This window comes from Pararge aegeria, chromosome Z, assembly GCF_905163445.1.
Source record: "Pararge aegeria chromosome Z, ilParAegt1.1, whole genome shotgun sequence".
NCBI lineage: Eukaryota > Metazoa > Arthropoda > Insecta > Lepidoptera > Nymphalidae > Pararge > Pararge aegeria.
In genome coordinates, this window is record NC_053208.1 from 15,266,244 (window position 1) to 15,337,889 (window position 71,646).

At 34.2% G+C, this 71,646-nt stretch overlaps 8 protein-coding genes across 10 annotated transcripts in view; 2 read left to right on the forward strand and 6 right to left on the reverse strand.

The window, feature by feature from the left end:
• Positions 1–279: 279 nt before the first annotated feature.
• On the reverse strand, positions 280–8,917 carry LOC120636585 (clumping factor B-like). Its single transcript, XM_039908129.1, has 4 exons — positions 8,039–8,917; positions 3,171–3,255; positions 2,425–2,478; positions 280–449 (listed from the first exon to the last, which is right to left on the reverse strand). The coding sequence occupies exons 1-4, from the start codon at positions 8,915–8,917 to the stop codon at positions 364–366; spliced, it is 1,104 nt and encodes a 367-aa protein (XP_039764063.1). The 3' UTR covers positions 280–363.
• LOC120636181 lies at positions 3,436–6,869 on the forward strand. 2 transcript variants are annotated; one of them, XM_039907528.1, is made up of 3 exons: positions 3,436–3,997; positions 4,086–4,154; positions 4,393–6,869. In XM_039907528.1, exons 1-3 carry the CDS (start codon positions 3,946–3,948, stop codon positions 6,369–6,371), a joined length of 2,100 nt encoding a protein of 699 aa, XP_039763462.1. In that variant the 5' UTR covers positions 3,436–3,945; the 3' UTR covers positions 6,372–6,869. The 2 variants fall into 2 exon arrangements, with proteins under 2 accessions (XP_039763462.1, XP_039763463.1); XM_039907529.1 differs by lacking the exon at positions 4,086–4,154.
• A 1,878-nt stretch (positions 8,918–10,795) lies between the features above and the next one.
• On the forward strand, positions 10,796–12,886 carry LOC120636626 (eukaryotic translation initiation factor 3 subunit B-like). The gene has a single exon (XM_039908185.1). It carries the CDS (start codon positions 10,796–10,798, stop codon positions 12,884–12,886), a length of 2,091 nt encoding a protein of 696 aa, XP_039764119.1.
• A 3,680-nt stretch (positions 12,887–16,566) lies between these two features.
• Positions 16,567–20,037, reverse strand: LOC120636201. Its single transcript, XM_039907557.1, has 4 exons — positions 19,806–20,037; positions 17,296–17,562; positions 17,024–17,108; positions 16,567–16,943 (listed from the first exon to the last, which is right to left on the reverse strand). The coding sequence occupies exons 1-4, from the start codon at positions 19,872–19,874 to the stop codon at positions 16,861–16,863; spliced, it is 504 nt and encodes a 167-aa protein (XP_039763491.1). The 5' UTR covers positions 19,875–20,037; the 3' UTR covers positions 16,567–16,860.
• A 3,568-nt stretch (positions 20,038–23,605) lies between these two features.
• LOC120636223 (ring-infected erythrocyte surface antigen-like) lies at positions 23,606–25,996 on the reverse strand. Its single transcript, XM_039907596.1, has 4 exons — positions 25,907–25,996; positions 25,405–25,689; positions 24,490–24,562; positions 23,606–24,344 (listed from the first exon to the last, which is right to left on the reverse strand). Exons 2-4 carry the CDS (start codon positions 25,669–25,671, stop codon positions 24,292–24,294), a joined length of 393 nt encoding a protein of 130 aa, XP_039763530.1. The 5' UTR covers positions 25,672–25,689; positions 25,907–25,996; the 3' UTR covers positions 23,606–24,291.
• Positions 25,997–33,639: 7,643 nt separating this feature from the next.
• LOC120636297 (pre-mRNA-processing ATP-dependent RNA helicase PRP5-like) lies at positions 33,640–39,531 on the reverse strand. Its single transcript, XM_039907717.1, has 5 exons — positions 39,381–39,531; positions 35,695–36,267; positions 34,761–34,851; positions 33,839–33,907; positions 33,640–33,769 (listed from the first exon to the last, which is right to left on the reverse strand). Exons 2-5 carry the CDS (start codon positions 36,241–36,243, stop codon positions 33,726–33,728), a joined length of 753 nt encoding a protein of 250 aa, XP_039763651.1. The 5' UTR covers positions 36,244–36,267; positions 39,381–39,531; the 3' UTR covers positions 33,640–33,725.
• Positions 39,532–48,984: 9,453 nt separating this feature from the next.
• On the reverse strand, positions 48,985–50,839 carry LOC120636586. Its single transcript, XM_039908130.1, has 5 exons — positions 50,666–50,839; positions 49,937–50,042; positions 49,675–49,802; positions 49,387–49,578; positions 48,985–49,089 (listed from the first exon to the last, which is right to left on the reverse strand). Exons 1-5 carry the CDS (start codon positions 50,825–50,827, stop codon positions 48,985–48,987), a joined length of 693 nt encoding a protein of 230 aa, XP_039764064.1. The 5' UTR covers positions 50,828–50,839.
• A 15,158-nt stretch (positions 50,840–65,997) lies between these two features.
• Positions 65,998–71,646, reverse strand: part of LOC120636664 — a 19,812-nt gene continuing 14,163 nt past the window's right edge. For both annotated transcript variants that reach the window (XM_039908229.1, XM_039908228.1), the window contains 2 exons: positions 71,269–71,349; positions 65,998–67,581 (listed from right to left, as the gene is read on the reverse strand). In XM_039908229.1, coding sequence (XP_039764163.1) covers positions 67,438–67,581; positions 71,269–71,349 — 225 coding nt within the window. In that variant the 3' untranslated portion in view covers positions 65,998–67,437. The remainder of the gene's footprint in view (positions 67,582–71,268; positions 71,350–71,646) is intronic.

The following is a 71,646-nucleotide window of genomic DNA, read 5'->3' on the forward strand; positions in this document are numbered from 1 at the left end:
AACCCACGTAGGTATTTTTAATTTTATGCGAAAATCCACAGAATTGGTTCATATAACATTTATTAGCATCAATTATAAATAAAAAAAGTGTTATGTAAAATAGAATGAAATGGACACTAATGGATAAATATTATATGTGGATTGTACTGTCTATGGTTTCAAAAGAATACGTCCGTAACATTGTAAATTGGTGTCGCAAACTAAGATTATTAATAATAATAATATAAATAATATAATATAGTGATAAACCATATTGTAAGATAGACCCAGACAAAAACGCGGAAAACAGCTGGTTAAGTATAAATATTTTGACTTAATCTAAATAAAATGCATCATGTCATACCAATTTCTCAATCTAGCCACTTATTCTTGAGGTTCAAAATCTTGAAAATATTTTTCATACTCTTTTAATTGTTCGTCTTCCTCTGAATCTGAGCTCGTATCAGTTTCTAAAATAAAAAAGAACAATGAATGAAAAATATGAAATAATCAGAAACCTTTAATAAAACAATACAATAGTTTTACATTAGAATATTCCGAAGTAACTGATGTTATGAATGCTTTGGCCTTTAGAGAATGCGGGGGAGGGAATATGGGTCCCAAATTTTCTGGGGTTTATTTTTCAATACATCAATAAGTTGCACTGATCAATAATTATTGATGATGAAGCAGTGATTATAATCACTGCTTTGAGCAATACTGTTGCAATTCAATTGGGTTCTTGGATGGTGATTATAGGATATGGAAGTAGTCTGGCATTATAATATCTCATAACTTCATAATTTTTCTCTGTAAAAGTATGTTCAAAACGGGAATTACAAATGGACAACCTCGTCAAAATACGTGTACCTACAAAAAAATATATGTATTCACTATGGCTTTTTTGATAATATTATAAGGATTATACGGATAACGATTTCTTTTAATATTTAAGTTTAGAGCATACCTTTATATTTTTAACTTTCCGTCTATAAAAAGTTTTTTTTAAAAGGGCCCAAATGAATTTCCCAGTTTAATAATAATAAAAAAAAGTCGGTTGGAAAATACGGCTGACGGACAAGTACCTAATAGATGAGCCTATATATAGACTGACTATAGTGTCGACAATGAACAATACTAGAGTTACGGGTCAGTCGAAAAAATTTCAGGTTTCCTAATTTTTTCGTCAATTTAGACATTCCCACCTACAAGTTAGCAATGTCTAGATTGCGGCTAAACTCAGCCCAGCCAGCAAAGGCAAAGCGGAGTTGGTAGCCCAAAATGACACCCACAGACAAAACGATCTGTGGCGTTGCCACTCGCCAACAGCCAGTCACAAAGCTGCTGCTCTACAGTTATTATTTTTTAAATTATTTTTATAAAGCCCAATTTTTACAAACAAGATACCGCATCTTCATCATTTTCTAAAAAGCTCTTTTTAGACAGATTAAGTGTTACTAGGATATTCATCAAATTTTGTCTTCGATGCGTAATAATTTTAATATCACGATAATAACTAAGTTGCAGTATAACTAATCGTGAGGGTCGTTTTTCAAACCTAGTTAGGTTTTCATGCCTAATAAAACCGCATCACTTATTCACTCAGATAGATTTATTTATTTAAATTAAATATCTAAATAAATGAAACACATTTTATTTTAGATTATTTATCTTTTTGACTGAACAGGGTAAATCCTTATTTTTCAGTAATTATAATAATGACACATAACTTTCAAACTTTTTTAGATTTATTATTTCAGATAAGTACCCATGGTGATAAGTTTCCAAACGCACATAACTTCATACGGTCCAATGTCCCTTTTTCCAAGTAATATTAAGCCATTATCATTGAGATTGCCGTTTGGTAAACAGAAATAACTGTGGTTAAATTGACATTTTAAACTGAATCAATCAAGTCAATTTTTCTATTAAAGCATGTTCATAAAGGTGTGTATTTACGGTATAACATACGGATGTTGAATAGCTAATTGAGAGAATTCTGATATTATAAATGCGATAGCGCGTTTTATTTTTGCTTTTCAGGTAGATTTACTATATTCCCCTAACATTTTCAAATCACAATAACTTAACAAATAAGCGGTTTTTGGAATGAAAGTCTCACATGATTGATTATAGAGCAAAATAGATTATCGTACTGGTGTACTATTGTATACAACGAAAACTAAATGCCTTTTAAACTTTACGGATTTAGTCAGCATGTTTAGATGATACGTGCACATATAACAAACATACGCGGATAATATTGGTTATTCTTAAAACACCTTATATTTTTACAAAGACATTGCAAATGTATACTCGCCAAGTCTTCAGATTTACTTTAACAACTGTACGTAAGTAGATATAGTAGATAGATACTGGTGATTTACATGAATTTTTATTAAATATAAAACAATAAGCAAAATCTACGCCATATAATATTCCTACCTTCCAAGTCAAATCGTCGCATTTGCTTCTTCTTCTTGTTGAACATCTTTTCAACTGGAAAAGAGAAAAGAAGTTAATTAATATTATACCATCGCTAAACATTCACGTGTAGTTACGGAAAGTGTTCGAACGTCAAAATCGTATCAGAATCAAATTAAAAGACTCGTTTCATGAAGGAGAATATTTTCTTATGGAAACAATAACTCTCTTAAAAACCATACTCGCAAGACAGCTTCCGGACAGACATGGATGGCCGTATTATTTTTTACCGTAAACTGAAATTATGTTACAAAAAAGGTAGCTTTTGCAGCTTATTACGTGATTTCAGAGCTCACTTAGGCGCTCGCCGCTGCAACAGGGAGGGCGAAAAAAATGTTTATACTTAATTAAGAATATATTTGTTATTTTTGCCCTTTAAATATGATCGAATAACTACCAAGGTAGCTCATTAGTTAAAATATGTATAAAGTTTCATCTAGTTTGCTCAATAAAATTATATATTTTGCGTCAGGAAAGGCTTTGAAAAACGGCATTGAAGAGCCGAGAACAGCAATACAGCAAACTTGTCAAAAATAGGTTATACTGTTTATTTCTTGGACCTGGATAAGCTATTGTAATACATTGCAAGAATTCTAACGTTACATGTTTTACATTTATCTTTATTTTTCTTTTCCGCACTTTTTATTTCTTCTAATAATTATTATTTTTATTACAAAATTATAGCAACTCTCCATTGTTTTACTTACCTAGAAGACTATGTTTAAGCATTTTATATTCTTCCAGCCTGATTGCATGCAAAAAAAGTTCTTCTAATTCCTTTGCGAAAATACTCTAGAAACAAAAAAAATATAACATATTATTATAGATACATTTCTTGAGTTCCAATCTCTTTCTTGAATTAACCACTGATGTAATAAGAAATACGTCTTTGGGAATAACCTTAAAAAAAATTTATTGTTATTAGAATGGTAACCAAATTAAAAAAGTTAAAGCTTACAATATTCGAGGCCACCAGAACCAGAGCGGCCCAAACCACAATTTGTGATATATTAGTTGACCACGGCAATGCTCCTTTTCAAACCCTTAAGTTCATAGCCAGAGTGGCTCAAAGGTAATTTCAGTAAACAATCATAGATGGCGTTAAAAAAATTGTTCTGGCATTTTGATTCTTAAATGAATATTAATAGAGCATAGTGGCCCAGATCACTTGAGTCACTATAGTATCTGCCGCCATTACGGCTCATGTGACATGGGCCACTCTGGTCTTTGGTACTTACGTGTAAACATTTTTGGTGTTGTGGGTACAAAACTGGTGTTTTTACGCAATAAGTGTGTATAGATTAGTTATTAATCTACGTGAACGTGCGGAAAGGTGTTGGCGGTACAGCAATAAGCTTAAGAGGTAAGAATACCTGTTATTAGTCAGATATTTTCTTGTTTTTTCGATGTCAATAAATTGTAACCTACAAATTAACTTAATTTTTACTATTTTTGTTTCGAACAGATCTAGCAGGAGCTACAATGATTGAAACTGAGAATGAAGCTGCTGAAAACATTGAGGATGACATACTAGGTAATTCTTAGTTTTAAATGTTGAGTTTTCGTTAGGTTATTATTTAATTTGTTACTGTATTTTCATTGACTATTTTTGTTTGGGCCAGACCCAGCAGAAGCTACAATGAGTGCAACTGAGAATGAAGCTACTGACAACATTGAAGGTGACTTACGTGGTAAGCTTACGTTTTTAGAGTTCCGTAATAAAACAATGTGGGATTTTTTTTTCGCGTATTAGACTATTGAAGGAGGCGTTCTTGGATAGATCTTTTGAAAAAAATTGAGGGTGCTTATGAGAAGTTTTAATGTTAAGTTTTCGTCATGTATGTAGGTTGTTACTTACTTTTCTGATTTTTATATATTTTAGCTATTAATTTACGCTATAATAATTAGTTAATAATTTTATTTTTGCAGATATATTTGGATTGAGTCCGGTGGAGCCCTATGAGGATTCGGGTTCTGAGTATGTCCCAGAACAACGTAGCAGGAGCTCATCGAGGAGTTTACAAGACATTCTTGGGGACTCGTCTACTGAAAACAATGAAGAGGGTCAGCCATCTTTTTCAACAAACAAAGATACAAGGAAGCGTATGCGCAAAGAAAGTTTATGGAAAAAGAATGTGAGAAAAAATAAACGAGCTAGAGGTGAGGCATACGTAAATACAAAAGGCGTTCTCATTCCTGCTAAACAAATAGATACAGGTCTTCAATGCACCTGTAATCAAAAATGCCATGACAAAATTGTACATGACAGACAAAAACAACTTTTTTCAAAGTTTTATGCCCTAGCAAATTTTGATTTGCAAAGTGCATACCTATATTCACTCATACATGTCGTGATAAAAGCAAGGTCTTATGTGAGAGTTAGAGATACCACATCGGATCGGGTAGCTGGAAACGTCACATCGAAGCCCAAGGAATTTTCTCGATTGTATCACTTACCAGAGGCGAATGGAAAACATATTCGTGTGTGTAAGTCATTTTTTAAGCAAGTTTTTAAAGTATCGGACGGACGCCTTACAAGGGTTCTGAAAAATAAGCCTCTTGGCGATCCCGCTCCCATTGATAAAAGAGGCCGGCACATTCCGTCGAATAAAACTCCAGAAACAAAAGTAAACGAAGTAAAGGATTTCATCAATACTTTTCCGAAATATGATTCTCACTACACAAGACACAAAAGTGAATCGAGACAGTACTTGCCTCCTCACTTAAATTTGTCAATAATGTACTCTGAATACAAAAGTAAGGTTGCAGGACCAGTTTCAAAATACATATTCGAAAAAATATTTAATGAAAATTTCAACCTCACATTTCATGCTCCAGTAACTGACTCATGTAAGCGATGTGACAATTTCAAAGTAAAAATTGACGCTTGCGATAACAACGAGCTTTCTAAAAAAAATGAGCTTACTATCGCCAAAGAACTTCATTTGCGAAAAGCAGAATCTGCGATGAAAAATTTAAAACTTGACATGCAAAATGCGAAGCAGGATAACGATACTACCGTTATAATCTTTGACTTAATGAAGACTCTCCCAACACCAGTAATTTCAACTGGTATTTGCTACTACAAGCGTCAGTTGTGGACCTACTGTTTAGGCATTCATAATGCTGGTACAGACGAAATGTTTATGTATGTCTGGGATGAATCGACAGCATCCAGGGGACCACAAGAAATAGGTTCATGCCTCCTAAAATTTATCAGAGAACATGTACACACAAAGAGGCTAATCATGTACTCTGACCAGTGTGGCGGGCAAAACCGCAACATAAAAGTTGCAGCGTTATGTATGCATATTGTTTCTAGTCCTCAATTTACAGTGGAAAATATAGACCACAAATTTACGGTCAGCGGACATTCTTTTTCATCTTGCGACCGGGCTTTTGGCTTGGTGGAAAAACAAAAGAAGTATTTCCCAGACATATACGTTCCCGAACATTGGAACAATGTGATATTAGCAGCAAGAAAAAAGAAACCTTTCAAAATTGTGGAAATGAAAGGAGATGACTTTATATCCACCAAAGCCTTGGAAACTAATATCACAAACAGGAAGATCGGCGTTGATCGAAGTAAAGTTGAATGGCTTAAAATACAGTGGCTTTTGTACAATAAAAGCCATCCATTCTCGATGTTCTTCAAATATTCCAACGAGCCAGAAGTTCTTTTCGCAGAGGTTAATTTCAGCAAGAGGTCATCCAAAGATACGTCAAACTTTGAACTCGAGATTTTATTTCCAGAGGGAAGAAAAATCAGCCATGAGAAAAAAAAAGACCTTCTATGCCTTTTGGAATATGTTCCACCTATCTATCACCCTTTCTATGAACAACTCAAAGTCTCCTCCAATGCGGGGAATGAACTAGATGGTGCAATTAGTGATTCTTCGACTGATTAACTGACTGGCTAATTTAATACTTTGTCATGTTATGCCTAAGATAGTCTTAAGTTGAAATAAAAACTATAATAAATTAATAATATATGAGTTTAAGATAAATCTAAAGTTTAATAAAAATTACACAGTAATAAAGGAGCTAGTTCTGAGTTTAATTTGTAGTATTTAAGTTGAAAAATGACAATTTGCATTTAAATTAATAAAAAAGGTGATAAGGTTCATACATATTGGCCTATTATTTATACACTGTTTATAAATATATTGTCAATGCTAAGTGCCATAGTGGCCTATCTGCAAAAAAAATTACAAATAACAAAAATACTGATTATTTTTACAGTTCATCTAAATTTTATCAATAACTAATATCATATTTTACAAATTTTGAATACAGTGTCTATGATTTTTTTTTTAATTACATCTACTTAAAATTTCACCTTAACTATTTTGGCACATATCCACATAATAGTAGCTTGTGTTTGGGTCACTCTGGTTCTGGTGGCCTCAATTTCCTAATTGACATGAATATTTAACATGTGCGGTGACTGTATACATATTTGCTTATATTTATTAGATACTATTTCGACGACCAATTTGCGCGGTGGGTTCGATTCTCACAACTGGAAAATGTTTGTGTCTGGGTATTTATCTGTATATTATAGGTATTTAAGTATATTGTTCCAAAAATTATTCATTAGTCATCTTAGTATCTGGGGCTGGATGGCGATGTGTATATGTTCGTAATATATTTATTTATTTATTATTATTTTCAGTATTAGCGAAAAAATATAGCAACAATTTTCGAAAAAAACTTGAAAATGGATTACTATATTTAGTGGGTCATATCTGAAATCATATCACTATTCCTTGTTTTATAATGAACTCGTCAAAAACTTAAAGATGGCGGCCAGTTTTTCTTATTCTGATAACGAAATCTTTTTCGGAGCACACACGGACCCTTATATATCTATTTGAAAACAATCTGCTCAGTAACCAAAATCATCATGATGGTGTGGGTGGCCTGTTTTTCTTTTCTATTCGAGAAGCCAAATATTGAATGTAAAATTGTTGCCTGGGTAAACAATTTCACAATAAAAAAGGAAGAAATGCATTACTCACGCTATATATTTTTTTAGACACGATGTAATTTATTGTAGACAGGTACACCAGAGCAATTACAGTACAAATCAATAAAGAGCATGTCGTAAGGACGCAAAAAATGTTAAGAAATCAAATATTTATTAAATTAAAAAGTTGGACCAGTTTTTCCCAGATGTCCAGCAAGCGAACATCGAGGAATAAATCTTTGCTTTGGGAGGAAGACAAATTCATCAGTTATGGATTATAAAATTATAAAAGATTATATAATGTAAATTGTAATCGGATGTAGGACCTTTTCTGATACTGACAAACTTTTCAGCTTCAATGAGGAAGCTGAAAAGTATGTATTTTTTTGTCTGAAACACTGATTACTTATCACTGAAACTACTGGTTTTGAAAAATCTTTTGGCATTTGATAGCCCAATTCTTGAAGAAAGTTAGTATTGGCTATTAAAAATCACGCTACGACCTACATAGATGGAAATAATGTGCAAAATGACCGAATTAATTTCTTTACCTCTAGCCATAAATCTAAGTTACGAATGTTTTTGATATTTTTCAACAATACATACCATATTTTCTTCGTAATCGTCACTGTCATCGTCAGAACGTTGCGGTTGCTGGTTTTGTTCATCAGTGGTATTTTTGGGTTGATTCAACGCTGATTGTTCGTTTGTTTTCGTAGCTTGATCGTGTTCCTTGTTAAAATCGCTCGTGGATTGATTTTGAGCATCAAGAGCTGGCTGGGCTTGGTTCCTCTCCTTAACATCTTTATTTTTTTGGCTCGTGCTTTGCTGTGGTTCATTTTCCCCAGTGGAGTTGTAGTCGGTGGCGTTGTCGTTGATTGCGTTGTCGTTGTTGGCCTTGTAATCGATGGCGTTGTAATCGATGGCATTGTAGTCGGTGGCGTTGTCGTCGTTGGTGTTGTCGTCGGAGGCCTTGTCGCCGGTGGCGTCCTCGTTGGTGGCGTTATCGTCGATGGCGTTCTCGTCGATGGCGTTCTCGTCGATAGCGTTCTCGTCGATGGCGTTCTCGTCAGTGTCGTTCTCGTAGGCGTCACTCTCGTCGGTGACATTGTCGCCATTATTTGCGTCATTTAGATTTTGAAAAATTGCGGCTTGCTCTTCTCCTACGTCATCATCGGTTTGATATTCTTCACTTTCATCTGATTCATTTATTCTGATGTTATCGCGACCAAATGAAAAAGAGCTTACAACATGAATTTTACCGTTGATTGGATGAGAACATCTAACGGGAGTAAGATAGTACAACAATCTGCTTTGATAACTCCTATCAGAGTCACTAGAAGTGTCGTCATCTGATTCGCTGTAGCTGTTATACTGACTATTTTCCTCTTGTTCGTCTATTTCCCTCATGATTCGGAAAATATTATGGTTTTTACCATCATCTTCATCTTCATCTTTCAAGTAATTATGAAAATTACCCGCCATCTGTTCCGACAATAATTGTAAATTTTTAGTGCACAATAATTAGATGTTTAATCACATTAAACAAAAACTCAAAATAATAAAAAAATTACAACAAAAGTAATCTTCGTTATTCAACTTAAAAGCAAGAAATGAATCTTCTCTACGCAGAGTTCCGGGGTAACAAACATAAATAAATCCCGGATTGATAACCTCCTCCTTTTTTGTGAGTCGGTCAAAATGTAGATTGCGTTCTATATATATTGTATTTGTTACATATGGGTAGTGAATCGACTTCCTACTGTACGGTATTTATATATTGCAAGTACTAGCGCGCAAACAAAGGCGAGCTGGCCGGACCTACCACCGCGCCACGGGAACGCTTTCGCACACATCCGTGACCTAGCAAGCCGGCCGGGCCCAGCGCATGCGCCATGGGCTCTAGCGTCCCGAATCCCCCAATCAATATTTGCTGCCCTGCCCGGCAACTAAGTTGGCAAACTATAATATACGCGTTTTATATGCATAGGTTGCATAGATTTAGCTATATGATGTGAAAACGGATCATTTTAATTACAACGAACATGTTATATACTACTCTTGCCACCCCCACAGATCCTAATATTGGCTTTTATTCCGCCATTTGCAAACCGGCTTATGGTTACACAATGAAGAGAAAAAAAAAATGTATAGCCAAAAATCATTTCCTTTTTCAATTAGAATTTCCAATAATTGTAATAAAAAACTATGTATAAGCGAAACACTAAGAAAAACCCAAAGCACCTATCCAACCTACAAGGGATCACGACCGAGTACGAGTAACACTCTTCACAGTAATTAATCAATATTTATGACTTACAATTCAAAAAGTTGATAACGATGGTCAAAACACACTAAAAAAAGTAAATCAATTTTACATGCACTTTACACATAAACTTTAAGAACACTGCACTCCGTCGGATGCTCTCAGAGAACTAATGGCTAGATTTAAACAGGGTGGAGTAAATTCTAGAACATCGCTATTGCGCATGCTCGAATCCCAGGACTTGCGAGCCGTATACAGTGTTGCGATTAGGTTTTGCTAGTCGCTTCATAATTTATCGTCCTTGTAAAGTATGATTTAAATCTAACATCACTGTGGTTTTTCACATATTTTATTAAATAATAAATATTGTTAAGTAAATCTGTAAAACCATTTAAGTATCTACTCACCGTAATAACACGTATATTCAATTATTTGCCGGCTTTCAGGCGATTTTATTTCTAAAAACTGTTTAAATTCATTTATTACAAATAAAATACTTACATTAACAAACTTTAAAATAAGAGTTAAACAGAAATTGTATTTAGATAGTGATTTTATCAAAATAATATCATAGTTTTATGTTAGTAGTCACATAACATTTTTGCCTATTACTTACTTCCGAAATTCACTCCAACACTGAGATTCTGAGTGTTAAGATTGTTCAGATTATTTATAGCATTATTTACTCATAGATAAGTTTATAGTTTGGTTAGTATAATTATTATTTTCTGTAGAAAGGTGAAACAATTGGGACTATGTTATAGCTAAGCAGATAGAGGGTTAGCGCAAGCGTGAGAGCTTTACCAATCAATACGTACCGTTCGTATTGATTTTAATTATAGGGCTATGAGAATAACAGTATGTTAGAACTGCGTGTAAACTAAATACTTCGTTATATAATCTTAAAGCTATGAAGTGAGTGTATATTTTAGCTAAATGTTTGCTTAAGTGATGAAGGATTGAAAGTGATTAAATTATTTGCAAGTTTATACAAATAAATTATTCCTGTTTTTAAACTGTTCAATCGTAAACCAATAATATAAATACGTATTATTACTAATGGTGTGTTTTCTCGTGCCACATGATAAAACTTCAAGATGGCACAGAAAAAAGGCAATGAGAAAGTGCCAAACCCTCCCCATTGTGATAAATATGAGCCGATTTTGTTCGAGGTACCTAATTTCGAGGACCCGGAAGGATTTGTCGACGATATCCCTGACGAGGTACTGCTTGCAGACCTTTTTGAATCGAAACCAAAAGAATCTGATGGATACAATAATGTAATCGTGGTAGACGGATGCCCACAGGTTGGGCCAGAGCGGCTATCGAAGCTCCAAAATGTCATAAACAAGATCTTCGGCAAATATGGGAAGATTGTTAATGAATATTATCCCACGACTGAAAACGGCTTAACAACGGGATACATGTTCTTAGAGTATAATAATGTACAGAGTGTCACGGAAGCTATCGCCGCAATCAATAATTTTAAATTGGATAAGCAGCACACGTTTTTGGTTAATTGTTTTACCGATTTTCATGAATATTCAAATATTCCTAAAGAATGGGAGGCACCATCACCCGAGCCGTACAAGGTGCACTTAGATTTGCAATGGTACCTGATGGATCCTGATGCGTTCGATCAGTTCCTGGTTGGTATAGGAACCGGAGATGCGCTGCAAGTCTGGCAGAATGCCCGTCCTAAACCAGTTATATTAGAAGAGAGGTCTAATTGGACTGAGACTTACGCTATTTGGTCACCACTTGGCACTTATTTTGCTACGTTTCATTGGCAAGGTATAGCATTGTGGGCCGGCCCCAAGTTCAGTCAATTCCAAAAGTTCTTACATCCTGAAGCCAGATGCCTATCATTCTCACCGTGTGAAAACTACATTGTGACCTTTTCTCCTACTGGTGTTAGAGGGGATGATAAGAGACTCATTATTTGGGATATTAGGACCGGTCAGGAAAAACGAGGTTTTCCATCCCCAGATGAACATGCATCTTGGCCGATTTTCCGCTGGAGCAAAGATGATAGATTCTTTGCAAAGCTAGGCCAAGATGTCCTGTCCGTATATGAAACACCCAGCTTTGGCTTGTTAGAAAAGAAGTCTATTAAAATACCTGGAATTAGAGATTTCTGCTGGTCACCGTCTGACAACATCCTAGCAAATTGGGTAGCAGAAAACAAAGACGTTCCAGCTAGAGTATCCTTACTGGAACTACCCAACCGCACCGAAATACGTTCTAAAAATCTTTTTTCCGTAGCCGACTGTAAAATTCATTGGCAAAAAAGTGGTGACTATCTGTGTGTGAAAGTAGATCGGTACTCCAAGGTGAAAAAAGACAAAAATGATATTAAATACTCTGGGCTGTATTTCAACTTTGAAATATTCCATATGAGAGAGAAAGAAATTCCAGTAGATTCCCTAGAAATGAAAGAGCCAATACATGCATTCGCATGGGAACCAATAGGCTCTAAATTCGCTATAATACATGGTGACACGGCAAATGTTTCTACAAGTTTCTACCAAGTTAATAATGGGCAGGCTCCGACTTTGTTGAAGAAATTTGAAAGAACGCCATTCAATCATCTTTTTTGGTCACCAATGGGACAAAATATAGTGCTAGCAAATATTGGATTAACTGGTGGAGCTCTAGAGTTCCTGGACACTAATGATTTCACTATTATGAACGTGTCTGATCATTACCAGGTGTCAAGCATTGAGTGGGATCCCACTGGTCGCTATGTTGTAACAGGCGTGTCATCACTAAAGTGCAAGATGGACTGCGGATACTATCTTTGGTCGTTCCAGGGTAAGATCCTAAGGAGAGTAATGAAAGAGGGTTTTTCTCAGTTTCTTTGGAGACCTCGGCCCCCTACCCTTTTGTCTGAAAAACAACAAAAAGAGATCAAGAAGAACCTTAAGAAATACTACTCGCAGTTCGAATCTATGGACCGCCAGCGCAGCAATAAGGCTGACAATGATCTGGTAGCGAAGCGCACGGAGCAGTTAAGAAAGTATGTAGATTATCGCGAGCTGAAGGCTCTGGAGTGGGCAAAACAAAAGCCTCAACGTCTTAAACTAAGAAACTATGTAGATACTGACGTTATTGATAAGGAACGGTTGAGTTCAGTAGAAGAAGTAGTAGAAATCTTTGTCAAAAAAGAAAAGTTTATCATCGAGTAGTTCTTTACCACGTTCGGAGCATATAAAATATACCTTTTAAATATCAGTGTATCATGTACGCTGTTATTTAAAAGGTATATACTTTCATTAGTAGATAACTAAACTAACAGTCAGAAGCTACTCTTCGTATTACAGTTTTAATCACAAACACTACTAAAATATCCAATAAGTGAAGTTGTGTAAGATTTTGTTTCATAAATTATTGTATAGTTAATGTTTATGGATATAATATTTGATTGATATGCTTCAATAATTAAAATATTATTATATATTATATCAATCTTACCATATGTTTTATTTTTTTTAATTCATCAATCATATCGTCCTGTAAATGAAACCCTAACTAACTATGAACCCTAACTATATTATACATGAGTTACGTGATTTGTGATTCTTAGGACTTTCAAAGATTCTTAACTGTAAATTCCCTTAAAAATTAAATGCTTTTAATTAATTTATTAATTGGCATAAAAATTAAATGATATAATACCAATTTTCATTTTAACGTGAGACATCAACTTAGAAGTATTAGAATTTAAAGTGAGACTTTTTAAATTAACATCAAACAAACCTCTGTATCTAAAGAAATCTGAAAATAGGAATACGTACAGAAATTGTACTCCTTTGATAATGATTAAAGCTGCCTTTTAAACTAAAATCTAATGATACTAAAATTTTGCTACTAGTGTCCTCTATATTGTTGTCATCTCTTAATTACCTAGGTACTTATCGTTGAAGTTTAGTGAGGCAAAAATTTAACATTTTAACATGTAAAGTCATTGTTTTAGCTTAAATAGTTGGAATATTGGCTTTTAAGTTATCTACTTGTATAAATCTTCGTTTAATAAAGTGCAGTAGAATTAGTGCAATAACATGTATTTAGTTTCATTAAGTTAAGTAAACATGGCACAAAAAAACAAACAAATACGCGTGCGAATTTTGTTTCAAGATAATCTAGTATTGGCCTGGCCTATGCTTTATTGCCTGCAAACTAAATTAAAACGTCTATTTGTTTGTTTTCTTAAGAAAAACCTTGGATAAACCTCGGGTACCGGCGCGCTGTAGGTGCTCAATTTTGTATTTAGCAAATTTACACTGATCCAGTCCACAGCTAAATCAGCGCCATCTTTTAGAATTCTCACAAATTACCAAGGATCTCAATAAAACTGCCTCGTATTTGTAAAATAAGTAATTTAACTTACTCGACGTAACGATTATTTACGAATATACCTACTTAACGGGTGAAGGATTGGTTCTTGTGTACAGTTTAAAGCTGAAAGAAGTAGTCGAAGACTTAAAGTACAAAACTTGCATTTTACTTACAGAACTTTACAATTAGAAAAACTAAACTAAATAAATAACTATTGCACTCAAGACTACATAGTACCTACTGCTATATTAACTCCAGATTCTGAATGCACCATTTATACAGATACCTGTAATTAATTACCTGCCACACGTAACGTCCATCTGTACATTTTTGTAGATAATGCTGTAAATCTCCCACTCCGGTCGATACAGTATCCAACAGAAGTAATGTTTTGCTTGTGAAGCTTTTTACCATTAAGTAACGTAACATATATCTTAGCATTATTATGTAAATAACTGCTGCTTTTCGACATCATTATTGACAGAATTTTTACTCTTTTTTAAGGTCTCTGGCGGTTAAGGCTTAAAAACGGAAAAATATTTATTTAAAAAAAAAACAGGACTGGATACGAAAGAAGAGACAAAAATAATAACGCTGTACTAGAATACCGCATTCAAAATGATAAAGATACTGTAAAATAAAAAGGTAGAAGCAGGAGAATTAAATTAATCAAAGCTTTCACACCAAGATTCAAAAGGTAAAAAATAAGCGACGCGTGCACTTACTCATTGTAATTAATTAAAATTGTTAGTTATTGAGATTTAACGCAAGTCCAATTTCACAGGTATCTACAGTATCTTTGCATAGGTAGAACACGTAAAGACAAAAATAAATAGGCAGACTTAAATTAGAAAGATTACATTTTAGCTAGAGAACTTTACAATTACAAGATTTTTATTGAATACTATAATAATGAAACTATAACCCTCAAGACGACATGGCACTACTATAATTACTCGAATCAGAATGCAGCATTTAGCGATGAAATTTACAGAAACCTTACCTGCCTCTTGTCACGTCCCTCTGTAGATTTTTGTAGAACATGCTCCTGGATCTCATAATAATACTGACGATACGGGATGGTAAGTTCCTACTTTGCGGGGTTTTTCTCTACAGGAATCTTATGATTACACGTTATTTATGAAGCATATTATGGTTGATTTTTGTTATAGGCCTATTCGCGATTGATATATAGTTGATAGTTGGCATCAAATGCAATGAAAACTGATATTTTGTATAAAAGCAAACCTAGTTAAATAAGTTAGTAGTTAAAATATAAATCATCAATGGCAGCAGCAGCAGTAGGACAAAGTTGTTATGGAATGAACCTAAATGGTTCATTCATCAGCAATAATGAATCCTTTACAAACATAATTTATAACGTCATGGCAATGGCACTCAAACAAAAGGCATATCATTTTTTTTCGTTTGTTTATTTAATTTTTACCAACCGTTTAAACCTTTAGATTTATAGGGGTTAACCTGGACTCATTTATTTATTTATTGGAATGAAATAAAACAAACTACCAAATTAAACATTATTTTTTATTATAGACAGACAAATAATATGATTATTATTTTTTGCTAGTTAGTCTATCTGAATAATTATTATTCCAACAAATTGTTAAGAATACTATTCCACTTAAGACGATGAAAGCGATTACAATGGAAGAGAAGATGGCGTTAGCCTTGATAGTTAGTAGTCGGACTCTTGCAAACGACGCGAGAGATAAGATGTAGAATAGGTAATTAGAAAAAGGTATACAATTTTACTGTAGTGAGTAGGAAGTTACGACTAGATTATAACATTGATACATTTAAGTCATAAAAATAAACCCTACAGCAACAATATTAAAAAAAAAAACTCCACTGTACTAAGAATACTTCATTTAATTGGGTGATTTTACAAGTTTCCTTTCATCCGACTGTAGGTTTATCCATCTGACAGTCTACACCGTTTATAGCAATTAATATTAGAAAAGGAAGCTTTTATGTCTTTTGGCCTCAACTAAGCAATAAACTTTAAAAAGAGTACGGAAAAGATACGTTATTTTTTGCCAGAATAAAATATTGTACCCGAGGGATAGAATTTTTTTTTTAAGAAAAGGACAACCCGAATTTGTTCCCAAAGGCTATTAACGCGAGTGAAAGTACTTGTTTATTGTGTTGTCGATGAAAATAGTGCACAACTATTTGTTTATTGAACAAGTTCATTAAGTTTTACAGGATTCATTTTGGGTAAATTTACAGCCTTGCTTACTCCACGTTCACACGGTTTCGTTTACTTCAATTATATTGGAAGTTACTGTATGTTACTGGAAGTATAAATCTAAGAAAATGAGACATAAATTTTTATATTTTTGTATGTTTGATGTCTTATCTGAATTATTTGACTTTATAATAACCTTCACTGAAGTTAAATATTTCATAAATATAATATGGTAACATTTTAATGGACTACCCCAATTTGTAAATATTTTAAATTAACAAAAATGCATATTATTTAATTTTCAGCTACACATAACTATTATATAGAGAGGTTATATTTTTTTTGTTGTGATCAAAGGATTTACATTTTATTTTCCATATTGAAGTTACTATTTTACATAATTAAGAAGTGTCAGGTGGATAGACAAAACCGACGGAAAAAAAAGAAAATGTATAACATCATCCAAGTAAACTGTGCAATAACGGACAACATCTTTATATTATATATGAAATATAAATAAAATACTAGTATATGCCGGATTCTTAGTGCGCAGTTTCCATTCATAAATTTTGAATAAGATATAACAATGTGGGATGTGGTTACGCTATTAACCCATTACCCACCTTTTGGGAATGAGTTACGAAATGTTATTATTTCTACTGCCGGCATGTCGAAACTGTCCTTATCTGACCATGTGCCTGTGAAAAGTTAAAACGAAAGTTACCAAAATATATCATATTGAAAAATAAATAGCACTGCAGTATACTACGCTACTTACGAAAAATGATTTTGGTAAGAGGCTGCAGTTCGTATGGTTGGGCTAAGCGGAAATATACTTCATTTCTGTCCAAGGGGATACAGATCTGTAAACAAATTAATGACATATAAACTTTCCTAAATTCTTATAAGTGTTAGAAACAATGCGTGTGCTTCAAAACTATTCTACAAAGTAAATGGGAATAATGAATTACAAAGTAATTGGGAAGCTGCGTAGATACTACATCTACGCAGCTTCCCAATTAGCTTAAAATCTATAACAAAACTACATACCTCATTTATTTCACCATGCACACCACGCTCGTGCATTGGCCAGTTCTGTTCTGGTCTGTTACATTCGACTTGGCTGCGGCCCGGTACTGGCATTGCCGATTGATCAGGAGGGACAGGTTTGCTAAAACTTTTATTTTGTTCTTGAGTTAACCCTCCCGCAATATTTTGCTCTTCCAGCACATTCTGCTCTTCTGGAATATTGGAATCCTCTTCCGGGATCGTTTGCAATTCCATAATATTTTTCCCTTCCGCCATATTTTCTTGACTCTGAAATTAGAATCAAAGTTTTTAGATAAATTATATCTTATTTATGTACCTTATTATTGTATACCCCGCTAAGTTTGTTGTGAGCTCCTCCTTAAACCAGGACGCATTTAGAATCCTCTAGATTTAGTTTAAAGTTTAATATTGGATAGAAGCAGGCGTTACTTTGCGGAAATACAGGACATATTATCAAAATTAAGCTTAATTTGCTATACTCCGCGAAAAGCAGGAGAATCTGCGTGGTGTAATTTATAATTTCTTCAATCCTTATACTTCTCACCAAACAGATCTTCGGCAATATACCCTCTACGCACGTTTCGCTCCGAAACCGGAGCATCCTCAGGAGATGTTGACTTTACAATGAATAATTGTTAAGTCAAAAAGTCTCCAAATGTGTCGCCTCAAATCATGTCAAGCTACGTTATCGCCAGTAATCATTCATACGAAATATTCACATTAGTGAAAAACAATATCACCGTATTCCAGCTTTCCTCCAACACGTAAAAAAGTACACCAAAACGTTTAAGAACGTTTGCTTTCATGCTAAGTCGCTATACTTTAAGGGTCAAATAATGAAATCGGATAACAAAGTACAAACAACCTGGAAAATTGTTAATAATGAAACTGGGAAGCTAAATGTCGCGACGTAAACTTTTAATAAATTATTAATGATAAAGTTACCGCCGACAGTGAGGTTGCAAGTACCTTTGAAAACTTTTTTCAGAGTGTTATACTAATTTTCGGCAACGACGGTAGGAGAGCTTCATTGGTGAAAGCGCTCAGGCCGCGATTGCCCGAGAGTCGCAGGTTCAAATCCTGTCGGTTCCGATAATATTTATATGCATTTTAAATTTATAAAATTTAAAGAAATAGGTATCCTTACGATATATTTATAACAATATAGTATTTGTAAGACAACATATTAGGCTTTATAAACAAATAGTGCATATAAACAGTCGACTTACAAGAAATGGTCATAAATTAGTGACATCTGCATATCGTCTGCGAAAGGTGCAGAAGTCATTTGTGGGATTGAGTATACGCTTTTATAATATGATTTCTAAGGTAATTTAGGACCTACCAATGCATAAATTTAAAGAATGTGTTTAAACAAATTTATTACAGCGAGGTTATTATACAATTGATGAATTTCTTAATGACAAGGTTGCTTGGAAGCATCCGGCTCCGTTTTCATCTCTCACAAGATAGAAAAATGAATTTTAAAATGTAAAATGTAAATTGTTGATATTGGAAAAGAGCAACTGCTGAGTTTCTTTCCGGTTTAGTCTCGGTAGAATCTGCCTTCCGAACCGGTGGTAGAGTCACTACTCACAGACAGACTTGACGTTTCAAAAGTGCTTATTTTTAATTGTACTTTATTTATGGGGAATTATATGGTCCAAAAGCCCGAACGTGGCCCTTATAAAACAGCATAAACGTAAAATTAATATGAGTCTAGTAAGTATACCAATAAGCTAAATATGTTTGGTGATAATTAATTTCAGCAATAATTACAATAATAATACCTACAGTAGTAATAACTACAGTAGTACCTACTAGTATCAGTAGTATAGGGTAAGTACCTACCTGTATCTATAGATGACAACACAACGCTAGAAACTTTGTATTGTGTAGGAGGAGTCTGAATACTGTACTTATTATAATAGCGGCAACGAAGTAAAACAAGTGTAAAATTAGAGTGAACCCTCTTATTTTTTAAAAAAAAATAATATTCAGCAAATATAGATAAAGCCGCATCCCGAGCCGAAGGTTCCCGCGGGATTAGGAAAATCCAAATCAACGAAGACAAAGTCGCGGGCGACAGCTATTACTTTATATCTACTTTTCTACATTTTCGCGAAAACAGTAACAGTTTAAACAAAATCGCAATAATGATATCCCGCTATTATAAAATTCATGAAATCAAAGCTTTTTGATTTCATGTCATTGTCATTTCGCAACGACTTTCTTTTTACTATAAATTCACAGTATTTTCGGAATAAGGTTATAAAAGCATACGCATTATATTCTATGGGCTCATACTCACAAAAGATACCATTCGCGATTCAGCAAAATGCAAATGTCACTAATTCAAATTGATTGTAAATCATTATTAAATCTATTTTTTGTGAACGAAGACTAATATTTATCTTTACAAAGTCTATACTTAGGATTATTATAAATAAACTGCGCAGTTCCTGTAAGCGTAGACATATTGCTTCATTGAATTAAAAATCAATACTTACGGTTTCCAGCACCAATCGGTTCAGGGAAGAATTAATTCTGTTTAGATCCCAACTGGACCTTGCAAACATATGCTCCTGAATGTAGCGGTATTAAGTTACTCTGCAAAATCGATCACTCAATATCACTGGTGCACTTCAAAATTAAATCAACATCCCACATACGTCAGTAAAGAATCGAAGCAGAGCGACGCCTAGATTAAGCGCCTTTGTCCGGGACAAAGCAACTTAGGACCTGGTTTATATGCGCATGCCTGAAGCACATCGATAAGGGGAGGGAGAGTATGGTACCCCTCAGCAGCCTATGAGAGATTGAGAATGGAGTCCGATTGATTTTAACCGAATATCGTATATGTATACAGAATAATATGATAAACGGAAATCGCTAAACGAGTGGTCATGATTTGACTTCGGAATATTTTTAACTAAGTCGTATGATGTCGCGGACTCTTTTATAGAACATTAAAGAAACAATTCCGACAATTCGGATAAAGCCTAATCCAAAAAAAAAATCTAAACAGATTTTTTTGAGATAACGCGTTCAACTAAACATACTCAAAAGCTTTATAATATTACAACTATGCCTATCCAAAAAACCGGACGGACTATGACTATGACGGACAGACTGACAGACGCACGGACGGACGGACGGAGATTATCAAGTTTTTGACTTATAATCGCCTTTGGAAAAACAAGAAATAAATATTTTCTAGAACATCGTTAATCCGTGGTCAAGTTAAAAGTAAAAATTAATTGGTTACTTCTCTTATTCTCTGCTCTTTAATAGCGGATGGTATTCGAATTATACTTACAGCTACTTACTTAGTAATTTCTAATGTTTATCTTAGCAAATTTTGTTCTTCATATTGAAGAAATCTAATAGCAACCCGCGATATGCCTATTATTGTAAAGTTCAGGTGGAAATACGGAAAACCAAAATAACGATAAACATGTAACTCGCCAGTGCTGACACTGAGTAGTTTTGTCTGTATTAGCGATTTGTCCCTGATGATTCTGCCGGTGCGACGATCCACCTAGTTGGCAAAGCTTCAATATGTTTCTCGGCAGAGCCGCAACACAGGTGACTACAGCACTCTACTCTAAGTACTGTAACTAGACTACACTAACAAACGGTCATGGTGTAAAACTTCGCTTGTTATGAATACCAAATTTTAAAGGAATGTGTTACTATGGTCTCTTTTTGCTTGAGGATCTCACTGCTGCTGACCCATGAAAGATACACCCGGGATTTTTTTATCACTGACTGATAACGAATAACACAAAAATTAACCCAAAATACTCATAAACATGATATAGCTGTGAATCAAATATTATAGTCATCATCATCATACCGTTTGACGTCCACTTCTGGCCATATCTCTTATGCAAGCCCAAGTACCACGTGGAATCCAACGTCTATCGGTTCTCCGAGCTACGTGCTACTTGCCACTTCAGATTCGCTACTCGTTGAGCTATGCCCATAACTCGGGTTCTTCTTTGTATCTCCTCATTTCTGATTATTTCATGTAGAGATACTCCTAACATTGCTCGCTCCATACCATAGTCAGAAACCAATTTTCGGAGTCATAAGTCATTACTGGTAACACGCACTGTTAGAACTTTATAAAGAGTTTGGTCTTCAGGAGGTATTTGGATGAAAAGATGTCACGGAGTATTCCGAACGCTGCACATCAGAGTTGGATTCGGTTCACCTCTGTCTCGAAATTGGACCCACTCAACTGGATCGTGTGTCCTAGGTATATGTATTCGTTGACAATTTCGAATGCAGTAGTCTCAACGATTAAAGGTTGAAACGGAATGTGAGCATAAGATATAATCTTTGTCTTGCTCATTTTCATTGTAGGCCTGATGAGAAACTCTTCTTAGGTCATTGAGCATCGTAATAAGGTCTCGCAGAGTCTCTGCCATTATGACATTATGCCATCGTCGGCAAACCGAAGTTGAGTGATTTACTCGCCTTTGATATTGATGCCAAGTCAGTTCCAATCCAGAAGCTTAAAGACGACCTCTAACGTAGCGATAAACAGTTTCGGGGAGATATAATCTCGCTGTCGCACTTCTCGGTGCAATTGGATTGGTCTTGAATCTGATCCTGTATATTAACGTTTTCGTACAAACACTACAACCCTTGTTTTTCCCCGTAATCAATTTGGAATCTCTGCAGTGACCTTACCATATTTCCACTGAATCAAAGGTTTTCACAGAGTCCTCCAACGCTAAGCAAAGGGTTATACTCATCTGGATAGCCTACCGCCCGTATGAATGTGGTCTATGGTACTAAAAATCTACAAAACTGTAGGAATACCGTTCAATAGGAAGCGTAAGATAGAAAACCTTAAGTTGCCCAAGTTGAACAACATAAGTATTCCATTCCCGGAGGAGGTAAAATACGTTCAAGGTCAATGTCTGACCAGAAATTGACCTCCCAAGTAGATGGTGTACTTAAAAATCTAAATCGGCTTTGGGGATATGCGATCAGCTAGCGCGGAACAGATGGGTCATGAAACTCAAGTAATCTTCTGGTTCTACACAGCCATTGTGAGGCTAATTGTGTCATATGCTTCCGTTGTATGGAGTACTAACACGATGCCGGTAGCTACCTAAAGAAGTTAAGTAGTCTACAAGTTCAGCCTGTTTTGCTCAATCTCCCTTCACTTATACGTTAAGAAGGAGGCCAAAGGCTTCATAGACAGGCTGACCAGGAGAGGTGACCTAGCTCTCAAAAGCGCTGAAGCATCTTTATAAGTCAGTGCTTGAGATACCTGTTTTGGAGGTAACTCAGACTGTCAGGGCAGAGCTAAGCCGTAACCTGGGTGTCTACACTTTATTCCAAGCTCAGGCCTGCTATTTGTCTTATGCCTCGCTGCATTTATATCCATTCGGTCAGTCAAGCTGCACTTTCTGCCTTATATTCAGAGTTTCTGATCTAAAAAGTTGGTACAAAATTGCATCGGCATTTGCTCTCAATAGAAAAAACCTATGCACCCTGGTGCGGGCGCTTATGGGGGACTGTAGGCTTAGCAGGCACATGTTTAACCTAAAGCTGCAGGACACAGACAACTGACACAACTGCATGCAGACTCTGCAAGGAGGCTCTGGAGACACCGCTGATTATCTGAAGTATGACGAGAATCCTGGACAGTTGCCCGATTCCAGGATTTTCGTCATACTTCAGAGAATCCTATAATATCCCGGCGCAACTTGCTCACCACTTTTTCCAACCTTTCCATCAGTCCTCAAAGTACGTGTGTTGTATGTTAGCAGTGGAATCTCTAGGACTAGGGGTTGTGGCTTTTTAATACTTCCCATCTTCCTTTTTACTACTATGCCCAATAATGACTACGCTGGGCAAGCGAGTTGATCATCGCAGGGCTAGATCTAGCCAATTCGAAATGTTTATCCGCATAACATGATTCAAATTTAAATATTTGTTGAAATTCTCATTAATTTTATAAAATATCTTTACCATAACATCATGTTATAATTATCAAAAGTTGAATTATTTATCCACCTTACTAAATGAGTAATTTTGGAAAGTGGGTAAATAATTAAATTTAACGATTACTAATATGGGGTAGAAGATGTATATAATGAAAACGGGTGGAACTAAATCTGAGCCGTGCATTTAATGCATCTGATAACGGAGATTAATCGAGAGTATAATCGCTGTACCTACATAGTTAGCAAAATTTCTGGCGTCTTTAGGGCTTCAATAAAACAAATAAACACTACTTGAACGTTTATTGAGATAAAAATAGTCCATTAAATAGATTCATAACTAACAGAAAATTTACAGTAAATTAGAAATCTAGTAAAAATAATATAAGGACGAGGAAAGAATAAATTGCAAACAAAATACCAATAATGTCTCTAAAGTCTATTAGCAAGTTATATTACGTAGTCTAACACAATTTATTTTAAATGCTTTTATGCAGTTACACAATGTTAAATAAAATATCAATTTGATTCATAATTATGCAAAAAAGCTAAGCTTCTTAGTATCTCACAGCTGGTGACAGACCTCTTCTGCCAGAGAAGGTAGAAATATTTAGTCGGCTCCTCTACACTGCTCCAAAATGGTTTTATATAATGGTTACGTATATTCTTTTACAGAAGCGTACAAGACTAACTGTCTAACTGACTACTGACTCTAAAGTCTTAACAATTTTTTTGTTGACTAGGACGAGAACTTGCGAGGAGTGATCAGCACTAACGACATTAATTCTTGTAAATAAATACCAGCAAAAACCCTTATTGATTATAAGTACGTAACGCAAGCTAAATTAAAAACAGCGATGCTCTAATACCAATAAACATCTGTGTAACTATAAATCCAAAATATTTTTAGACAATTAACCAAAAAACAAAACAATTAATAAATCTATCTCGCATTATTCATTGCTGAACTTAAAATATATGAAGCCATAGGATAAGATAATCTGCTACTACTTCTTTTCCTATTTTCTTCTTACATGTTGCACTGGCAATCAGGCGTAGCGCAATTGATGGTAGGCCCGTAATCTGCAATTTATAATTAAATTTGAATGTTATAACGGCTTAATTTTGCTAACAATATGGTAAAATGCTACGAATAACATGTACAACTGACCGGAAATATCATCATTCCTGGTCAAATCCATTAAAGTTAGTGCTCTACTTTACTCACCGGCTACCAAATCCGAACAGAACACCTCAACATCACTCGGCTGCAACACTGTGTCGAAAATCTCGTTGAACATCTGTAAAAAAAACAAAAAGATTAGCAATAGCAACGGATGAATCCATGTCATCATCAACCCACTACCGGCCCACTACAGTGCACATGTCTTCCTCGTAGAATGAGAAGGGCCGTAGTCTACCACGCTGGCCAAATGCGGATTGGTATACTTCACAAGCCGTAGAGAACATTATATAATCAGTTGATTAGTTGATTGGAACTGTTGATTGGAACTGTCGGTTGGCATGCAGGTTATCTCACGATTTTTTTCACCGTTTAAAGCAAGTGATATTTAAATTGCTTAAATTAAAAACGCACATCACTCTGAAAAGTAATTGTGTGCCGGGGCTCCAGCACGGCTCACGCAGATAGGAAAGCCACAGCCTTACCCACTACGGTATCATCGCGTACTAATCCATGTAAACGTTCAATATTCCAAGATTAAGGGCTTCAGCTAATTCATAAACACTTTGTTACGTCAACATTTGCATCCTTAATGAATATTGTTCACTAGGCGACCTGGTCGGAGTGCTGAGCTTCGTGAGTGAGCCCAGCTGGCTGGAGTGACCCAGCGGGGTGCCGCACTAGTGGCACAACGTGCAACGGACGGTTCCGTCCATCTTCTTCTTCACCTTCTGAACTGGTCTAAGTATTGAAACAAGTTCAGAAGGTGAATAAGGGGAAGATTAAGAAGTATACACCCGTTGTTTGTTTGTTTTAGCCTGTAAACCCTGCGCCGGGCAGTAGGATGTTAATAGGCTGAAAATGATGAAAATGAATTAAAGCCTATGATTTGGGTGAAGTGCCGCAGTTATAACTGCAACTTCTCTACACTAAAGAAATGCAACTACACTGCGTACGTACCAGAATTGCTACTTGATCTCGCTCACTCATGCTATTAAAGTCAATTGGTTCTTCGCGTGGCGGGCCGTTTCCATTGTTAGCTCCATTATTAGGAACTCCAACCGCTGGTTGTTCTGGATTTTCCACCTGCTCTTGGGCGTTATTTTCGGCGTTATTTTCGGCGTTATTTTCAGCGTTATTTTCGACGTTATTTTCGGCGTTATTTTCGGCGTTATTCTCAGCGTTATTTTCGTTCTTATCAGCCACGTTTTTCGGTTCCTCTGCCATGATTTTTCCGTCGGTGTTCTGCAAGTATCATAATTTTTGTAATAGCAGTAAATTCCAGATATTAAAGTACCTATCTACTAGTTTTACTCATATAGAATTCGACAGTATGTTGCAAAAAATCGATCGATTGTATCTTACTACAATCGTATGAATATAGTTTTCTAAAACAATATTTTATTGCAAGAGTATTGCCCCATCTTTATAATAGATACGTAATGAGTTCGAGTTAACTTACCTCTGAGAATTCGAATTGAGCTGTCTCCCAGCAAAATTACTTCAGAGAAACAAAATATTTCAAGCGCGTTTACTTGTTGAATGCTGAATGTCTATAAACCGTCCGGGCGTCTCGACGCAAAAACGAAGCTGCGCATGCCCGACATGCCCGACCTCCACGTACGAGGCGGAAGTTATTGATTGCGGGTAGGTTAGACTACGGGAATGGTATGGGTTAGGTTCGCAACACGCCACCTACACGACCGAACTATATGTAATATAACGTACCCTTTAGGTAAATGTTCTAGAATTACATATCCGACACAAAGAGCTTTACGTTAGGAGAAACTAATAATTTTTGAGATTCCTCTATTCGATATTAGATGACGCTAATTAAATTGATATCATAATGCTGCTGCTGGGATAAGTTTATTTAGAAGGAGCAAAAGATCTGTCTGAGTTTTTTAATACCTTACAGAATATACCTACTCTGGTTCAATTTAGGTACAGGTTAAAGGATAAGAATGGTACTGATTGGATAGGGTCACGCTCCTTTTGTATATTGTATATATACTCTTTTGGTAAGAATGTTCTGGAATGTTCTCTAAAGTTCCAACTCAAACCGCTATGAAGTGATTTTGCCACTCTACACTAGATGACGCTTTTCAATATAAAAACAAGTCACTTATTAAATCAAAGTATAAGAGAATAATAAAATATAGTAGCAATGCAATTCTGAAACGCTGCAGGAGCTCGTTGGAGTGGGATATAGAAGATGACGGAGTTTTCGAGAACCATAGAGAATGTACTCAAGTTTAAAAATTAATCAAAAAATAAACGAAACTTGAAGATCAGCCAGCCAACATATCTAATTGAAATAGGTTGTTTAAAAAAAAAAAACAAACAATAAAGATTTATTTTTATTTTTATTTAGGTATCCAAGTAATGTTGTAAATATATATAACTAACCGTTTCCAGCCCGCTTCGCTGGGCGAATTGAAAAAGGAAATAAATTACATTTTATGTTTAATTTTTATTTATTTTTTTCATATTTTTATTATTCTCCTTTTTTTTATTTTTGTATGAACATAAATAGGCCCCGCGGATAGAACTGTAAGCATCGATATTGTTTAGACTTACTCAAATTCCAAATTCCATCGATTTAGCCTGTATCTTTCATCCAGGTGATTTTTCTCACTAATATTCATTGTAACTTTCAATGTGCAATCATTATAACATTTCCGTGCCTTTCTTCCAAAAATTAATAATAATTGACATGAAGAAAAAAGTTTGAAATGAGCATTGAAAGTTTAAGTTAAAGTCATTGCAAGTCTCATATGTGAAGTTGAAATCTGTCTAGGTTCAAGTGCGACGAATTTTCTGTTAACTAAAATTTTCTCCGTGACATCAATTTTTTATAGAAAATTAATTGTGCATGTTTTTTATGAATTCTATTGGAATAAGTAACTAAATTTCTTTTCCACATCTCATGTGCTTGGAAAATGCATTCATTTTAATCTGTTACATTTCCGCGATCCCGCAATAAAAGAATTCGTCGGTTATGTAGTCTGCAAAAGTAAAATGAATGTAAAATTCTTAGTCCGTTGATTGGATAGCTACATGTAAAGTTAAGTTTTTGAAACCTCTCAATGACTTTTTCTCCGCTGCCAAAAAGACGATTGTTGTAAGGAAATACACGAATATCCCTACATATACGAAGATCCCCACCAAATTTGGAGTCTGTAGAAGTTACAGGTTACAAATAAAAATTTTAGATTTTAACACCCACCCCCGCAATTCCGTTCGGAAGTAGACTTTATTGAAATCCATTTTGAGATGTTCTTTATGTGAATAATAAAAGATTCCTACCATATTTAGAATTTTTAGAAGCTATATTTCGAAATTGAAATTTTTTATTGTTAACACCCACCCCCGCGAACCTTATTGGAGGTGATTCATTGTAAAATCCGCTCGAAGATCATTTTTATATTACATATAGAACACTCTCACTAAATTTGGAGTATATAGGAGCTACCGCTTGGAAATTGAAAATTTTCATTGTTAACGCCCCCGCAATCTTCTTTGGGGTGGGATATCGTAAAATTTGTTCATAAATCATTTTTACATCACTTATAGAAAATTCCTACAAAATTTGGAGCTTGTAGGAGCTTTAGCTGGAAAATTAAAAATATTAATTGTTAATACCCACCCCCGCAACCCCCTGTGGGGTGAGCTATCGTAAAATTCGTTCATAGCCTATTTCTACACCTCTTACAGAAGATTCCTACCAAATTTGAAGTCTATAGGAGCTATAGTTTAAAAACGGGAATTGTTCATTGTTAACGCCCCCGCAATCCCCTTTGGGGAATGAATTTCTTAAAATCTATTCATAGCTGACCTCTACATAGCAAAAGTAATATTCCTACCAAGTTTCACGTTTCTAAGTCTTATGGTTCCCGAGATTTCGTGGTGAGTGACTATATAGATGGGAATTCTTCGATTATCATCGAAATTTTTAACTTTTTATCGGGCTTTTTTAAAATTTTCTTACATACCAAACTTTCTCCTGACAATTCTGAAGATAAAAAAAAAGCCCAATTGGTCCAGCCGTTCTCCACTACCGTGAGTAGATTCTTAGCTGAATGTAAAAAACCATAATCCGTTTAATACACTCTGTTGAAATCCATGAAAACAAAAGAATAAAGAGAAAATGCTTATCTTTTGTTTTTATTAGCGGGATAAATGTTCATAAAAGTAAAACAGCAATAAAAAAATGAAGGAATGTTGGAATTCAAAAAATAGATAGCCATAAACCATCTAGGAAAAATTTCGCATCGAATGGTGGTAGTTTCATGTCGATACGATCAGTGGTTTAGGCGTGATTGAGCCTCAAACGAAGACCATTTTCATTATATATATATAGAAGAAGATAGATAAGATTGTTTTTATTAGCGGGATAAATGTTCATAAAAGTAAAACAGCAATAAAAAAATGAAGGAATGTTGGAATTCAAAAAATAGATAGCCATAAACCATCTAGGAAAAATTTCGCATCGAATGGTGGTAGTTTCATGTCGATACGATCAGTGGTTTAGGCGTGATTGAGCCTCAAATGAAGACCATTTTCATTATATATATATATAGATAATATAATTTGATTATTATCGATTTGGAAAAAAGTTTTTTGCGATTTGTTGAAAAATTTAAAAAAATATTATAAATATAGTATAAATATTTTTAAACTTCTAACTATAAAGAATGCATGTAAGAAAGCTTGGTCTACGAAGCAAAAATTTTTTTACAACTATTATTAAAACTTTTTTTTTACTTACAATTAAGACCCGAGTTCCGAGAAAATTTTGTTCGTTAACAATTGTTTAACTTGTTGAAAAATTTACTTTAAGTAAAATATCAAATTAAAAACCAATTATTCAATACCTTAAATAAATTAAGTAACGTGCCGTACTCGCTTTTGATGCCGCGCTTGCAATCTAAAAAAGGCGCGCGCAGACCTATTTCCAGCGTTAAATTAAAATTATAAGTTATGTCCTGTCGGGAGTCGGGAGTTTTTTAATGAAAATTTCCTCCTCTTTCAGAATCAGAATCAGATTTTTTTGCAATTTCAATTTTTTAAATATTAATAGCTTATGAAATATTGGCAAAAAACTAAATGCCATTTTTTATAAGTATTTAATTGTTTATAACTTTTGCAGTTTTTTAATATAAGAATAAATATAAATAAACGCTTTTGGCACATTTTTCTAGGCGCCATTCCGGATCCAATAAGCTATCGCACATAATTTTAAGAGCAGTATTATGCTATGTCGCGATCTACATATTAGGGTTATGGCTAACAGGTTAGCCCAATATCATCTTATACTGCATCATCACTTACGATAAGTTGTGATTATGTTGAAAGGCTTACTTGCAATGAAATAATAGTAATAAAAAATACTTTTTTAACTTTCTGTATTGCAGATAGAAAGCAGTCATAGATAGGTTAGGACTTCGTCTTACTTGCAGGGGGACTGAGCTTGAACCTCGGCACGTGCCATTTCAAGCATGTTAAGTATCTCTGGCTTTAACGGTAATTTAATTTTCTTCGGAGGAAAATCGGCATGCCTGCGAGTTCTCCTCTATATCCTCAATGGTATGTGGAGTCGTCTACCACTTGGCCAGTGTAATAAATGATAAAAATAATAAATAAATGTTCGGCCTTTCTGAAGGAGTCCGTACCCAGTATTGAGCCGGTCAGGAGTAGTTAATGATCATGATGATGCAGGTTTCCTTAAAAGAAGTGATGAAGATCAAATGAAAGAAATGAATTAAGAAACCTAACTGGTCCGCTCTTAAATTCAGTCTAAATCATAGAAAGCATCTTACGTATCGTGAATATACCTACCGACATAAAGTTAAGATTGTTTTACATTAGCTGTTAATCTTAAGATTTTGCACCCTGTCCATAGTTGACATTTTTCCATTGGTAGCTGAAGGTTAGGAACTTTTTTCGTTTCAGCTCGATCGGTGCAGAACTTTTTGAGTTTTTGATGAAGATCAAATGAAAGAAATGAATTAAGAAACCTAACTGGTCCGCTCTTAAATTCAGTCTAAATCATAGAAAGCATCTTACGTATCGTGAATATACCTACCGACATAAAGTTAAGATTGTTTTACATTAGCTGTTAATCTTAAGATTTTGCACCCTGTCCATAGTTGACATTTTTCCATTGGTAGCTGAAGGTTAGGAACTTTTTTCGTTTCAGCTCGATCGGTGCAGAACTTTTTGAGTTTTTGAAGCGTACACAAACCAACATAACATTTTTATATATATAGAGTAGCGTAATAACTAATAACTCAGGTACGGAACCCGTGGGATCTTTTTCTTCCGAGACACTGGGACATTGAATATAAAATGATTCGGTTTAAATGTTTCGCGAATAGGTAATCCCTACTGGAAAAAACAGTAAAGTAAACCTACCTTTTTTAGACTTTATTTAAAAAACCCAATCGACACATCATTATCAACATCGTACCTTGATGACAACCTACATAATTACGAAAACCTTCCTCTTTCTTGGAGTGTCTCTTCGTGGCAATCCCATAAGTAAGAAGTGTACAAAATAATGCATTTCATTCAAATTCAAAATTCATTTATTTCAAGTAGGCCTAATATAAGCACTATTGAAACGTCAAGTCTCTCTGTTTGTAGTGACTCTACCACCGGTTCGAAGGCAGATTCTACCGAGAAAAAGGCGACAAGAAACTCAGCAGTTGCTCTTTTCCAACATCAAACCTTAAAACCTAGGTTTGCAAGTTTCTATTTTAAATAAAGAAAAATCGAAAATAATGCTTTCTAATGCAAAGTACTACATAAAGACTTATAACCTGATTTCTCTTGATCTATGAAGGATAATACTTGTCACTTCAATTAAATGATAGTTACATATAACTATCATGTAAAGTAACCATCTGGTGTGGTAGAGTCTAGGTACTCTGGTACCTCGATTGGTACTATTAGTTTAAAAACAACATAAAAAATCAAGCTTCCGATATCGATAGTTTCACAAGATAATGATGGATTCGACAACCTCTATGGCGCATACGTAGTCGATAATTATTAATTAATTATATATATATATATATATAATTAATTAATAAACTAATATATATATATATCTAATTCAAAGTCGTGTATGTCCGATGATCAACGCACAGCCTAAACCCCTGAGGTTAGAAACTCGGAATTTTAACAGTAGGTTCAGTAATGATGTAACCCAACATTAAGGAAGAATATCTCGAAAATACGGGGTTGAAAGTCTGTCTTTTTTCAAGTTATATCCACGAAAATTGGTGCTGTAGCTCCTACAGTAATAAAAAGAAATATGTGTTCCATATTTTTTGAGGAATATTAAAAAATAGGACTGAAAAATCAACGGACAGCCTAATCGGCTTGGTCCGAGAGACATGAATTTTGGAGGGAGTATTGTTTATAAAGTGTCCACTAAGAAAGAATATTTTGAAATTTCACCCCTAAAAGAGTAAAATGGGGAGTCAAATACTTATAATGAAACCGTCCTTCGTATATTTAATATTTTTTTGAATTTTTATATCAGATAAAGCTTTAATATCCATAAGGAACACAAACGGTTTGTTTTTATTCCTGTCAGTCCGTATGTCGTACAGTTAGAGCATTATGCGGAAACTGCTGAACAGACTTAAGTGCAATTATATCTTATATCTACTGGGTTAATATTTAAGCTAGTTTATATAACTAAAAAACCACAAATACATTTAAACATTTATTCAGAGAAATTCAATATATGTGTAATTTCGACAACATTATAGATATAACCAATAATTATTTATTTCTAGGTAGTTACATTAACTTTACGAACCATAAATTATCCACGATAATCAGGAGCCAAGTCTCAAGCCTCAATTTATCCTATCATTTATACATACTTTGCGTAAATTATTCGACTGTTCAATTTAAAAAATTAATATTATTGAATAGCAAACTTTGTCCTAGTAGAAAAACAATGTAATTGGCCTTAATATATATTGTGATCGTTTATTTATTTATACCTTCCATAATTATCTACAGAATTCGGCATCCATGTAGATCTTAATTCTTTTGGCAGCTAAGTCAACAAACACCATCGGTAATAATTGAAGAATTAAATCGTTGACAATCACGCTTAACGTTAATATTGAACTTGACTCCCATGTTCTAAAATGTGTTTGAGATTGTAGTTGACCAAATATAAACATAAATATAGTAATAACTTCGTTAAATATTTAATAATAATAAATTGTTGTTATTATGTAAGTTATTCAATATAAGATATGTAGTCGGGTAACCATTACCTATTGAAAATGATTTAGATATACTCGTAGTTGGCAGCTTAAACTTGAGCCAAAATTAATCCTTACTTAAAACGGTACAATATTACATACTTACTCCTAGAAGTATCGTTAAGATTGAAACACGTATTATATACTACTCAAAACATTAAAGACACTAACATCAATAATGCTTCTACTATATTAAAACATCTATGCCACAGATAACTACCACAGTGTTGTTAAGATGATTTCAATGTAAAACTGGACAAACAAATCGGTTAAAAACTGCGAGCAGCGCAATTTCATTACGGGCTAAAAGGTAGCCAAATGTTGGCTGACTGTACTGGCTATAATGAACTCTTTAGAGTAAATAGTGGCCCGAAGATTTCACAAGAAATGAAAATCTGTAATGGGATTACCGTATGGTCAGTCATATGCACATTGAAAATCGTCATAAAGCTAGAAAGGGTAAAACTTGTGAAGTCTACAAAAAACAGGTTGTCCTCTTTACTGATTTTATCAGTATGAGGACATAGAAGAACCAGACGGCACAGACGACATTGGGGCCCCGAGGTGCAAGAGTGGTGACGCCGCTGTGTTGGTAGACCTTCGGCTAGGGGGACAAAAAGACACGACCGAGTCATAGAGGTTTTGTGCCACTTGTGTGTTGTGTTGCACAAGTGGCAAAAGACCTTGGAGTCTGTTAACCCTTTTATGAGACCTATGTCCAACAATGAAAGTTCATCAGTTGAAATTAAAATGATTATGATAAAAAAATTAAAAGTTAAAACTTATCATGGTTATCAACATAAATTTAATAACGTTATTAACAAAAAAGAAAAACGATTAATTGGGTAATTGTAGGAATGACAATATAATATATATATATACATAAATGAATAGTGTGAAAAATTGCTTCTACATATAGCATGAATTTTGGACATGTTGGTTACAGACAACTAAATAATTTAAATAGTATTTTTCACTCCGATCCGCTTACAGGCCCATGCCTGAATATGGAGGGCTGGGACATGGTGACCCTGAAACAAATTAAGACTTCAGCTCCATTCAAAACAAACAATCAAAAGTGTTACGAAGTTCCAACTTACAGTCACCATATACTTCTTCGGCAAATTCCATTGCTGGCATAAACAAATGTATTGCCTCTGCCCACTCACCTGAAAGAGATAAATAAAAAATTTAAATAAAAACAAATCAAAAACCAGAATTCTTTCAGTGCTTAAAATAAAAACTGTGAAAAAACCCAGTTTATTTTACCAAAAAAGTATTGGTAAATAACTACTCGGGGGGAGGAGATTTCCAGTAAAGAGTATCTTGGTATTCTATCCTCATTATTTATATTTCAACGCCGAAAAAGATCTCTACATGGCCGTTATTAATTTAAACATTTGTACTATTTAACACTTATGAAAATTAAGCTTAATTTGCTAATCTGTATGGTGTAATTTATAATTTCTTCAATCTTTATACTCAACACCAAACAGATCTTTGGCAATGTACCCTCTACGCTCGCTTCGAAACCGGAGCATCCTCAGGAGATGTTGACTTTACAATGAATACCTAATTGTTAAGTGAAAAATTCACCAAATTTGTCGCTTTTTATACTTTTCTGACCTCCACCATGATAAGGTGTAATTATAATATATCATGGATTTCCGCAAAGTAGCGCCTGCTTACTTGCGCCTAGCTGCTTGCGTATCCAATACAATTTAACATATGAAAAAGTTATACGATTGTTTACTAAAACCGTTTTGTTTCCAATTTCTGTACAAAAGTCGATATCAAAGTTTAAATAATTGTTCTAAATTTATTTGGTTTCGTTGAGCACTTCCTTTTGCATTTATTTAACAAGATTACGTAATAAAAGTTTTATATTTTGAAATGAATCAAAGATAAACAATTTAAATTTTTTTGGTATGCATCTGTGCCGCACTGGTCAACGTCCTTTACTTGAATGTTTAATATTGTGTTATGAAATGGTGTATCTAAGCAGCTTTCAACTTTACTTACGAAACATGTAGTTCCTCAACGGTACTGGTTCGTAGGGTATTTCATAGTTCAAGTTATTTTCGTGTCTTTCGAATGGAATCAAATCATCGATCTGGAAATCCATAAAAATATAATACATACAATACATATATACAATACATATAATACACAACAAACAACAACGATATCAGAATAAGGCAACTTTAAAAGCGTCGTAAGTAAGCTCCCAGCTATCAACTACGGGTTCAATGTCAATCCTCGCCCTTCCTCGATTTTAAATAGGCCAGCGCTATGATTTTTTTTGATTGGATTAACATCATCACTGATAGTTACCAGACTAACAAACTGTTAAGCTTTATAATGAATAATATACACAGTAAAGACAGCATTGCAATTTAATAATAGACTAAAGAGTGAAACAGTTATATACATTTAGGAGTCACAATCACCTATTATTTGAAACCTTCAATCATTTTGATTAATACATTATTGACAACGATTCTATCGACGGGATGTATCTCAAGAACCGTAATAGTTAAAGAGTTCAAATTTTCACAAAATGAATACACCACCTACAACTTTTTTAAGTTTTAGCCGTCTCCTAGTGGTTATAACTTCAGCCTCCCGAGGTATCGAGTTTGAAACCTTTCTTAACGCAACTCTAGCTTTTGCTTTGGCAGCGAAGGAAAATCTGAACGGACGCCTTAGAGGAACTGATAATGTTCTCAATAGGCTGCGAAGTCTACTGCGAATACTACCAGTACAATACAACAACTCTGTTGCTGCTGATTAGCTCATTATTAATGTTTTAGATTTGGCTTTCTTTGAAGAAAGCCGAATTCAACAAAGACTTAGCCGCTTTTTTTTATTGAGTACAGCCACATATATCGACTACCTTACAGTGTGCGTGTCTATTGTAAACAAACTGTTATGAAATATATGCTGTTATACATACTTCATCGATATCTCCATGCATTGGCAATGGCTCATCCGATTCAGTACTTTCGTACTGGTCACTTTCTTCATCTGACTCTGATTCTAGGTCAGAATACTCCGATCCATATACGTTAAAAGCTTGCTCTTCCATGATATTTTGCCCTCCCATGAGAATTTGCTCATTCATGATATTTTCTTCTTCCGCGATGTTTAGCTTTGCAATCATATTTATCTGCTCCATCAAATTTTGCTCTTCAGCAACATTTTGCTCTTTCACGACGTTTTGCTCTTTCATTATATTTTGCTCTTTCAGGACATTCTTCTCTTTCACGATATTTTGTTCCGGCAGAGTATTTTGCTCCCACAGTATATTTTGCTCTTTCATGATATTCTTCTTTTTCATGGTTTTTTCCTTTTTTTTGTTATTTTGCTCTTTTATGTTATTTTGCTCTTCCATCATATTTTGTACTTCCATGACATTTTGCTCTTCCATGATATTTTGCTCATCTGTTATCATTTGCTCTTCTTTGATATTTTGCCCTTCCATGAGGCTTTTCTTCGCTGCCATATTAAAGAACTTACTGTTGAAAGTCTGAAATTATATATTTGAAGTCATTAGATCGAATGTTATTATACATTATACAGCTATATAATATAGCTGTAATATAGAAATAAATAAAAATAAAATAAATAGCTATATTTGAAGTTATTAGATCCAATGTACATACATAATATTATGGATGTACAAAGTAAATGAGCTGGAAATAAACTTTGAGTTATGGCAAAATGCTTTGCCCACCCATCTATCTATCTTTTAGTGGAGCCCGCTTCGGTGAATACACTTCGACCCACAAGGATCTTTTGTACTCGCCAGGTCCTTGAATCCCCTCACCCGAAATAGCTTAAAATACCCACTCTAAGATTATGATTGAAGCTTTTAGATTTGAGGCACAGTAATCCTCTGATTGTGGCTAGGCCACTCCCAAAAGATCTAATCGCGTACTAGCCAAACCGTTGCATTCACAAAGCAAATGCTTCTGTCCAATACTCAACGGCAGGCCCGACATGTCATCAATAATGCCTATTTTGAATAGCATGGACCCTGTGCCAAAGTGTCCTCTTATGGCCGCTACGGCGTATCTTGCCTGTCTCCTACCCAGACTGTTAACCTTGTTTGGAAAACCTGCTTTAATTGTCCCCAAGAATTTCTTGGAGTGCCTTAGACCTTCTATTTTGTCCCATTCTGCCGCAGTTTTTTTCTTGTCATATGTTGAAAGCGCCATGTTCACACATGGTACAAGCGCTACACATGATTCGGGACCTATGAATATTTGTCCAGATCCCTTGCGAGCTAGCTCGTCAGCCAGCTCATTGCCCTGTATTCCTACATGGCCTTGGTACCCAGATAAGCCTGATTTTGTTTTGTTTCGTTTTCTTAGACTATTCAGGCCCCTTATGCACTCCAGCACTATTCGACTGGTGGTCGGTGGTGATTTTGGTGAAGTCCATCGACTTTAAGACTGCCTGACTGTCACTGTGAATCAGTATATTTTTCCCAGCAACCTTCTGATCTAACATCTCCTGTAAACTGGTATCTATACTGGTACATATTGCCCTAAGCTGTATTATTCCTCTGTAGCCATTTGTGTAGACCTCAGCAGCCGTACCTGTGTTCATTTTGGATCCGCCTGTGTACCATATCAGGCTGTTTGCCTCAGGTGGGTTGAGTCCCTTTTTCCATTCCTCCCTTGTAGGGACATAAACTGTTCTCTCTATTTCCTCTTAAATACCTGCACAGGTCCGATCTTATCACACCCCATAATAAGTATCCTATCAAGATCAGCATCTTTGTCCAGACACAAATGTTTAGTCTTGGGCAGCGCAAATCCTTGCATGTCTTGTCTTGTTTTGCAAATCGTTGTAAGCCTATATATAGCTTTCTGGGAACTAATTTTAATATCAACATGTAGCGCATTGAGTCCCAAGACCCTAACTAGAGCAGCTGTCGGCGTCGTCTAAAGGCCCCTGTCCACCCATACCAGATATTTTCTTGTATAATATAACGAGATTTTGACATCATTTACTATTTTTGGTTAATCAAATACATATTTGGGTAAGTAAACATAAAGTATACAAGCTGTTCCCCGCGACTTGTTGTCGTTCCGCTGTTCTACATTGGTGCTTCCCTGTGTTACACTTAATAGTGTAGTCGGTTTGCCCGCCTGCACTATTACGCCGTTCCTAAGAGCCGTGACGGTATATAACCTAAAACCTTTCACAAAATTGGGGCTTTCAAATTCAAATAAGTTAAGCGCATTCTAACAAATAAACTTTTGTTCCCTATTTTACCCCTTTAGGATTTATTATAAAACCTGAAATATGTATATTTTAAAATCAAAATACTAATTTTACATAGAATGAAAAATAAAGGACTGATGATATAAATTGCCAGTCTGTATTTAACCCCCTGAATCATTTTAAAAGTAATAAAGCCTTTTCCCTTAAGAAATGGGCTATTAAATGCAAAAAGATTTTTTAAATCTGGGTGGAAGTTCCAGAGCATTCAAATAGAAAGAAACTCGTTTTATTAGTATATATCATCGTCTTTCTATGAGCTATATATATATATAACGTGACAATATGCGTCTATTTATTTCAATTCTATCCTCAAAGACTGCGACGCATGTCCTTTTTTATGGCCTGAAATAAATCGATATCAAAACAAAAGCGAAATACAATTTGACCCTCTACACACTTTCGTACTTGTCACATCCTATACTTATAAGAATGTAGCTGCTCTAGGATCTAAATTGTAGCTTTTATGACTGAGACCAAGATATCCTCCAGGTTTATTTCCAGATTCATTTGCATCCTAACCAAAAAGTCATTTTCATTGACTATTTACTTCCTTCGGTTTGCATAAGTTTAAGCAATATATTAAAACACATTAAATAAAATTTACTACAATATTGATGAATTTCCTAATCAATTGTTGTTGTAGAGAAATGATTGTCAAATTGATGTTTGATGTTTGCTTCGCAGTTACTGGGACCACAACAAACTTCAACATTGTGTATGTGCCAGTAGCTATGTAGGAATAAATAAAAGAAGCGTGACTTTAGTGGGCACGATTTTTAACAACCGAGGAAACCTTGAAATTAATATTTTATAGAATAGCGTTTCTTGTAGGCACAGAGTGTTTTGTCAGTTTTAAATTAAATCGGTATTATAATTTGTTATTGAGGTTTTAACACGTTTTTTAAGAATAATTGTTTAGAGAAGAAAAAGGTTTTTGCATCTCTTATTAACGATAGGCCAGCGTTTGACGACAATCATGCCCGTTAGAAAGCAATGATGAGGTCTAGGTTGGAGCACGCTTGCCTAGAAAAAGCCTATTCACTCTAGCCTTGAAGGTACTCAAATTATACGTGGCAGGAAACACAGTTGCCGGGAGGGTGTTCCACATTTTAGCCGCACGTATCAGAAACGTGGATAATAAACGTTTCGTGCGCGTTGATGGAATATCAACCACATAAGGATGCCACCGCTCACGGAAACTATTAAAGCATCATTGCAATAAAAATCACTTCCACTAATACAACCAAGTACCTAGTCATTACGACGTTGAGTTGCCGCATTAATACTGGATTTGTATCACAGTAACAACAATTTAAATAGATAAGTATCAGTAAATTCGACACTTACCGCTCTCTGTTCTGATAATGTTCACAAGATTAAAATCATTAAACACATACACAAATTGATTGTGGCAACCTGATGGTATCAAACTTGATGCCTATGCAACACTAATAACAGAAACGCAATATACACCAGGACACAAAGCCGAGCGATCAATGTTTCGATTTAGTCCGAGCGAATCATCACCTAGCTTGTATGCGCATGCCTAAAACGACCTCAGGAAACTGCCGATGAGATTTTAAGATGGCGTTAGAATACCTACTTGAACCGAAGATACCAATCAAAAACTATAAATAGGATAATAATTCAGTGTCAAAAGATCAAGAACATATGGTTATCGAGAGTTACTCATCAAGCATGAATTTATAAAGACAATTTTATGAAACGATACCTATGTTATCATTTGTAGTCTAGTATGGTGCTGACGGATGGCCCAGGCTATATGGCTTCATCCTCTGTTATTCTGAGGTCTCTATATAGGTTTGTTGCTGAGTCTGTCTGTTGGTCTGTGCGTGAGTCTGTTCTCATGAGCGTTGAGACCTTATTCAAGGAATTTTGAAGGGACAGTAGAGGAGATACTAATGCTGTACACGTAGTTCAGTATTTCTATCTCAACCACGAAGTTTGGCTCGTAAAGTGCTGATTTCACCCGCACTGGTAAGTCGGCTAGCTCAATCCACGGAAGTCCTGTGCGCTCTCTCGGTAAAACCTCCTTTAGCCACGAGGGGGCTTTTTATCCGGACACCATACCTTAAGTACGCTTTTACCTTGAATGATGGGCCGTATGGTTTCTTCCCTCGTTCTTGTTATGAAGCAAGAAGCAAAGACTTCCTTTTATTCTTGACCTTGGGTGCTACTTGCTTCTGGTTGTGTTGGTCTGATCTCAAAAACTCACACGTCAGCGTGTGAGTTGTAAGCGCGTACGATCCTCGTGTTCGTGTTTGTGTATCCGTACGTTATCTTTTATTTTATCCGCTCGGCGAGATGTGTCGTCGAGGCGAGGCGATTGAGGCGTGTCTGTCTAACTTTATGCTAGCTGGCTTATCGATGGGCCAGTTTTGGGCAGGGACTTTAGTCGATGTTTGAGGTGGCAGGTTACTTTTGATTTCGGTCGGGATACGCCAGACTCCATACGCATACCATGCTGCCACTGCTTTTCAACTCGACTTTGTCTATACGAGCACATGTCGGAGTCATAGACATGCGCAAACGTATAACGTCCACGTTCCAGAGACTGCCTACCGATTTGGGTGGCTATGGTTTCGTTTGTTTGTCTATTGTCTTTCATTTCTTTGCTCCTGGAAACTACCTGCGTTCAGGAAGTTTGCGGGGGCAGGGAGATCGAATGAAAGTGGCCAGAGAAGCTTGAAGTCCTTGGATGAAGGCTGGGTCGTTCGCTAAGGCACATGATCAGCGTTGTAGAGGGCTATTTATACTGAAGATCCGAGATAGGTAATCATTCAATCATCGGGTACACAAAGCACGAGGATTTCCTATGCCTATATTTGCCTGTGACTTGTGATGGGCACAAGTGCCAGTGTTCAGGTTTTTGGTATTTGAATTCTTCAGTGGATTATGGAGTGGAAGTCAAGGAGCTGGTCCAGTGTTGGAAGTAGACACTGGCCCGACCTATTGAGGTGCTTTTTATATTATTTAAGTAATTCAAATATGTGTTTGTAAAAAAATATAATATTAGAATTATAATAAACGATTTAGAAGTTAGTAGGAATGTTTTGATACAACTGTTCTCTGTTACCAACAGTAGTAGTAGTAGTAATCTAGTGTTATAACATCGAGCTGAAGGCGAGCGCGATAAGCTATCCGAGATTGTAATTAACAATGCACTCACGTTTCATAGGATTTTATAAATACTCGTACTTACGAAAAAAAAACTTGTGACCGTATCCTATCCTACTTATATTATAAATGCGAAAGTTTGTATGCATGGTTGGATGGATGTTCCCTTTCCAGGAAATTCTAATGAACAGATATTGATAAAACTGTTCAGGTAAAATATAGGTTATACATCAAATATTGAAAAGGCTATATATAATTTTTAAAGATATTTTGTAAATTGCCAAAAATATAACAATTACTTTCGAGTAAGTGGGAAAACTGCCACGGGCTTGACCGCTTCTCATTGTGGGAGGAGACCCGTGCCCTGTGGTGAGCCGGTAATGGGTTTCTGATGAAGTCGAAGAAATATCTGCCATCTGATAGCTATCACGGCGTGCGCTGCATAAATCTTTAGAATTATATAAATAAAATCCGGTCCCAGAAAACAAAGTCAGTCCATTAGGTCCCTTACAATCATTCTAGCTTTTTCCTGAGGTCACAATGAGAACAGGAATAATTATGGTGGCAAGAGCTCTCATGATCGTTACATTTATACTGGCTCTCTTTTGGCAAGAGAGTCCATGAATTTCACACTTATCTCCCTCCTTTCCACAGGGACATCTACGCTCATGGCACAGCGATGTTCCCAACAATGAGACCTAGAGATAAACGAAAACTTTGTTAAAGAAGAACCTTAAAGAAAACTTTTTGGATGACAAGACATGGATGGAGTCGATACCCAGCTTCCCTAAATCGATCACGTTCACAAAAAATATTTTGTACCAAATGTGTATGTGTAAATAACCAGAGGCAAATCCCAAAGTTTTTGTGTTGTACATTCCTTTAGTATGTCCACAACGGGACTCCTGAACTTCCATCCTCTATGTAAGAACACTGTAGTAAAGGCCATTGTACGACTAAATTGTTACTCATACACAGTTCTAAAAAAAATCCGTGATAACATGTATCTATCTTTTATTAAGAAGCCATTATAATTATTAAAATAAATACCTGGATCGGTTCTGATATTAAAATTACAAAAACTTGGTCTGTAACACTTATTCCCGTTTTTCACTAAACCTAGGAAATGCCTTAATCGAATGCCTAATGATTGAGGCGATGTCTATAGAAAAAAAAACGTTTCACCAACTCTCAGGTGATAGGTAGATATATGCCTAAGAATACCCTTAGATAAGGCGTTACTTAATTAGGCATTGCCTTATTTGTCGTTAGTGAAAACGGACAAAAGGCCCAGATAAATAGTCGTTAATTTACTTAGAACAAATGCTAAGTAAGTACTAAGTATCCGTTCTAATTAAATCAAAAATCCATTCCAGTAGAAGTCACGGGCATCTGCTAGCTAACTATAATTGTAGGAACTTAATTAAATTATCTGTTTTACTAACAAATTCTTGTTAATTTAGCGACCCGTTAAGTGCTTTTCAAAGCAGAGATGAACATTGTACTATGGTATTTTATAATGGAATGAATTAAATATGTAACAGTATGAATGAAATACCGAAAATTGACACGAAATCATCGATTTTGTGAGGAGATGCAAAATCATTTATTTATCTATTTATAATTATTGCAGTGGTCGTATTAGGGCCTATCTATGTGTAGTTATTTTTAGCTGTATTTTATTTGGTTTAAAAAAGCCAGAAAGCGAGACCGAGAAATTCCATATCTAAACCAATTTTTAATAGAACAAAGGCGTTTTATTTTTAATTTTAATAATTTTTTAAGAGTCCTGTCAGTAAGTATTTAATATTAGATACTTATAAAACTAACCAAACATAGTATGTGCATTTTCCATGTAAAATATAATCCATCTCATAACAAAAGTGATGCTAAATTCGGCCCCATCTTTAGGTCCACTTAAATTATAACTTTTGGTCTGATCCGGGAATCGAACCTTAGCCCTCGAACAAATTTCCTCGCAATCGAAGTGAAAAGCAGAGTATGTAACTCGGTCATAAAACCCTTACCTTACTTTACCCTTACTTAACCCTCGCCTTAATAAATATGAACTCTCGCCTTCAGCGCGAGTAGTAACCATCTCGCATGAAATTTACTTTTCACTTCTCATGCTCTTAAAGTCGTACTTTAGGCTATGTGTAAGCGGACTAATACCCGATTTTATTCATTTGTGCATAATAGTATTACTAGTTATAATTAACTTTCTGGCTCTGGATTCTAATCTGGTCTTTTTGATCAAGAGGCATAACGTTTTGGTTTGATGCAGAGAGTAGATATATACCTAAACTCTACGTAATCTGACACTGCCTACAGAATTCTGAAAAGACCGAAACAGAAAGTAACGTTGAAACGAAAATACAAGGTCAGGGAAACATGGCGGATGCATTAGCACCTTCCAGCAAACTCTCTTAATTTTTGAGTGGCTAAAGATATATGTGATCTAGTGTTTTCGTGATGATAGAACACAACCTTTTTGTTGATCAATCCCGGCCGCTTTCTCTCAACTTCTTGCTTTAATCTTATCAGTTGTTAGACGCACTACAGGGCACGGGTCTCCTCTCAGAATGAGGAGGGTGTAGGCCCTAGTCTACCACGCCGGCTAAGTCCGGATTGTGTGAAGTGCGGTAGACTTCACACGCAGTTGAGGACATTACGGAGAACTCTCAGGCATGCTGGTTTCCTCACGATGTTTTCCTTCACCGTTTAAAGAAAGTGATATTTAAATTTACATTAAAAAGCACATAACTCCAAAAAGTCAGTGGTGCGTGCCGGGGCTCGAACTCGGTATCCACGAACTAACTAACATTGATAATATTATAAAGGAAAGACAAAGACTTACCCACTAGGCTATCACCGCTTGTATATATATTAATATAGGTGAAATAAATGAAACAATCACATTGATACATTTAATAAGAGAAACATTCACATTTAAGAATATATAAAAGGTAGTTTTAAACATAATAAAATGTAATATTGTTGATTAAATTATCAAAAACGTTCGTATGAAAATTTTCTCGGCAAATTATGTAAATGGACATAGTTAATTCTGTTATGAATGGAGGGCAATGAAAGGAACGATTTATACCTGGACAGATAGTTTGAAATGAATTATAAAATAATTCAAATGATGTAAGGGTAATAACATAAAAAATAATTACATTCCTAAATATATGTATGCCTTATATTTAAAAATGGGTATACGTATACGTATATGTGTATGTGGGTAGGATATAGTTTTGTCAACAAGTTTGATACGACATTAACAGACACAGGTCTTAAATGCCTTAAAATTTTAATAAAATAATTTAATACCATACGGTTAGTTTGAAAATATCTGTTCTTGCTTTTGCGTAGGATTCTGGATTTTTGAATGATATGAGAATTGAGAAAATTAGGTTAAGTATACCCATTCGATGAACAATAATACCTAATCCTTAATACTAAAGCGCTACTTTCTCTAAAGATGCATTCCTCCGATTATTATCAAACAAAGAGGCATTATTTTGTGTTGCAAACAAAGTCTCAATCTCGACAAAATAAAGCAGACCAATACTGGGATTTTAAACTAACATTTTCTTGGTTAATCAACATTATGAAATTTTGAAATTGGTCATTTTTCACATGGATCTTGACCAAATATAGTGGAATGTAACCGTTCGGCTATTTTTAAGATATGATGAGAGACTATAAGATTTAAAACTATTTAAGTAATAGACCGGAGGTATGAAAATTTAGAATACCTAAATGACTAAGATATACTGAATTACAAGAACAACATTACCGTTCGAATCATGATCTTAAATCGTTTCTGCTGTGATTGCCTACAGATATTTTGTCAACTATATATTTCCATAATATTATAATTGACAAGAACACTGTTTCTTATTTACCCTTATACTACAAAGAAACGCGTACGTAACAACGCGTGCGTAGAGATAACAAGCGGGTATGATATGCAATATAATTTTTAGAACCCAATTAATCGGAAATTTACAAATAACATGCCTAGTGAAGAACATGTACAACCTACCACACGACATTGATAACAACGATTATACGACATCAACTATCAATATCTAATTAAGGATAGTTAAAGAAAGAAGAGTTAAGACAGTAGATAAATGGATGAAGAAAAATGTAGAAGTAAAATCAAATAAATGAAATGCGGTATAAAATTTGCACTAAATGTTAACTTAAAATATTTAATTCGAAATGAATTTAGACAGAATTAAACTAGCTGTAGTAGAGAAGTAACATAACGGTATCTTGTTGAAATAAAAGGGGTAGTAAGACAAAATAAATAAAGCAGTGAAAGGAAGAAGGAGGTCAGACAGCAAGCAAGCAAAGGAAGACGAAAACAGGCACTCCTTTTATTGGAGAAATCTACTTCGGCATAGGCTTAGTCAGAAGAATTGTTCAAGCCCAGGCAGACCCCAACAGACCCTTCCAACTAGGCAGTACTACCTATGTCGACAAAAAAAACCACTAGCCCGTTAAACAATCTCAAAACTAAATGATCCCAACACAAATTGAATTTAATATCGTACATTTTCAGATTAATTGTGTGTTGGGATCGATGAATAATCAACAAATTTTTAAATTATTAAAAATGTAAGAATTAAATTATTATTTCCAATGAACTCACAACATAAAACAGATCAGGTTAATTTCCGGAAATCATTATATTCTCAATCTCTTTGGGCGGGAACCTGGTTGTTTTATTTAGGCCCAATGATGCTTATTGCTAAGCTTATAAATAGTTATTCTAAATTTAATCAATCATATTACTATAATAATCCTAATAATACGTTATTACGACGATATTAGTAAAGATTAAGTTAGTTTTAATTTTATAAAGGGATACAGATTTGTATCTACAAATCAGTACTCTCAACCTGTAAACGACCTCTGTCTCCGTTCTGCGACTTTCAGCATTATGTGGCAGAAAACGGAACAGCTCGCGCTTGTAGCTCAGGTAGCTCTGTAGAGCCCGTACTCAAGAGAGAGATGAGAGCGCCCCGGTATTCTGTTTTTGTGACCGCTAATGGCATTTTTCGTCGCAGTAAAAAGGTAAGTGTCGTATGTTTTTTCCAGTATACAATAGAAACATATACACTTAAATAGATTGATGATCAAAATAGCTAGGTGTAACAATATTTTTCAAACATTTTTCTCATTATTATGTGATGTTTTTTCCAGATTACGATAAACAAAATCACTTAATTAGATGGAGATCAAAAAAGTTATGTGTAACAATATTTTTCAAACATTTTTCTCATTAGTAAAGTACCGGACAATGGGTGTTCGGTAAAAAGAATTAAAAAGGACATGAAAAATGCTAAGGAAACAAAACTAGTACTACTAGTCGGACTAAATTTATCTAATTTCTCGTTAAAGAGAAATCCATTGCTCTATTTTACCCTAATTATATATTAAGCTTAAATGAGATCAAATAGATTGTTTATGTGCCATACCTACATTTTATAAGATGTAGATTGCCTTTGACCAGACAAAAGCCAGAAAAATAAATAGAAACGGCCATCTGTTCATAGATATTCTTTCTTTAATTACTTTGTTTTAAATGTAAATCGGACAACTTTATTTAAAAACAAATAAGAATCTTGTAATCTGGGTCAAAAAGATAAATTTATCTTATTACACAAAGTTATAGATTACGTTTAAGTATGGCGCATCAACCACCTTTTCCTTACATTCCACATAATATGATCATAACAAGATTTGGTATCTCAATATTAAGTTATTCTTATCTACTGAGATCTTTTTTCTGACCTTTATGTTTATTTTTATTTTAAAAATACCTTAATCATATATTATCATTATCAGTTTTATGCCGACGTTTTATATTAATATTAGTGCTATGAGCTGTAACATTTGCAAATCAAGCTGAAATCAGTGGATCCTAGACGTGAATCTGGATTTTGTCTTTTAGTGGGATATTATAATATGCCTTGAGTTATTATTATAGAGTTGGTATTGTATAAGTAGCATCCGTAAGTAAGGCTTTTAACAGCATCCTGTTGAGCAACTGTTTTGGCTGTAATTGGAATGCAATCAATTTATTATTGTATCTTGGGAGACATCTTAATTAAACGTAAACATTATGTTAGTTATTTCATTTGTAAGTTTATTCAATTGATATTTGAATACTGATCCTTGAATGATTATAGCCTTCTCTCAGTTTATGTCATTCACGTCTTTTGCAATTTATATCAATCGTTTTTCAGTTTTATTGAACTATCTGAGATACGTATTAATGATGTGATTAGGTACGTATAAAAATAGGGCTATAACATTTAACCAAATAAATTGAAATAGATTTACGTCCCTATTGCAAAAAGTTACATGTATTGTCTTATAAAACCTATGTATTTATATCTTAGTAGTTTACCTTATTGCTAGACCAAAATGTTTAAATTATAAGTTTTATCTGTTACTTTAATTTTTTTGGCATTTTCTTAACTTTTTTGGTTTTTATATTTTTTTGTATTTTTTATATTTTAGGATAGCTATTTATCGAAAGATTCGTAAATTATTGGATTCCAAGAAACTTACAGGATAAGGTTGGGTAGGTCCCATCAAAGTTTTTTAAAACAAAATCAAAAGCTATACTATACCTTATGCATTTTAGTAATATTAGTACATTTCTGCTAGTGATAATTTAATTGTTAATCTTACAAAACTTTTTTTAGCTTAGCTTATGTAAGAAATTAAATTTTATGTTGATAATTGATGATTTGAAAATTAATCTTTCATCACATATATTATTAATATAACCTAAAAACTTTAATTTATTTTCACTACCGAATTAATAAAAATCACACCCAAACCAAGAAAAGTAAATCAACCGGTGAAAAAACTTTTGACAATATGAAAGAAAATAATTTAACTTACTTTAAGTAAAAAGATAGGTTACGCTCTTATACTACATTATAATATAGATAATTTATAACTAACTTAATTTAAATCAGCTTAAAATTTAGTTTACTTTTTGTAATACGTGATAGTAAATTATGGATCAAGTAATGGTACATTGCATTTTACAGTCGAGGCGGTATTAGGCGCATGAGCTAAAAGTGAATGCCCTAAGAAAGCCGCGAGTGTAACAAGTAATGTACCATAAGCGTTTTTTACGATTATTTTCATCACACTTGCGTCGAAAAAAAACAGGATAAAGTTATAAATACGTTCTCAGAAGATAACTGATCATTTTTTCTCTATTCTACTGTATAAAAGTTTCGTAGGCCGCTATCTAGATTTAAGTTGTAACAGGTAATTTATTCACTCGAGATTAGTGCCTTGATTATTATTCCCGGCAGAGTAAAATCTACTACTGATCTAGATATATATATGTTTAAAATTTAAACTGAACATTTTAAATTATTAACAAAAGAGCAAAAAGCGGAAATAGGAAAATGACGCGCGTCTTTTTTTCGCACGCCAAGGTAAGCCGGCTTCGTTCGCTGCATAAAGCCTTCTTAAAAGGATAAAAAGGAAAATATTTTCATATTTAAAACATGTTTAAAATATAACTATGTAGTTATGAATTTTGAATAGTTTAATAAAATAAATATTCATTTATCATAACTAAGAAGGTTAAAAATATTTGTGCATTTCTGGAAATACTAATGTCAAAAAAGTTATCTTTTTTTCCCGGCAAAATTTAAAAAAACACGCGTGTCTAATATTTTGGACTATGAACTATCGATGTAATAAGATTTTCGTTACGAGCAAGTGTGATGTGAAATAATAAAGTTATTTGTAGACTCGATATTTAAGGTGTCTCATCACTGCTATTGTCCGAACTGCAGTTCGTCTCTTCATCTGACGAAAGATCCGAGAACAGAGGTTCTAGTTCAAGTGTACCGGGGTCGTTTATCTGAAAAAAATGATACTGAATATATTTGACTTTTTTTTTCAAAAATGCCATGGCATATGTTTTAGATTTGATATAAATCCGTTTAATATAAAATTGTTATCACAATAAACCTACCAACAGGTGGGATTTTAACCGACGACCTTAAAGATTTCACTCTACGCTTATTTCGATTATTTTTTCAGCATATAAATTTAGTGAAGATTTATGGAAGAAATCAATCAATATAATTTTTTACTATACCTATAGATAACAAAAACAATGGTTTTGCTTTTTAAAACTCAATAATTTTGTACCAACCATCTTAACGGGGTTGTCAACCGGAAGTTCATTATAAAGTACACCACGTCGAAAGCCATCATTTTCAAAAACTATTCTTATCATTTCCGGATATCTGGCAATAATATCAAATTCGTCTTCATCGTCATCCTCTGGCTGGACCGAAGAGCCCTCAGTTTTTGTACCACTTTCTTGGTTGGGCTGTGATATATTCTGAAATAAATAAATAGTAATTTAATGTAAAAGAGTTAATCGAATTCACAGTCACCAATTAACTTTACATAATAAAGAATTATTTTAAACACTCACTACATTACGAAATCCGTTGGCAAGCTCCTCGGCCGAATCATCTTCGTGATCCGTATATTCATCTTCAAAATCGTTGAAATCAGTGTGCATAGTCTGCGATCGTAGGCGATTTGTTGCTAAATGAACCCCTAAAATTCCCAAATTCATTAGTTTATTTTAAGACAAAATCAATGATAATTTACTTAAATCCATAGCTTTCAGAATTTACATATCCAAACGAAAATTGTTGTTCATTGATGAAAAATTGCTATATGTAGCTTACCTCGGTATAAGTTTTTAATCAACTCTGGGTTCGTCAATGTAAAACGCCGACAGGCGCAAATGAAAACACCTTGATTGTGATGACTGTATGAAGTTGATTGAGATGCCTGTAAGCAAAAATAAGGCATATATGACATCTTTATACATATAATAAGTCACTCAAAATCATCCGCCTCCGCCAAAACATATTGTTGTCCCCTCATCCACACACACCACACATCTCTCTTTTCCAGCCCTTTCCTACTGGCGTTTAATACCACCAGCCCCTCACCGTCCCACTCCAGCCCCTCACTATCTCACTCCAGCCCCTTCTGACTTGCATTCCTTCCCAGTGATAAGAGAAGGTCACTGCTCTTATAACCCTCCTCCCCTCCGCCTACCCTACCCCATACCCCTAGCCCCTCCCCTCGCACCTTCAGTCTGCCCCTCCCATACTCCTACTCTTCCACCTAAATTTTTCGCCCACTTCCTCTCCTCTCCCCATTCCTTTCACTTCCCCTCCCCTACTAACGCTTTTATCTCAGTAACGGCTCTTTTCCCATCATCCGGCGGTTTGAACTTCCGTTTAACTGCGCAAAAAGAATAGCAATATTCAGGTAATTTGTCTAATTTCCAACCTTTCACTACCAACTCTCACCTCCACCATGCTCCCTCACTCCCTCTCAATACCTTTCTTTCATTTCCCCCTCCCCCTCGCCTCAAGCTGTCTTTCCCCCAGTGCAGTGCTTACCGATGTATTATTAGCAACATTGGAGCCATTCTCTTCGGATGAAGGTTGGTCGTTAATAATAAGTGACTGCGCTGCCGGTGTTGTTATCGATGACTGCGCAGGAGCATCTTCTCCGCTTGTAGATTCTTCACTGCTGACCGTTACTTCTTTTTTAGTCTTCATTTTAAATGCTTATATTATCACTCTGAAAAATATTGTATTCGCATTATTCCAATATTACAAGAAATATAATTTTTCAAAGACTGTACTACACATTTTTTTTAATTATATATTTCTTATAATATTAAATTATTTGATTTCCGTTGCTCTGCAGCAATGTACAAATGCCTCGGGGGTTGAGTAAATCAAGGAAGGGACTGTAGATAAGAAATCCTCGCCCAGATTGAAATTGCCCGAGCAAGCCTTTGAGATGTTGTGCTATCGCTGAATGCTCAGCATTAACAGGATGATGAAAGTTTACAACGTGAGTGTACTCCAGCGTTTCCAGAAACCGAAGTAAAAGTCTAATATCTAGGCCACGTCCTGAGTCATGACCGATACCAACTGCTTCTACTCATAATAATAGGCATACGACACGTTGGAAGAAGAAAGAATGGTTGCGCAACATCCGTTAATGGAAAAATATCGCTAGAGTCGAACAATTATTTCGCTTGACGCAAGCCCGCGAGAAGTTCGCTGAGCTGACGGCCAACCTCCAGTAGTCGAGGCGTAAGAAGATGAAAAAGTACATTGCAGCGCAAGGCGCAGGCGTGGCTTTCGTCCGAGCGCCGCTATGGATGGTGGGTTAGTAATTTTCGCCAGAGTATACGCCCTAACTAATTTTGTAATGATAAGATTGTTATATTGTAATTATACATATATAAATAAAATAATAACAAAATTAAAAATAATCTGTCAACATGTCACATATATATGTGACATGTTGACATCAACAGCTGAAAATAATTAACGAAATCGATACTCACAGGCTTGATAAGAATCCTTATCCCAATCCTTTAGTCACAAATAACAAACAAAATTAACGATACACCATTCATACGACACTGAATAGACCGCCTATAAAATAAAGATGTGGCAAATGTTAACTTGACCACTAAAAGTACTTATATGCGCTCAGAAAACTGTATAACTGCAGAAAACGTGTTCAAAGTTATAAAGCCCAACGCTGAGTGTCTAGATTTAACCCGGGCGAAGCAAGACCTAGCGTAACTGCGCATGCTTAGTGCTCTACCTGGGGGAAAAGTTTCTGGAACACAGTACTGCCGGGATAAAAGTGGGGTCGGGTTGGAAAGCGGGTAGTAATGGGTGGCAGCGTGGGATGTGAAAAGTCAATAAATCCACACATATAGTACATCTATAACATGCACAACTACGCAGAAGTTTTGCAACGGTAATGATCATATACCTCGATACAATTTCTCATATAGTATTAAGATAACATTTTTTATGTATGTATATTGTTTGTATAGATTCTTTCTTCTTCTTTATTCTTCTTTCGGTATTCCACACTATTTAATTACCATTGTTAATTAGGTATATATTGCAGTCCTCTAAATGATAGTTCATTTATGACTTTTCAATAGAACTCTGGCGATCTAGATTCGACAAACTGTGTAAAAGCATATTGTACGGTCTCTTAGGAAGAACATTTCAAAATGGAATTCCGTTGGAGCAAGGGTTGCAGTACAGAGGATTACGTAGGGTGGTCTAGTAAGCTTCAGGACACAAATCTATGCAAGACTCTGCAAGAAGGCTGCGGAGACGCCGCTGCATTTAATCTGTTTCTGCCCCGCGTTGATGCATAAACGTAGCAATCTTTTGTGGAAGTAAGTATATATTAAAACCAGAAGATGCTAAATTTTTGCCAGAGAAGAAACTGCAGCTGTTCCTGGCGACAAGCAATACTTGCTGGGGGATCTAGACCGCGGCGTCTCAATGGATCGTAACCGGTCGACGTGACATTTCTTCTTCTACTTGTGGCTCAGGCGAACCTGAGCCGCAAGTAGAAGAAGAAGAAAAAGAAGATGGAGGTCCAACTGAAGCTCCTATTAAGCGCCTCCTCCATACTATCCATCTTTCACGTCTAAGGTGAATAAAAAAACCGTTGAAATAAAAAAAAACATACAAAAACTCTAGCTCAGCTTTGTTATTAGTCCTTAGTTTATATATAATAGGCTGGGGAAAAAGTCTTTTCCAGCCCAGTGTAAAAAAATAATTTCAACATAGTCTAGTTTGACGTATTGAACTTTAATTTTTTTTTTTTCACGACACATTTCGACAGACGAACGGTTAATTTTTTTTCTTTATTTATACTAATATTATAAAGAGGAAAGATTTTTTTATTTGTTTGTTTGTTTTTACCGAAAGTACTGGACTGATTTAACCATTTGCTTACTAAAGAAAGCTAAATCATCAGGAACTAACTAAAATTGCAATAATGTAACCCAAAATAGCAAAATTTGCCAATAAAATTCATAACTTAGCATGTGCTAAACTATTGGTGATAGGTACATCAAAATTATGTAGCACCTAGTTGAAGTACTCGTTATAGCATACAAAGAAGTCTGCGAGGGATTGTATCTGACTATCATAGTTTTAAGTCACAATAGCTGCTTTTGTGTTTTAAAATTTAATTAGATCGCCTCGCCGGTAGAAACAAACGATGGGAGCATTTGTGTCGAAGTATTAATTCTTATTCAAACACATAGTTTTATCACCAAGGTTGTTTATATAGCAGTAAAGTAATTTTTAATTCATTTCAATCAAACATCCAATGTAGAAGTTATCGCAAATTTTAAAAAAAATTCAAGACTACCTTAACAAAACTTATCGAAAAAGTTATTTTTACAAGAACAAACCTTAAATTATGCTTTAAAAATAAAAACAAGTCGCGGGCAATAGCTATTATATTATATTTATTTACGGGAGTGTGTGGTACGAGGTAGCTAAGCTTTAGATACAATTTGAGTTTTAATGAAACAACACCGATTAGTTTATAAGTTTCCTTCTTTTTCTACAAAAAAGGTTTTAACTTCTCTATTAATAAAATCAATGAAAAAATATTGTTTGGACATAAAATTTAACATTTCCATTTTACAACGAACACCTCACGAGATGGGTGGGGACAGAGACAATGGGAAAAGAAGCCGAGCCACGGAGGAGTAGGCTATCCTCTGCATAGTTCACAGATAAGAACACGGTCATCATCGTCGTCACAATTTAAATCCGTTCATGTGCCCAGCTTTTACAAATAAAGTTTTTACACGGGCCTTCATTGTGGTGGAGTATAAATCATGGAAATACGCGGCTTTATTGTTTATCTACCTTAATTTTTGCTTCTTTGGCTCAGTTTTTATACGTTCAGGTATATTTTAACATCAGTCTTTTTTTGTTCGTTTCTTTTTTTCATTTCTAGACATTTCACATTTGTCTTTTTGATAATTTCGTCTTATCATTCGGGTTTTTAGTTCTGTGATTGAAAAAAATGTGTTTGCAATAGTACGTGGAGCAGTACCTATCAGCTATTCGGAACTTCGGGGTGCTGGATTTAGAGAAATGCTTTTTGGTGGAGCAGGATTCTTATCATTCACAGATATCATAGTCACATAAGAATAATCCTGGACAGACTAAAGCGACTACAAAACTAATATTATCTGGGGCAGAACGGGGTAAGCCCACCCAATGTGCCCCGACGATGCGACGCACCGTTTACGTAGTTTAACACGATTGTCATGGTTGATAACATTTATAGGACTTGAGATATTCCATTTCATAGACCCTTTGAGTTACAATACTCATCAACACGATGAATTCATCTTTATTTTCAACAAAAAGTCAAAGTATGAAGAATTATGGATAAACTAGAAAAATAAGGGATTTTCACACATGTGCTTGTTGAAAAAGGTGTTGAAACTCCTTTTACATCCATTCGGCTGTAGTCTAAAACAAAAACCTATTTAAAAAAAACAAAACTATTAATCTATGGTAGCCCTCTCATTTAAGCTTAAAAATACAGAAAACATGACAAAATATTGCCAAATTTAAGAGGGCTTCTGCAGTTTCTTTCTGCAGACGCGTTAACTTACAATGCGATTTCTAGTTTTTCTCGAACGATTACTATTCATTGTAAGTTATAAGAGCTAAGATTAACGGATGCCACGACTGTCAAAATCCCAAACTTGGGTCACTATCTGTAATCATAACCATCTCAGAGTATTGATGCTACTAGGTCACAAAACTCTCAATTATTTGTGCTAAGGAATTAAAAGTTTAAATAGATAAGGTAAAACTAATATATTATTCGCGCACACTGCGGTCGTTTTTTTTTCAATTTTGTAGTAAGAAGTTGCATCGCTATCTTTCCTACTTATTTGTACCTACCTACTCAATTGCTTAAAGCTGAGCTGTTTGATTTTTTGTATATTTGGGACAACAACTGGCTGGCAGTGGCACAGTAATACTCCCCCATACACATCTCCAAAAATGCATACACCATCATACATTTTGTTAACACTAAAAAGGTATCAAGCATAGATTTTTACTACTAATAGGGCCATTATATGCATTAGTTCCCAAAGATAATAACGCAGTTATGATTATAGTTAAATAACGTACTTATTCATTTTAACCGTTGTCATATAAGATGATGTAGTCCCATCGACTACTTAGTTCGAACGTATCCGTTATCAATCTTCGATAATTGGATTTAACAAAAAATAGTTTCGTTATATATCATCACTCTAAAGGGGCTATAACTTATTTCTGCATTTTTATAGAAAGGGTATATTTTGAGTAAGTATTCTGTGGCTTTATGACTGAATTTTCATGAGTGCAAATTCATCCAGGGGTGAAAAAATTTACAATAATTTAGAATTACACGAGTACCTACCTACTTTATCATATTAACTCATTATCGGCCCACTTCAGGGCACGAGTCTTCCACACAACAGGGTTTAGAACGTAGTCACTGGCCCAGTGCAGATTGGTTGACTTGGTTTCTTCACGATGTTTTCCAACTTAGAAACGTGCGTGTTGGGATTCGAACTCGGCCCCCCGAAAGTTAGCCGAAATCCTACACTAGACTATAACCGCTTCGCCTACCTACTTATGCTTTTTAATTATTAAAATAGTTTATGGCAGCAAGAAAAAATATAGTGTACAAATGTATTTTCGCGTGTAATAATTATTACGATTTGTGGATCACAGAATCAAAAAGTACCTACCTAATTGACGTAAGAGCTTAAAAAACAATGCTTTAAGTCATTAATTATTGTAAAAAAAACTCATTGTGACCCACATTTCTAGCAAATAAATTAATACTGGAAAAATTTGCTTGAAGGCACTGCACTTGCAGCGTTTTACCTGGGGTCAGCCGTTGCATTTTTCACATAGTACGGTTATCGTCATGAATCTCTTTTCGTCACATGTCACAATTCGATCCAATATCACATCATGAATGTACCGATTCAACACAAAAGCGACACGAGTTCTTTCTGGTGAAAAAAATCGTGAGGCAACCCATCTTTCGTATTTTTTTATTTTATTTAAATTGTAGCAAATAAGTGAGTTGTAGGTACGGTAAATCGAATATTGCACATCTCGCCCAATAGAGGTTTTATGACATTTCAAACTTCAAAGTATCTATTACTATACCAACGCCAATTTCAAACTTCAACCCTTTTTCTTTATTTTAATTTTAACTTAGATGTTTTTTTTTTTTCTCAATTTGTATACTGTGATAATTAATTATCAATTTTAATTATGACATGACATTCTAATAATTCTATTGATTTTTTTTGAATTGATTTGTAATTGACCCGCTATTTATATTATTGTTAGATATTTCTTCCAATTTTATAATTGATTTATGTTCATAAATGCCTTACAGAAACATTATTATTTTTACCATTAACGGATACTTAAACTGATCTTGCCGAAATTTCACTTTCTGGTACAAACAAACACACTCAGGTATGGGTACATACCTAAGTGTACTGTTCCAGAAAGGGAAATACGGTACAGCTTACTTTTTATCACGGCCATGAAATGATTTTTCGAAATTAAAAAAATAACTTTGTAACGTAGGAACAGCTTAGTCCGTAGATCGTGGTGTGATTTGGCAGTGAGATTAACTTTCTGAGAACAAAATTTCCTTGCGAGATTTAAAAAAAAAAGCACAACCACGAACCGAGTAGTGGGTGATTGTGTTAAAGATAAATAATTAAAATGAATATCACATTAAACAACTTTATTATATTTAAGTATAGGTTCAATATACAAATTATAAATCAAAAATAAACACGAAACAATACTTAACATTTAATAATAATAATTAGGTAGGTAATAATAATAATAATAGAAAAACTTAAAAACGAATTCAACTCATTAAATACATTTGTTTAGACTAAATTATTAACGAAGTTCTTATAATAAGATGCAAAAGAAATTAATACAAAAACTAAATGGCAACTTGTACAGATTATACATACTTATTATAACATTAAATAATTATAAAGGACATTCTAAGCTAGTGTTATAATATAGTTTTAACAAACACTTGAGTAAATGAGCTCAACTGCGCAGTACCGAAGATTAGATCACTTTTCTGGAGCGGGAGATGCGCAACGGCGGGGAATATGGTATCGTGTGCAAGATTAATGGTAGATCAGTCGACCATTGCATACCGCACTGAGTCCAACTTCCGCTTACCTCCGAATACACTTACGTGCAGAAAAATAGTTTCTATTCAGCCTTATGCCACGAAAAAGTAACATAGTCCTTAAATGATAAGTCACAGAAAATCGGTGTTTTTGCGATAGAAAGTCGGTATTAATTGAAACGATGAAACAGATTTTGAACGCAACAAGCACAGGCATTAATAAGTATAAAATATCACGGGAATATGAGTGTGCTACATACAGTTACGGAGTAAATACTTTTTTTGCACTTAAGTGTACAATGCGCGAACTTTCCAAATACTCAAGATATTTGACAGCAACTGCACTAATTTTTTTTTTTTGTGCCCGGAATCGGGCTTACTACCTTAATAATGTGGACACACTTGTTTAGGAATTTTATTGCTGATTTCAGGGACGTTAAGGTATGCTATATGAAACTACAGTTTCAATGTTTGTTAATCGTTACTCTTTTATAAAGTTCGCATCAAATAGCTGACCTGTTGCATTTTCGAAGACGCTTAAAAATGTAAGTAGCCATACTGCTTTAATTTAATCGCGTTATATTATAGTATTACGCTTTAATTATTTACACGTTCTCCATTGCCCAACGTCGAACGCGGAGTAAACGGAGCAGTATGTGATCACTTTTCTGCCCGCGATTAGAATATGTCTGGCAGGCTGCTGGGAACTCGAATAGGCCAGGGATTGATCTAAATGAGGCATTACATGAATTTGTTCCGAAAAAAGTAAGTATAATACGGCATTTTTTTACATAATCTTGCATTTAAACACAAATTGACGTTATTTTACTGCAAATTAATTATTGACTCTGATGAATCAGATTTCATATAGCATACTTTATAATATAATTAATGTACAATACAAGGGATTCAACAAATATAAAGTAATCAATATTTATTAGATATATTTTTATTTATGTAACATGCATTACTTTTCTGTTAAGTCACTCAACCTTCGTATGCTCGCGCGTTGAACTCTCGGACCGACAAATCATAAATTCGTTGATTTCCCAAAAAATATCATATAAATTTGCAATTTGCATTTTTTATAGCTTCTTAATGAATTGTTGTTGGACATTGTTTTGTTTTGAGTGGACAAGAGTCACTTTTTTACTGTTATCGATACTATACTACTATATTATATTTGTGACTATTGTAGTTATTGTATAGTATAGTTAAGTTACTATTTTTTGCTTTAGAATCTTACTCAATGAAATGTATTCATTTATTTCAGTGGAGTAGGTTTACTCTTTTAGGATAATTTATTATAGCATTATTTTAGAACCGTTTTTATTAGAATTTAGTATTTTTTGTCACCGCAATGGACGAAGGCGCTGGTAGAATATGAACATTCTGATTCAATTTATGAAGACAAGTGTTAATCCAGAACTTATTATTTTCTGGTTGTCGTCACGAAGGTCATTATGCATTCTGCTCTTTGAAATAAAACCATGGCACAATACGACACAAACTGCACACAGTGCAAAAAATATTTTGGTCCCTAACATGCACTTATGTATGCTCTGACTGTTACACCAGTGTTGATTATACTTTTTTTATTCTATTTAATATTGTTGTTAATAACATTTATTATGTTTTTAGTTTTAAGTATACACTAAAAAAAAGTTTTATTTTGTTATTTAACTTGCATTACTGAAAATTACGTTTTTTAAGAGGCTGGATTAAAATACTAAACTTACCAAATAATGTCTAAGACCTAACATAGTTTTCAATTATTTTTTAAGTTCAATAATAACCTTTTAAAAAAAACAATATTACTTTAAAAGTGTGCCATTCCAATAATAACACAGACAAGATCAACTTTCGGTCTGAGACATCTGGGCCCGAGTAATGCTTTAAAGCGCCAGTATACGAAGGTTAAGTACGGTGGACAGAATTTTCACGGTATTTAAAAACAAATCTTGATAGTGTTTACTGCCAACTTCTAGAGTAAAGTGTGCCCCGTCCTTAAATATAAAGACCTAATGCAGAATAGATAATAATTGTAGCAACATCAATACAATTTTAACATCAAGAATTTAAATTTTACTACGTAGACAATATTTAAACAACATTCATTAATATTAGACGACAATACATTATTACATACATTGATAATTTAATATAGTGTTTACAAAAAATATGTAGCTAGAGCTCTGAGATTTCAGTTATATTACTTTAGATCATTTGAGCAAGAATATCAACAAAACATTGACTTCAAATATATAATTTTAGTTCCATTCAAGCAAAAATTATGTGATAATGCGCAATTGAAACTATTTACACAGTAGGCTTCAAAGAACAATGTAACTCGAAGTATTACCAAATAAAGGACGATTGAAGAAAGGCTGTCACGGTTTTAGGCCATTTCAAGAGTGACACGAATCGGAGGCACTTTATCCAAGCATGCCTAAACTGGTAGCCTTTTTTGACGAATATCATGCCTGATGGCGAGCAATTATAAAAACAATGTTTTGTATCGCTGGCATATAATTTACCTATAACGGCAATCCATGGTTTAGGTATGAAAACAATGCGTAGCAAAATATACAGATTCTGTTTGGTACCGCTCGTTAGTTCACAATATCGTTGTGTAGAGTGATTAGTGAGAGTTAATTAACGTTCTAACGTTTAAAGAATTAATATTTATTATGTCTAATATCTACTATCAAATACATATAGAAGAACTACTTACAACAAATGTAAATATAACGCTGCTAATATAAATATACCGTGTTTTAGACGATATAAATAACTGTTTACATTATTATAAATTGTCCATACTCCTGACGTTCTCCCGTAAGACTGTATGGCGAGCATATAAGCAAGCGGGTCACCAAACGTTACGTGATCACCACCGCCCATGAACATCCGATACACCAGAGAAACTTCCAGTGCTATATCACCTTTTCAGATATTTATTTTTCCGCACCTCAAGTAGTTCCATTTAAAACTGAATGTGCGTTTAATTTGCCAAACAACCTGATTGCCTAAATTACAGATATAGTTTTCATATAATTTCCTTAAACACACTTATATTAATACTTGTATAATGCAAGGTACACGATAAGTATCGGCAGGCGACTAAATAAATAAATAAATAAATAAACAATTAAAAAGATATGTACTGTTTGTAAATACACTAAAAAAAATAACACTTCGTTTCCACTTCCACTTTAACAGCACCCCTATAGTCTCATAAAGTCACTATCAATACATAGGCACGACAATATCACTCGAACACTCTTCCGTAGACAATTTGCATAGTTTAAGAAATTTTAACAAACAAGAAAATTATCATGATCGCCATAGTTAATCCATAGAAGTAATGAAAGCAAAGATTACAACTTATTATATATTACTATTTACTTTGCAATTTTTATTCACTAGGTAGTACAATAATCTAAAAATAAAATAATCGTCTGCTGATAAATAGCGTTACCATCGTTGTATTTACAGGTACACAGATAGTCGACGAACATCAATTTTAATAGTAAAGTTGTAAGTTTATTTTACAAAAACATGATTATCTACCATATTAATAATTCGAATCAAAATAGAAGAGTCTAGCTTTCAATATTGTATAATTCGTTATAATACTTCAAATCTAATTTTTAACACTGATTAAAACATTATATACTTAATTTTTATTTTATTATTTTAAAATGTACACATCTACTGTTTTTTTAGGTAGAACGGTTGTATAGTTTCGAAAACCTTAATGTTATTTTACAACAACGCTAATCGTTTTCCATCTACGGAACATATATTAAGTACGAATCGCATATTTAAATATTATCAAACTATTATTATTTATCTTTTTTTTTTGTTTTATATTAATACTCATTAAAATTTGATTTTCACTGCACATTTTTTGTTTTCAGTGCAAAGCCGTGAAAGTCTCGCTGCTACATAACGTACACGAATGTGTGCAACACTTACAGTTCCTCCTACGCAAGGTGTTGCTAGGGAAAAAAAACATTTACCTAGAACTTACCTAATTTAAGGTATTCATAAAGTGAAATACTAAAGAAGTAAACTTTTTCGTTAATTACAAGTTTAAATCACGTTATATCGATTCCCATAGAGAAACATTATCTCAATAGTAATTGAAATATGAAGCTAGCAGGCATCCTGTTCCTTAACCATTTTAATATGGTCAATCTCAATCAATTTATAAATGTATTAAATACAACAGGTAAATAATAATCGAATTAAAAAAAAACAGTAATGCGTACGAATGACGTCAATACAGCGATTGTTTTATAATCAAATCTATCTTTTAAAAACCCCGATCAAATGGGAAACCCTTTTTACGCGAAAAATACCTATTATATATAATAAATTGTTAATTGGATAAATTTGTTAAAATATGATAAATTAATGTTTTAATGTTCAGCACTCTAAAAAAGTCATGCATGATCGTGGTAAATTAAAAATTTGTCTTGACAATTAATTATGCTTAGGCTTTGTATAAATCTTTGGCAAGTGCATAATTTTATAACCTTCAATTAATATTTATTTATCAGGCCTATTTAACTTTTTTATACAAATTTAATTATACAAAATTTAGAATAACATACGTCTGTATTAATGATTAAATATGGCATGCCTAAAAATTTCACCACGACTATAATTACCACTACAGAACAATTGTTAAATCAACTTCGAATGAAATTTACCTGCTAAGAATTGTTGCGCCTTGGCAATATTTTTTCTACAAAATTAAAACAAATCGACAACTATTTTTTTTGTCGTCTATTTTGGTCAGTTTTGGGACTTTTAGGACCTTAGTTACAGTATTTGAATGTTATTGTATAGTCTCCCAACTGCCTATTTTGAAATAAACTATTAGTTTCTTAAAATTTACTACATAAATGCATTACCTGTATAATGTGTAAAAAAATAGTGGGTATATAATATTATAAAATATGTGTCATGAGAAAATCATATCAATGTATAAAAGAATATATATACGTGTTAAAAATACACTCGTTAAAACCTCTCTTTACCTAAACTTCTTGCACACTTCTTACAGTTAATATATATTAACTTTACCAAACACATCAGACGTGTTTGTCTGATTATAAAACTTTAAAGCTTCATATCTCAGTTAATTCCAATAAAAATTGTTACTTTATATGTCTTTTAAATTTAAGAACATACACAATTTTCTCACTAGTTTACTAAAGAAATGCACGATTATTACTAATATTATGTACATTTCTTCGCCCAACACCATGTTGTAGAGAAGAATGGCGCGTTCACAATTGTGCGCTTTCATAGAGACAACACAGAAAAAAGTATGGCCTCCATCATGCGCCTTAATATTGCAAACTCCTTTTAATTCTGCCCCATAGTGCATGCGCTAAGAAAGGTGCACATGAGCTCATAGTTTGTGCGCTTAAACGTTAATCTCGCCTATTCGACTTTAATGTCTACACGCAATAGCATATATATATATATATATTTTATAATACGGTGATACTATGGCGAAATAAGAAAAACCTTTAGAACCAAAACTTTTTCGTAGGATTTTTATAGAGAAACTGTACCTACTGATGTTAAAGATACGTTTCAGGCAAATAAAACTTCTTATTTAAAAAAGTTTAGGCAGCCTTATTGTGTGACTGTCATATAAGCCCTACACATTTATATGTAGCCCCCTTTTCGGCTGTGATGTAATGTCAAAATATGACCTACAGCCACGAATACTGAGAAATCCATCACCTCGTAATAGGGGCGGGTTTTTTGAAATATAATATTATAGCGGTTATCTAACATCATTTCATCAACATATCTTTGCCTTATAGGTATTATTAGTGTAGTGGGCACAAGCTTTATAGGAGTGCACTGGATCCGTCCAGCTCTACAGAAGATTATTATCACACTATTATTTACATAAATAATCTAACATATAGAATATGTAAATATAACTATTTGATATAGTATAGACCTTAATACCACATTAATAGAGCGACGGTCCCACTGTTATTTGATTAATGATCGCTTATTTTTCTCTTTTTAAAATATTCTTATAAACAGCAAAATTTGGTACATACCGCCATTTATATACTTCATCTCCACTACTATCCCCTACTATGCGATGCCATCTGGTTCCATATAATATAATACAATTATTTTTCTATATACGAATTTTCGATTATGTGCGTATCATATTCTTTACCATATATAGTTATAACTCTTTATATAATCAAAAAACGTTACGTATACGCTTAGAGAGTCTATTAGTATTTTTTTTATTCTTTTTCAGGTTGCAATTTTATAAAAAATTCTGCAGCAAGCGTTCTGCACAATGCAGTTACATAATATATTACAGCATGCAGGAATGTCAATAAGATCAAAGCATAATTCATGTTACAACTCGTGCTATTTACGCGGGGCTACTCGTAGTCATTCAAGTTTCGCCGAGATTAAAAGCACGGCCAGTCCTCTTGACTAGTCAGTCAGTCAGTAATGTTTTCAAGCTTATAGATATAAATATTTGTTGAAAGATAACTTCTTAACTGTGAAAAGCTATTTTCTATATATATCTATTAGATTTTTCAGAAACTGCTATTGCTAATAATCATTATTATTGGAATCACGAATTAAAACTAACCACATTTTTTTTAATTATTTAAGTAATTGCAACTGTTGGTTTTCCATTTAAAGAAAGATAAAATAATAAAATAATACTAAACAGCGATGGGATTTGTATCCAACTGGAAAAAAGAAGAACCCAATTAGAATTTTTTTGTAGAGGCAAAAAACTATTAGATAATAGAGAGCAAACTTCAGAGTTATTTAAGAATGTCTAAAGGATTCTTAGCTAAGAAAGCAAAACTTTCTGAATAAATAAAATGAAATGATTTAGAATTCTCTATCTCGTTCTTGCAAATGTTCATTGTCAATCTACTATTTCAATTCTACTGAATGCCGGCCGCGCGGCTAACAAATTCACGTTTCGAATTTACGTTACCGAGTCGGGGCCTAGAAAATTTACCCTTACGTGCCCTGACCATGCCCGGTCGTGACACCGATTCGGCTCGATCTGTCGTGAATTAGTTTATTAACATGTTTGACTGAGTTCCATCCGTGGAACGGCTAAGCCACCGAGTAACATGAATCATGCTTATATTTTAATATCAATGACAGTATCGTTCCATGACATATCGCATTCAAACTATCCGCAGTAGTAGGTAAAATTCACATTTTTTTTCCATCAAATGATTTTGTAATTTCCCAGGCGCGTTTCAAAAAGTGAAAAAAAACGCAATCACTATATTACAGTTGCGTTTTCAAACTAATTAAAAACATTAAAACAGTTCCCATTCTCTTAGACAAATAAATAATGATGATTCGTAATATTTTTATATGTAAAGTTGTCAAATAGCTATTTTATGACCATATAAAGTGCAAACCGATTGTTTATTTGTTTCCCAATATGTTATAGCAAACTTTAACAGCGTCAAAAGGTAAAAAAATCAACAAGTGAAAAAGGAATTTAACTATTTCGCATCCCACCCAACATCCGGAGCGCAATAAAGGCACATAAGCCTTCAATGCGCGTTTACGCCGATGACGCCACATCCGGTGTTCACTCAATAATCCATTGAAACTTAGTTTAAATAAGAGACAATCGAAGATAGTGGGAGATAAATTAATGAATCCCTACAAGTGACTAATAAATTCATTTAGTACTATAAAATATATATATAATCTAAGTCTGACAACCTTTTCGTTAATATACCGAATGAGCTAATATAATTCCATTGGGATTACAGTCTTTGAAATTTCGATACTTTCAGGTCAAACTTCTAATAACATTTGGCTGATTTAATTATTTTCTGTTTGGTTGAAATATTCCAAATTAAATTGAACCAATATATATAAAGGTTCCGTGTTGTAATAGTAACCCTCCCAAATTTTGCCAATTTACTTCTAATGTCAGTTAATACTACAATATAAATTTGTAGATACGATAATTTGTGTCCATATGTGATGGCGCAGTGATTTTTTTAAATTTGGATAAATACCAGTTACCTTTTTTAGGGATGATTGAATTATATTTTTTACTCCACAATAGTGGTTTAGCGTTTGGCAGATCTCACTAGTGATAATGCAGTCTAAGCTGCGGCAACGGCTGAGGCCTCCCACCTGACCAGACCACAGAACATTTCAACCTCGATTTATAAACATCCAAATAGACCTGTTATAACATTAAAGAGCTCTCCACTGCGCCTTGGAGATAAATAAAAAATTGTATCATTCATCCAACTAGATCTTTAAAAAAATGGTTATCCTCGATAACTCCAGCCATTTTCTTGCTATGCCATCTCTATACAACGTGTAAATGAAAACCGTAATAGTACTTCAGAGGCTTTTGAAGTACTTATTTACTGTCTCTGAGACTTATCTGTGGAACCGAAACGCTAATAGTTTTTGAGTAAACCGTTAACATAGTTTTTACTGAAAGAAAACAGATACAGCCATAACATTACATGCTAAAGTTAAATAAACTGTGGCGCAGTAGGTACTATGCACGTGTCGGTTGTTTGTCTTCAATAGGGAATAAATTTGTATGAAAAAATAAATATGCTTCTTTTGATTTAATATTTTTACAGGACGATTCCTTATGAAATGCACTTATGCACCCTTCAATAGTAATTTGTAATTTCGTTATACGTTACGTACTTATATTGTTTTGTAGTCGTTGTTATGGTAACGTGTTCACCAAGGGCGTTATGCATTTGTGATAATCGCGGCCGTGGTTTTTTATTATTGAAACGTCAGATCGATTGATATTATAGAAGACGTAGGTGCACGAGTAATTGCATTTATAAGTAGGAACATTATTAAGGCTATGATGACAGTAAGGGGGTTTCAAATATTCAGCAGTTTCGCCGATCACGTGCCATTTAGCCACGTGCCTTTTATTCGATGACTAATAAAGGCTTGCTCGTAATAAGAAAACTGTCATATTTCAACCTTTGAAAATCAAGAAATAGACGTCAATGTGAACATGCACTGAGTATGAATTGAGAATTATTTCATTAATTTATATTGCTCAGTAACGCTTTTTTTAAAGGGCACGTTGAAATAAACAAAAACATGGTGCATGTTTTTGCCACCTTCAGTTTTCCGGAGATAAATTATAAGACAAATCTTTCTGAAAAATAAATAAATAAACAATTTCTTTTTGAATTATACGTTCTCAGTAAATAATAATAATATTTGTATACTTTCATTGTTTTAATTACTGAATATCACTTGATGGAGAAAAATGTCCACGCTTAGCGACGTTTATCTGTTTGTCATTAGGGGCATTATTAAACAACGTTGCATAATGTCGGGAGTGTTTTTGAACACTTCAACTGAAAGCTGCTTTCAGGTGCCAGAGCGGGAAAAATCACAGCATGACTATTCCGACATTATGGCACGTTAATCAATAATGCCCGTACGGACTACCGCTACACAGACCAGCGGATATCTTAACGGTGCCATAAATACCTCATTCTTTTATTTCGCCTGCGCTTATTTTGCATATAACAATACACTATGACACTGATAATAACTACCAGCAACAACATTGTCCTTTTTTTTTTTTCACACTATTTGTTTTAAAGTTTGCTTCACCCACTCCTTCGTGTTCCAATTACCTTCGTGTTCAATCCACAGAAATATATATTTATACAATTACATATGCACTTCGCGAATGCTCGCAATGACAGTCTGAAAATACTACAGTAGAAGCAAGATATATTATAAATATTTCCATAAATATTTTTTCCCTAAAATACTTTAAAGGTATAATAATTTATTCATATGTAGATTTATTATTGTTAACGATTTGTCCATATAGTTCTTCTTGTACGCATTAATAGGATATAATCACTTAGGTCGCAGCATACACCAGTATTTTGAGACACACTACCTTTATCAAATGTTATAGTTCAAACTGACAAGATTTTCGCTTGTATCATTGTATTAGAGAGCGTATATGTCTTTAACGTATGAATACGTCGTTAGGGTTGATGACCTTTTTATACACTTTCCAATATTTCGGATCTAGTCATTGTTGCATGTTCCTCGAAGCTTCAGCATCCTGCCGGGTAATGTTGAAAGCCTCGGTCTTTAGGAAATCAACGGTTTTGTACGCGGAATCAGCATCTGATGAACGTGACTTTCCGTGCACAATTATGGGTGCATCTGGCGACTGTTGACAAAAATAATAATTAGAACAAAGATATAATTTCCAAATTCAATAATTTTAGATTCACGCCTGTCACAGGTACCTACCATAAAAGCGTATATATATATTTTATTATGAGGTGATACTATATCTTTACTTAGAAAAAAAACATCCAAACAGCCATATGCACGTTACTAAATTATTATGTCTTACATTTCCTCTTCATGTTTCTATTGCATAAGACGAGATAACAGGGAGGCCTAATTATCTCAAACCGCGCATTAGGATCTAGTGAGTCCTGCAGGTCTACTAAACCCGCAACTTGCATAGTCGGGTATATTGTTTTATCACAATTTCGCTTAATTTCATAAAAAAAAATATTAGGTAATATATTTTTGTAGTGTAATATGTCACTTTACAGAAATAATATTCTGTAAAGTGACATATTACACTGTGAAACCAAATAAATGTCCAATATTAAAAACCACCGAGCACGCACGTTAGTCGCGCACCGAGCGCTATTGCCGATGTTACATTACAGAGTAGTAACAATTAGAGTATCTATATAAAAAAAAAATGAATATTGAACATATTCAAACGGAAAACATCGAATAAAAAAAAAAGTCGTAGAACGTTGATAATTGTTACATAACTTTTACACAACTGTGAAAATACTTTTACCATGCAGATGCCCTGAGCAAATGCTATTTACTTAACACGATTGCATTTTTTTTTATATTTTTTTGTAAAATCTTTATTATGAACATTAGAATGATTATAATCATTAGAATGAATGTTTTCAAAGTAAAATTTTATACTTCTAGACTAGACTTGAGAATTTGTTTTAAAATTACAATTACATAGACCTTTCCAATGATGGTGACTTTTGTAATGATACAACCACCCCGAATAAGGAACCCATCATGTGGATTTAAAAAAAAAATGTGTCTATTAAACTCCCTACAAAAGTTCCGTGTCCAGCAGTGGACTTCAATCGGTTGAAGTGATCATGATAAAACTGATTCACCGCAGCTAGCAACCCAAAAAAGTGCTCATCATCATCCAAATTCCCGTGATGAGCGAACGAGCATTAAAAAGGGACATGCGTTAGTTTTTTGGAATAATTTATAGCTTGGCTCTAAAATAATATTTTTTGGTATTCAAAGTTTAGATCAACACAAAATCAACCGCCAAAGTCACCTTACATGATGTTTTCAGAATAGATTTAATTGATCACATTGGCTTATTTTAGCTACGTTTTAGTCACCGCCGCCTTTTAGGCTTTTAGGGTCAATCTAGACTTGCATATTTATAAATTTCATTTTAGTTTTAATTATTCACGATGACGCCACCAATATAACTTTGACCGCTTATATTTTTGATGACCGACGGTCTATCCGATTTAGTCTTATTTAGTTATTCAAGAATCGGATTTGTGACCTATATTTTTCGCTCTATTATTATTATTAATAGCACAATAATAGTAAGAAGTATGACTGCGCAAGGTATCTTTCGTAGGAGTTTCTAACGCATAAACAATGAAATAAATCATTCTGGAAAGAAAGCTATAGGCAAATTCAAATATCCTCAAGATGTTTTCAGTGGTTTTATAAAATCCTTTAACCCATATTTCTCCCTCCCCCTTAGTGAATTTCGTAAAATCTACTGTAGCCCGATTACACTCTGGAAAAAATCTACCACTCAACTGTGCAAAGTAATATTAGGCTTTTTGTTGTGTCGTCAACAATAGATAAACACAACGTGTAAATGAAAACCGAAATAATACTTTACGAAATGAGGCTTCAGAGGTAAATTATTTACTGTGTCTGAGACTTATCTATGAAACCGAAACGCTCACAGTTTTTACTGAAAGAAATCAGATACAGCCCTAACATTACATGCAAAAGTGAAATAAAATGACTGCTGTCACTTTATAAAGTACGCGTATCGTAGCGTATGTACTATACGCGAGGCGGTCTTTTATCTTTATATGGAAGTCTAAGTTTATATGGAAAAATAAATATGATTCTTTTGATTTAGTATGTCTACAGTTGAGTAGCCGTTTGTCCGGGTACTACAGTCTTTATTTAGAGTTATCGAAAATCGTCAAAAATTACAAAAAGCTACCTTCCGCCTTCATCTCTGAACTTCGTTAATAACGATGCACGAGTATTAAAAAAAAATAAACAATATATCGTTAGCAAAAGATAACTTGGATATTAGATAAAAAATTTAAAATGTATTGTGAGATGGTGATAACAAAAAAAAACACCCGGCTTAGTTTGTTGTGGGCTTCTTCTTAGACCAGGACGCGTTTGGAACCCTCGTAGCTTTAGTTTTAAGTTTACGAATGTGGTTATCGCCATCATCTCACTACCGTGTAATTATAATGGACGCATCAAAAGTGCCACCTATGGGCCTACTTGAATAAAGATATTTTTGACTTTGACTTTGATATCAGCAATATTTTCTTACGAATGTCGAAATAACAAAATAATTATTTAATTCCGTTAGATTTGTCTTAGTCTTATAATTTTTAATTTGAATTATAGGCTGCTAGAAAAACTAAAAAAATACCGAATCATTTCAGAATTCATCGAAACGGGAACACATTCGCATTTTGATGTTGCTGTCAAATCCATCATTTAAGCGAAGTAGATAATGGCATCAACGAAACCAGAATGTTAAAACCAAAAATTTTGTGAGCTTACTTTTTTATTTCACTGTAAAAAAATTCATTCATAATTAAAAACATTGAAATCTAACTAAAACCCTCGTCAACTAAGTAATCGATTAAATCTCAAGTAATCCAATGCAAATTCACCTAAACAGAATTCAAAATACATAGTTTATTGAATATTACGCTAAAAATAGACTGAACAATTATTATAATATTTGCGAACTCAACATTTATGAATACCCTTAAAATCGTCGATAGACTTCATTCACTTTCAATTCATTATCTTCTTAAAAAACAGGAACTTTAGATTAATAATCATCTAATTAAAAATAAGAGCCGCGTCTATAGTTGAAGCATATATTATTCTTTTCGGATAGCCAACGGCATTTTTGACAAAATAATTTTTTTAACATAAGCAATATAGCAAAAGAGGGTTTACGCTACGGGTACGTTCAGATGGCATATTCCCCGCAACGTAAAGTGTAGGTAGGTACTGCTACGAGCATAGAATTAATCTCTACGAAAACACGCGATAACACTTTTATTAAATATAGTCGAAATCTCGCTCTACGTTTTTTCTAGGAGAATGGAGACCTGGTACTGAATAATAACCATTGAAAATGGAGCTATGAATTTCAATATTGATCGCTTGTTTTCGTCGCGCCTACCTACTGAAGATGCATGCACTCATCTTGCAACTTTTAAACGCTTTAGATTTTGTCATCTGATCCTAATATCATCATATGAGTAAATAGTTTTGATTCCTAGCTCAAAAACCAAGCAAGTGTTCGAGATCCGCTACAATAACTTGAAGCGCACCTAATACCGTACGGGTGTAAAGAATTATCTTGCCCGAAAATACAACTTGTTTTCAGTCGTGCTTGGATATAAATATGTTTATATTCATGTACAATTTTCTTTTCGATATTATTTACCTAATATAAGAAATATTTATTAACACTAGTTATTACACAAAAAAATGTAAACATACACAGATTGTAAAGTGAATATATAATAATTCAAGTACTTACGTTCGAAGTTGATGGTTTGGTAGGTAGGTCCAAGTCTAGGTACTGTAGACGATCTGGTTTAGGCTCATCTATCTTGACGGTCTGTCATAAAAATATATATATATAATTAACTAAAATCAACTATAATTAAACTGTGTTAAACAAATCAACACGGATGAAGTGGTGGAGGAGACCCGTTACCACCGGATAACGTATAAGTTGTGTTCAGCGGCGGCTGGTTAAAATCGGGCAAAGCCGTACCGCCAATAGTGTTCCAGATTGAATCTGAGAATCATCCGATTTGGGGATCAAAGATTAATAATTCCAGATATTCGTTTCCATATTAAAATTGCATAAAGTGACTTCACAAATACTTCTATCCGGCCGCTGATATAATGC

What these genes read in the sequence shown, in the direction of transcription:
- LOC120636181 (XM_039907528.1), top strand. Translation starts at nt 3,946, where the DNA reads ATGATTGAAACTGAGAATGAAGCTGCTGAAAACATTGAGGATGACATA. An exon ending in CATTGAGGATGACATACTAG is followed by an intron (nt 3,998 to 4,085) that starts GTAATTCTTAGT and finishes TGTTTGGGCCAG; the next exon opens with ACCCAGCAGAAGCTACAATG. An exon ending in CATTGAAGGTGACTTACGTG is followed by an intron (nt 4,155 to 4,392) that starts GTAAGCTTACGT and finishes TTATTTTTGCAG; the next exon opens with ATATATTTGGATTGAGTCCG.
- LOC120636585 (XM_039908129.1), bottom strand. Translation starts at nt 8,917, where the DNA reads ATGGCGGGTAATTTTCATAATTACTTGAAAGATGAAGATGAAGATGAT. An exon ending in ACGATTACGAAGAAAATATG is followed by an intron (nt 3,256 to 8,038) that starts GTATGTATTGTT and finishes TTTTGTTTCTAG; the next exon opens with AGTATTTTCGCAAAGGAATT. An exon ending in GCGACGATTTGACTTGGAAG is followed by an intron (nt 450 to 2,424) that starts GTAGGAATATTA and finishes TTTTTATTTTAG; the next exon opens with AAACTGATACGAGCTCAGAT.
- LOC120636626 (XM_039908185.1), top strand. Translation starts at nt 10,796, where the DNA reads ATGGCACAGAAAAAAGGCAATGAGAAAGTGCCAAACCCTCCCCATTGT.
- LOC120636201 (XM_039907557.1), bottom strand. Translation starts at nt 19,874, where the DNA reads ATGTTTGCAAGGTCCAGTTGGGATCTAAACAGAATTAATTCTTCCCTG. An exon ending in ACCGATTGGTGCTGGAAACC is followed by an intron (nt 17,563 to 19,805) that starts GTAAGTATTGAT and finishes TTCTAATTTCAG; the next exon opens with AGTCAAGAAAATATGGCGGA. An exon ending in TGCATGGTGAAATAAATGAG is followed by an intron (nt 17,109 to 17,295) that starts GTATGTAGTTTT and finishes ATTTGTTTACAG; the next exon opens with ATCTGTATCCCCTTGGACAG.
- LOC120636223 (XM_039907596.1), bottom strand. Translation starts at nt 25,671, where the DNA reads ATGGCAGAGGAACCGAAAAACGTGGCTGATAAGAACGAAAATAACGCT. An exon ending in GAGATCAAGTAGCAATTCTG is followed by an intron (nt 24,563 to 25,404) that starts GTACGTACGCAG and finishes TTTTTTTTACAG; the next exon opens with ATGTTCAACGAGATTTTCGA. An exon ending in CTGTTCGGATTTGGTAGCCG is followed by an intron (nt 24,345 to 24,489) that starts GTGAGTAAAGTA and finishes TATAAATTGCAG; the next exon opens with ATTACGGGCCTACCATCAAT.
- LOC120636297 (XM_039907717.1), bottom strand. Translation starts at nt 36,243, where the DNA reads ATGGCAGCGAAGAAAAGCCTCATGGAAGGGCAAAATATCAAAGAAGAG. An exon ending in TGCATGGAGATATCGATGAA is followed by an intron (nt 34,852 to 35,694) that starts GTATGTATAACA and finishes ATGGATTTCCAG; the next exon opens with ATCGATGATTTGATTCCATT. An exon ending in GTTGAGGAACTACATGTTTC is followed by an intron (nt 33,908 to 34,760) that starts GTAAGTAAAGTT and finishes TATCTCTTTCAG; the next exon opens with GTGAGTGGGCAGAGGCAATA.
- LOC120636586 (XM_039908130.1), bottom strand. Translation starts at nt 50,827, where the DNA reads ATGAAGACTAAAAAAGAAGTAACGGTCAGCAGTGAAGAATCTACAAGC. An exon ending in ATGTTGCTAATAATACATCG is followed by an intron (nt 50,043 to 50,665) that starts GTAAGCACTGCA and finishes TTTTGCTTACAG; the next exon opens with GCATCTCAATCAACTTCATA. An exon ending in CCAACGGATTTCGTAATGTA is followed by an intron (nt 49,579 to 49,674) that starts GTGAGTGTTTAA and finishes TATTTATTTCAG; the next exon opens with AATATATCACAGCCCAACCA.